A 72,089-nucleotide genomic window follows, 5' to 3' on the forward strand; every position below is an offset into this window, starting at 1 on the left:
TGATTCGTAATCACATTTTTATGTGATTTTCTTTTATTTTGTCATGAATATGATGATTGTAACAGACCCAAATGAATCATCCCTGCTCACCATTTAAGATCATTAATGTAAATATGAATCTAGAGTTTTATATACAACATAGTTACTCAACCAAAATAATCATTAAACATTACCTACGTTTCTACAAAGTCTTTTTCGATCATATAGATGACATTTCAATCATGTCCGACTTACTTTGAACATACGAAATATTTTGGAGTTAGGACTCTATTAGTTTGGCCGATCGTTTCATTTAGGGTTAGAGTTTTCAACCCAAAGAAGGTGACGGAGATAAATTAAATTTTAATTTCTATCCCTTATCTTTGTGCACCACTAAACACAACCCGTAACTGAAAATCCTCCGATGTAATTAAAGATACTAGCCGTAGGATATACGAAATCAGATGGTTAGTTTGTTTTGTCAATTGCATTTGTCAAAAACTTTTGTTAGGCGATTTTGTCCCCTAATAGCTCCATTACAACACTTAAATTCAAAAAAATCAAATAAAAGAGTACTTTCACAGTAAAGAATCTTTGTATATGACTTTTATGCACTACATGGTCATATCAAACAAACAAAAACGATGATCAATCAAAAAAAAATCTCAATCACAAAATCGGAATAAAAAAAATCACCAAAATTACTTAAAAATGAACAAAAACGGAACTAAACAATGTACATCATCGATAAATTATCTGATCACCATGATTTAAAAAATAAAAAAACGAAAAGAAACATAAAGCAACAACAACAACAGAGAAGATGATTATAGTAAAGTATGTTATTCGAATCTCAGATAAACCTAACAATTGAGAGACACCAGCAACAGCAAAGAGCGAGAAAAACCAGCAGCAACAGAGAGCGAGAGAAGGATCTGGGATGAAGAAAAAAAACTCGATTTTGAGTTTGTCTCTCGTTATATATCGTTGCAAAAGGATAAAATTGGGATATACTGCTTTTGAAAAGTCTTCAGTTACTCACACGTGTGCTGGATTAGAGAGATCTCTCTTGGTATATCCAGATAATAGGTAGGAGCATAAACTGAAACATTCTGGAGCTACAAAGATAGTTATTAAATCGTTAGCACCACATAAAAACATTCCTCCTAGAGTAGCTGTTAATACGAATAAGAGAAACTTTGTTATAGCCATTTTTATACATTCAATGCACTTTAAAGATAGAGGAATACATAGAGTTGGACAGTAAAATAAGAAATTGAAAGATTTCGTTGAAATTGTTCGTTTCTAAACTTCCCGAAAAGCTAATCATAGGTTCTTCTCTTCATCAGAACAATAACAACAGGGCCGTTATGATCTGTTCCAAAAACATGGACCATCGATTAAACATTAAACAGGTATTCTCAACTGGATTAACCAGTAATTCCTTAAAACCAAAAACACATGCAGCTGTAATCCAAGTGTAAATTGCTTTATTACTTAGAAGTGTTAAGTTGTCCCACACAATTGTCGTTAAAGAGGGCATAGTTTCTTTCCTTTTTCATTTCTCTCGTTTCTCTTCACGAAATGGCGACATCTCTAGCAGCTCGACTAACCAGAAAATCCCTAAAATCGGCAACAATTGGTCCATTAACTCAATCTATTTTCGGTCTCACCAGACCGTTCTCTACTGCTGTTGCTACAGATTCATCATCATCTTCATCAAATATACCGACAACAATAACAAGAGACAATGATGAAAGATTGAAGTGGGATTATAGAGGACAAAGACAAGTAATTCCATTAGGGCAATGGTTACCTACGATAGCTGTTGATGCTTATGTTGCACCCAATGTTGTATTAGCTGGGCAAGTAACTGTTTGTGATGGATCTTCAGTTTGGAGTGGATCTGTTCTTAGAGGAGATCTTAATAAAATTACTGTCGGCTTTTGTTCTAATGTTCAAGAACGATGTGTTCTTCATGCTGCTTGGTCTTCTCCTACAGGTTTGCCTTCTCAGTTTGACCTAATTTCTTGTTTATTTTTTGTTTTTTAATCTGGGGGAAAATTAGACTTTTATGAATGCGTACCCTAGATGTGAAATTAATCTTGATATATAATTTTGTTTGGTTGGTTAACTGTTTAAGAAATCTATAAAAAGCAGATTATATTGGAATATAATGCTCAAACTGCACGGTCACCTTGGTGTCTTCACTTCACCTCGGTTCGGTGGTTTTGATACATCCGTGGAGTGAATCCCACAGAGGTGACCGTGCAGTTCTTGCATTACATTCCAATAGATTAAGTTTAGTTTTTAGGATCTACTTTGTTCTGTTGATTGAATGGGTAGAGGCAAGAAGAGGGTAGAGTGAAATGCTCTTTAGCGATTTGACCAGCGATTGGAGTGGGTGATGATGTAAAGTGTTTCAATGCTGTCGAGCTTTTTGTTAACCTTCTGGTGATATATATCCACAGATTATTGTGGCAAAATATTGAGGTTTATTCGTGGCTCCTGTTAATCATGTTCTATCAAGTTTCAATCAAGTTTGCTTCGTTTATATTTCTTTGTTGAGCTGGAAATTTTGTGAATTGCTGTTACTGATTTATTTGTTGTGCAGCTTGTATATCCCATCTATATGAAGCATAGAATGTGGGTAGTATATATATGTGAAGCGTATAAATGTGAAGCATATATTGTTCTTCAAAATACCATGAACATCTTAACTACCATGTGCTTTTATCAGATCACTTTCTGTATAGTCTTCTTTCCTTATAGGTCAGTTATGCAAGATCAAGATTGTGATTTGGTTGAAGCCAAGAATTTTTCTGGTGTAGTTTAGTTAGGATGAGGAAATTAGTAGGTAGGGCTGTTAAGACTAAACTATAGGAGAGTTCTTTTATCCTATAGTTAAAGATAAAACATAACAATGTTGGTTTGCATTAGTGTAGGTGACAGTATTTTGATGGATGTGCTGGTGGTGGTGTTGCTGTTGTAGTTTATGGTTGTGGAATGCATGCATTGAGAAATTAGTGTTTTTGTTTCAAGTAGGAAGGATTTGCTTGGTATTTGGGAAAAATTTGCATGGTGCAAGTCAGCAAAAGTTTCCTTTGAGTTAAGGAAGCTACACAATGTTGTATTATGCATTTGGAAACTAGTAAACAGAAGGTGCTGAAAATCCTTGACACTCTATTTGCCTTACATCTTGAAGGTGTCAGTGAGACAGCTACAGTGACAAGGCATTTTATCTCATTAGCCTCATGTGAATTCTTCCAGGATACTAAGGGAAGCCGAAGAAGTTGTCTTTTCCATGAAAAGGATCCAACATTTAACTTTCTTGTTGACATATGTTGACTTATAAACATCATGACTGGGATTATGCAACCATCAGTCAGATAATCTTCTAGTATTTGTTATATGAAAATTTCTTAGTGTCTCCCGCATTCTTTTATTTTCAATCTGCAATTATTGAGACTTGCTATTTCTGTTAGGGTTACCTGCTGAAACATTAATCGAGAGGTTTGTGACTATTGGAGCATACAGTCTCCTGCGATCCTGCACAATTGAGCCGGAATGTATCATAGGGCAACACTCAATCCTTATGGAAGGTTCTTTGGTCGAGACCCACTCAATCTTGGAAGCTGGCTCTGTTCTTCCTCCTGGTCGAAGAATTCCTTCTGGTGAACTGTGGGCTGGAAATCCAGCAAGATACATCCGAACTCTGACCCATGAAGAAATCTTGGAGATCCCAAAATTGGCAGTTGCAATAAATGATCTGAGCAAGACCCATTTCTCAGAGTTCCTCCCGTACTCCACGGTTTACCTGGAGGTTGAGAAATTGAAGAAGACTTTCGGGATCCCTATATGATAGAGTGCTTTTGTTTTCTTCATGTTCCAGTTATGTATCAGTCAGTTGAAAGTCTCTTGAGAGAAAATAAGCAGCTAGACTTCGAGCTAGATTCTAAATTCCCTTACTTTTTTGGTTGGGATTGTTAATGGTGTTCAGTCATTTGTTTTCATTGCTCTTGCACAATCTGATTCATGTATTTACTTTTAATGCCTATGTCATCATCAGAGACTCGCCAGCCTTCTACTTTTCCGAATGCAGTGCAAATTATGAAGCTAAAAATAATAGTTTATTCCCTCCATGTATATTATAAGCTGCTGCTATAGTGCTATTGCAGTGGCTATAGGCCGACAAGATAGATATAAATGTTGCTGAGTTTGGGTATATTATCTTGAGATCCCACATAAGCCTTCCTAATTCGTTGATCGTCACACTGCAAGAAAATAAGTTGCTTGGAGCATCTCGTCTCAAAGTTTTATCTCATTGGAACAAATGTACATATTTCATCACAGAATTGTATACCAGCCCAGCTCGTGGCCAGGTTACCGTCCAACTTCTTGTAAGACTTCCCATTTATAGCAAATTGGTTTTTTAAGGTAGAAGATATTATTTGATTTAGAAGAAAAGTTACAGACAAGCAGACAAGAGTGCCTGCATACAAAGCAGTAGCTTAACAGAAAGATACAGGACTGACCAATGGGATCACAACATATGCCACACTAAGAAAGAGAGAAAACTAACCAATAAGGACAGTCCTAGGTATAAAGGGACAGGTAAGCAAATTAACTTCCCCCTCTCAAGCTGAGCTGTTTGAGATGTGAAGGAATACTCAGAACATTCAGCTTGTTCATTAGTAGTGCAAATCTTGGACCAAGCAATCCCATTGTAAAGATATCTGTAATTTTCTCTATGGTTGAAATGTAAGATACCTTCAAAGTCAAGCTTGTACTAGTTCTCTGACAAAGTGAAAGTCTAAAGTCATGTGCTTCATTTTACTATGGAAGACTGGATTGGCAACTAAAGACAATGAGCTGATGTTGTCACATGATAAATTGGGAGGCACAATAAGAAAAATATGTAAGTCTTGTAATAGCTGACATATCCATACCAATTCTGCAGCAGCCTGAGCTAGTGCCCTGTATTCAGCTTCAGTTGAGGATCTTGAAACTGTAGCTTGTTTCTTTGAAGACCAGGAGATGGGATTGTTGCCAAAGAAAAGACAGAAACCATAGGTAGACCTTCTGTCATCAATAGAGACAGCCCAATCAGCATCACTATATCCCTGTAACACCTGCAGTCCTTTGGAGAAGAATAATCCATAATCCAAAGTACCCTTTACAAACCTCAGAATTCTTTTTGCTGCAATCATATGAGTGGAAGTTGGCTGATGTATATACTGACACACTTGGTTGACTGCAAAGCACAATTCAAGTCTAGTCCATGTAAGATATTGAAGAGCCCCGACCAATGATCTATATTCTGTAGGATTAACCAGAATATCACCATCATGTGCACTTAACTTTTGAGTTGAAGAAGCAGGTGTAGAACAGATTTTGGTACCAACCATGTTGAACTTATGTAAAAGATCTATTGCATACTTGGTTTGTCTAAGAAAGAGACCAGAAGAATTCCTTTTTACCTCAAGACCCAAGAGAAAATGTAAATCACCCAAATCTTTGATGGGAAACTGTTTGCTGAGTGATGTAATCAGAGTTGCACATCTTGAAGCACAGTTCCCAGTGACAAGAATGCCATCCACATAAATGAGAATCAAAGTGATTACCTTGCCGGATATATGAACAAACATAGAAGCATCTACAGATGATGCTTTGAAGCCAAGAGCTAAAAGTGCAGCTTGTAGTTTGTCATACCAGGCTCAAGGTGCCTGTTTAAGGCCATAAATAGATTTGTGTAGCCTGCAAACGTAGTCTGGATGGTCCTTGTACACAAAACCAGGTGGTTGTTGCATAAATACCTCTTCTTGAAGGTCACCATGCAAGAAAGCATTGTTGACATCTAGATGAGTAATCTTCCAGTTGAAGTGAACTGCTAATGCAAGAAGTAATCTGATTGTGGTAGGTTTTTCCATAGGACTAAATGTCTCATTGTAGTCCAGACCCTCTTGTTGGTGAAATACCTTATCCATAAGTCTAGATTTAAGCTTCTCAATAGTGCCATCTGCTCTTTGTTTCACTCTGAAAACCCATTTGCATCCAACAACATTCTGATTGGGAGATAGAGCTTCTAGTGTCCAAGTACCAGTATCTTTAAGTGTTGTGTGTTCAGTTACCAACGATTTTCTCGAATTTGGGTCTTTGTTGGCTTGAATGAAGCAAGTAGGTGTGAGTGGTAAGTGTTTTTGAAGAAAAGCAGGTGAGATAGAATGATTAGTGTCTAAGAACATTTTGGGTTTGAAGATTCCTGATTTACCCCTAGTTAGCATTTTTTGATCATTATTAATGAGAGGGGATAAAACAGTTGCAGGAATAGTAGCTGCAGGAGCACTGATGGTTCGAAGTGAATGGGAAATAGTGGATATATCATGAGAGTTTTCTGAGTTAAATTGGTCTTGAGTGAGAGTGCAATAAGTGGGTGAGGAACTAGTGACAAGAGTAGAATAAGGAAAGACATGTTCATTAAAACTACATGTCTAGAAATATAAACTCTCCCTGAAATTGGTTCTAGACATCTGAAACCTTTTTGCTTGTCATTATAACCAAGAAATACACAATGTAGGATTCATGGAGCTAGTTTGTTAGGTGTATGTGGTTTTAACCAAGGAAAGCATGAGCACCCAAAGCACTTGAGATTATCATAATTTGGCTTTTTGTGAAATAGTTTTTCAAAAGGAGATTAAAAGTTGATAGACTTTGCAGGTAATCTATTTATAATGAAATTGGCAGTGAGAAAGGCATCAACCCATAAAGACTCAGGAAGGTGTACTTGAATTAGAAAATTTCTACCAATATCTAGAAAATGTCTATGTTTTGCTTCTGCAACTCCATTTTGTTCAAAAGTGTGGGGACAAGTAATCTCATGCTTAATGCCATGAAGAGCAGTGAAACTAGCAAGCTTAGAGTTGATAAACTCCCCACCTCTATCAGACCTGATGGTGCTAATATTAAGAGATAAAGAATTTTCAATTTTGGCTTTAAAAGTGTAGAACACATACTTGAAATCCGATTTAGCATATAATGGAAAAGGCCAGCATAGTTTAGTAAAATCATCTATAATGTTGATATAATATAGATAACCACTATTAGATAAAACTGGAGAGGGACCTAAAAGATCCATATGAAAGAGTTCTAATGGTCTAGAACTGATACTAGAAGAAAGAGTAAATGGTTGTTTATGGGTTCTACCCAATTGACAGGTCTCACAAAATAAAGGTTTTTTAATTACAGACTTATTATCTAAATAATTACACACTCTCGGAAGTGTTTGAAATGTGGAAAGCCTCCTGTGTCAGATATCTGAGGAGACAGACTTGATGTGGAAAGCCTTATTGTCTTTAAGAGTAGGGGAGAAATGAATTGGATAGAGTCCATTAAGCTGAGGGCCCTGCATCAGAATCTTCCCACTGTGAAGATCCTGCACAGAATAACCAACAGATGAAAAGGTTATAGTGAAGTTATTATCTGTGGTAAATCTATGAACAGGTAGGAGCTTAGAGGAAGCACTAGGAACATGGAGGATATTTTGTAAGGAGAATTGTCCTGATGGAGTGTTAAAAACAGAGTTACCAATAGAGGAGATAGACATACCTTCACCACTTGCAGTTTGTATGTATTCATAGCCATCATAAGAAGTATAATCTTCAAAAGGTGCATTAGTAGGTGAGATATGTTGATTTGCACCATTGTCAGCAAACCATGGGTTTTCTACAAAAATACTAGCATCATCTAGCATAACATGTAGATTCTGTGGTGGCTGCCTCCCTTGATAAGCAAAATTCAGACGATTTGTACACTCATTTGCTTGATGATCTTTGTCAAGACAGATTTGACAAGGAATGGTATCACCAGACATAGAAGATGGTGGAGGTGCTGAAGTGAACGCACCAGTAGGTCTCTGAAAATAAGTGGGTGGTGGAGGTTCTGAATGAAATGAACCAGTTGGTCTCTGAAAGTGAGATGGATAGCTACCAGAGGTATAACCACCTCTATACTGTGAAGAATATGGTCTTCTGCCTCAATAATTAGGACTATGACCTCCTCTATGCATTGGTGATGGAAAACGGTTGTTGTGACCAGATAAAGGTTGTCTATATGAAGTGAAGAAAGCTTTATTTACAGATTCAGCAACGATATACTAAGATCTAGCATTCAGTACAATTTCTTCACTTAACAACAAATTATGCAATTCAGCACTGGTAACAGAGGGATTACGAATGCGAATAGAAGTTGCAAACGAATCATACGCAGAGGTTAAACCATCCAGAGTTGTAAAAACACATTCACTATCAGTCATAACTGAACCAGAAGCAGCCAATTGATCACAGATTTTTCGAATTGATTTCATAAGTTGTGACAGAGTCATTACCAAGATGAAGTGACTGAAGTTTGGTTCTCAATTGAATGATGTGTGTAGCAGAATCCTGAGAAAACCTAGCATCAATATTGCGCCAAAGTTCCTGTGCGGACGTAACTCCAACTAGATAAGGAACCATTGAATCAGAGAAGGTGGAATTAAGAAGAAGTATAATGGTTGAATCTTCATCCTGCCAGTTGATGTAGGCCGAATTTACAACGTTATTGGTTTCATTAGGTCTTGAAGTTTATTTGACAGGACAGACAGTGGTTCCATCCAAATAACCAGTAATTCGAAATTTGTTGTATAAGGATAAAATTAAAGATCGCCAAGTGAGGTAGTTATCTTCAGTAAGTTTCAATTGAATAATACCAATCAATTGATTTAAAGGAAGTTTCGAAAAATAGGTTGAAGTAACCATTGTAAGATTGAAAAAGCTTTCTCAGATATAGATTGAATCAAAAAAGATAAATCAGTGAAAGGTAAACAAAATTTTTGAAAGAAGATAAGTGATTCAATGAAAAACATAAGGGGATATGAGAAATTATGTTGGAAAAATATCCATTGATGGAGTAGATGAAGAACTTGGATCGAGTTTTGGCTTCTGATACCAAGGTATAAGATATTATTTGATTTAGAAAAGTTACATACAAGCATACAAGAGTGCCTGCATATAAAGCAGTAGCTTAACAAAAAGATACAGGACTGACCAATGGGAACACAACAGATGTCACACTAAGAAAGAGAGGAAACTAACCAATAAGGACAGTCCTAGGTGTAAAGGGACAGGTAAGCAAATTAATCACTATTATTTTATAGCAAATTGGTTTGATCCTAATAAAATAAAAAAAAAGAAAAGAAAAAAGAAGGATACTGTCATTTTTTTCACTTTAGCCTAAATATGTCAAATTGAAAAAGTGAAAGTATCTTTTTTTAAACAACGGAAATATGAAAGTTGCTTTTATAGCTATCCAATAACGGATTTTGGACGCTAGCCATTTTAGCTTGTTCCTTTAACAATTTGTAAGTATTTTTATAGTTTTTTCTAATACTCAACTTCCAAATTTTAACCTAGTCCAAAACTTGACTTAGTAGACTTGAAATCAATAAATAGTTTTGATCAACTGACATTGACAACAAGCTTGACATAGTAAAACTTCTGGGTTCAGTCGAACATTACTCTAACAAAAACCATCTTCATTTATCTTGTTTTCTTATCTTTATTTGAATTGAGAAATAGGGCTGAGATTAGTAGCTAGATAGGCGGAAAGAAAAAATGCCGCCATAATGATTAGATATGAAATGAGGGATAATGAGATGATCGATTATGTTATGTATAATTACTAGCTCTTATCCCATGTCGTAACGGCACGGAACTTCATTTACTCCTTGATTTCTTTGTTACATTTTTTTAATTGTGAAAGAACAATATTTGATATAGTGGTGCTTAGAAATGTAAGTAATTTATATGATTCGAGGAATTTTTTTTCTATATAGGTATTGCCATGTGTTGCAACTGTTTCCCATTCATTTTTATATCACCGCCTCTTTGATTCTGAAAATGAAATGGGTTTCACCATCTAAAAACCAAAGTGTGTGTCGGCCGTTTGAATCCACCGATTTTATATTCAATTAAAACCAATTGTGTTATATCTTACATCATCTTCGAGTGAATCTCCGATGCTTATGCTTAATGTTTGATAAGACCTTTCATCTAAAATTCATCTCCAACCCCCAATAATTCATAGAAGGGGATACATATAAGTCAAGAAAATCCTAATAAATGTTGGCCGCTGGATCGCTCAAACGGTATCCTTCCTACTGGGTCTTGGTATCCGCTATATAAAAAATTATAATTCACTGTAGAGCCAAATATGATGATGTAGATTTATATTCAAGATCTTGGAGAAGGTACTAAATTCAAATCTAAAGTCTAAACCCATAGCTAAACTCACCTTTTGAAAAATAAGAAGACTCATTATTTCTCGTGAAGGCGATACCTGTTGGGACCTTATTCCCACATCCCTTAGATGGTGTGAAATTAGGTATTTATAAGATCGTGGATTCAGTCAGTTTGTAAATCGATTCTCAAAGATGAGTTCTACCCATGGATTTACGACGATACAAATAAAATTAGTAGGCAGACTTTGGATCATTAAAATCATGAATAAATGACTTTGGATCATTAAAATCATGAATAAATAAAATAACGATGATGATAAAATCTAAAAAAAAAAAAATCAAAAAAAAAATGAACATTGATCCAACCATAGTTACTTCCTTCTCGACACCCGATTTTTTTAAATAAACTTTTACCTCTCGAAGTGTAAATATGTCACCTCAATTTCCTCTTAAAAGCTACTGAAACAAAAATACGTAATAAACTTCATACAGATTACATAGATCTTAACGCAGATAGTTCACCGTCTTAGATATTTTGACAGTAGATTGAACCAACTGATATACTATAAACAACATTGCAAGGGAGCTCCTACGACAATTGACCAATTGGATCTATTAAACCCAAAAGAATAATCCCCTTCAACTGCAATATTGGATAAGAAATTTTGTTTCAACCACATACACTATAAAATACAACTTGTATGATACAAATCAAGGGAAAAGAAAAATTGCTATCGTATCTGTAAAGCAACTTACGCTTTGCTGACTGATCTGATCAGTGTCTTTCTTTTCTAGAATCCAGAACTGATTTCTACGTACACAACTTAGAATTCAAAATATACTTTTAAATTTCTTCAACATCTTCAGATAATCAAAACCTAAGTTAGCTAAGGTGTTTTTTCTTAATGGCGCTGTAAAAACCTTTTTAAATTTCAAAATTATTAAAAAATTATACATTCTTATTACGATTAAGTTTAGAGTTTGATCTAAAGCTGGCCAGAAGTTTAAACACGAACTGATTAAAATTTAAACTTCTACCCAGAAATCCGAACCATTAGATGAAACCATTGTGTCTGACCAGTGACCATGTGATTCTAGATCCAGTGCAAACAACATTGACTTAGCATAATCAACATGTTTGATAAAGAGAATGGTAACCTTACTATACATAATGAGAAAGAAAGTAAGATTTACATATTAAGTATAAATATAAGCATAGTAACTCTAGCAACTTGTCATCAATGACCAATTCCTGTTGAAAGACAGAGCACTTCGTGTTATTATGCAACCTCATCAATATTTCCTCTGCTGCTACTGTGGTTATGGGAAGCTTCTTGACCTGGTGGTAGTCTTCGGTTCCAACAAAAATTACCTATGTAGTCATCACAAACAGCGGATCAAATGATGCCCTTCAACGACAAACAAACACACACACAATTAAAAAAATATGAAGGAATACTTGTGTAAGTGTGTACACCTTTAACCTATGAACAGCAAAATTGAAGTCAAGGGGTGCAAATGATCATCACTACTCATAGATTATATGTGATATGAAAATAAAAAACTATGAGACGTATAAAATACTTGAATTGAAGCTTCAATTGCAGCATCCAGGTCCTAAGTGTCTTCGTCCAAGCCCATGTTATTAGCCAAACCTTACATTAGCGGAAACGCATCATCCTTTGTGTTATTGTTCTGCCTTGCTCGTTCAGAAATTACTGCTCCTGCTGCAATAACATTAATAAGAAAATCTTATGCCACTAACCATGGAGATTAAAATTCATAATTCACAAATTATCCAATGGATTTGAAATTCATATCATGTAGGCTTACTTTTCGCAGTTGTTGGTTTCCCATTTTCTGCATTCCGACCTACACTTCATGTCTGTGGCGATCTTATGACATTGGTAACTGTTGCCCTGATAACAAACTTCAACACTAATTTTCACATGATGATACCAAAATCTTTTCCCCTTAATCATAATTCCAGAATGTATATATCTTTTGATTTGCGCGTCAACCAAAACCGGCGTATCAAAACTAAACTAACACCCGATTAAAATAGTCACATTTTAGAAGTACCCAATCATCTCTTGCATCAATTTGAAAAACTCCATTGTGTAAATTGAGTGGTTGGCTGGATAAAAACTCAGGCGGAAAATATCTCGGAAGAAACAAACCTGGAGCATTTAGGACATGACAAAAAAATAAATAAAAAGCTTATCAATACAAAAAAACTCCTACAGAATTTGATGTAACGCAATAAAACCAATACCCGAAAAAAGTACATCAAAAAACCTAAAATTTCTAGGCTTTGCTAAGAAAATTGCATCAGTAAATAGGTATGCACCCAATCCAATAGAAAAATCATTCAAAGCACCAAAATAACACAAATTTATTTTTAAATCTGTGATTTTCACTATTCAACCCGATAGACTATTTTATTCTGGTGCAAGAAGGTTGAGCTACATAAATACAATCAAGGCAAACCACTTCTAGTGCATAAAACAAATTATTGTGAAATATCATTTTTTTAAAAAGTAAACCCTAGTTAAATGCAAATAATAGATTAATGCAGCAAGGTTCTGCAAGACAATGAATTCAAGTCATCAAGTTTTGAAAATCTAACCTACCCGAGAAGTAGAAGGTACCTTAACATTACACATTGCCTTGCTAGGTGTCAACTTTACTTCATGCTGTGTAAGATTAAATGTTCAATCAGTCGCTTAAATTTTTAAAGATGCAGGAACAAAAAGCTGAAAGCTTAACACAAAATATGTCATATAGTCATAGAAGGTGTAGATTCAATTTTAAAGATGTTAGTTGACCATTGCACTCATTGGAATTTTCATTGACAGTGATACAATGCCAAACAGATGCAAGAAGAATTAGATAATAAAAAAATTCCTAACTTGAAGTCTTGGATCGTAGTCACGCCTCTAGTAGAAATAACAAACGACCTTAACTGTGTTCGCAACATGAAAGATATTGTTTTATATATTCTAGATATGATTTTTAGTGCTTATACTGGACCTAAGAGTGAATAGCCGTAGAAGATGGCGGCAAGGAAGGTAATTGATTAAAATTGGGTCATAGAAGAAAATTCCGAATGTCTATTGTTGATCCTAAAACAACAATTCATGTATGCAAATCGAGAAAGAATAGGTTTGAACAAAGTCACCAATTACATCAAAAATTAAACAAACTCTCATACTTTTCAATAGGAGACAACTATTTACATCTACCGCTTTGTAATTCTCATAGGTTTCAATAGTTCAAACCTCGTAAAATCATAGTAGTTAATAAAATATAAATAAATCTATAAAAACTTACACGGATTGTTCAGAACGCTTTCCATTTTTCCATTAAACAGTAAACTCATTAATTCTTGCTGCACAAAATTAAGAAAACAATAAGAGAGACAAACCAATGAATCAATTATACGTAACACCCAACATAATTGATGAGAATATGGAAGAAGAAAAAGAACGGCGCAAGCTCCCGTCGGTGAAGACTGAAATAGATGAAAAAATTAGGTGAAAAAAAAAAACGATAAACCCCATCACTAAGTTAACCAAAACCTTGAAAAAAATATTTAACCAGAAAGAATAAACTTTTTATAAACGAAATTTAAATCATAAAATCAAAAATGATATTTTTTTATTAATTTGATTCATAGATAAATAGAGATAGAGAATCACCTCTTGGTCCATGGATATATCGAGTTGACGATGTTCAATAAGGTTGAAGAACACTTATCTATAGATGGCTTATGTAGGCAAAGTTATCCTAAACTCTCATCCCTAGATTGATGTTTAGTTCTCTTCGGTGAAATAACATCGCCTAAAATCAGAAACTTTTTGTATTCCACTGCAATTGTGTTTAATCCCTATTTTGATAAGATGTTTATGTTATAGAGAGACATTAGAGGGGGTTGGGGTTGGGGTTGGGGGAGGGAGGGGGGACTCCTAGTGATTCATTGTATGAACTGTTGATTGTTTGAGAACCATAAGAAAATATGATGAATCGATTGGGAATCGTTCAATTGACATAACGAAATTCTCTGCAACTCGGTGAAGAAACTAAATGGTTTCGCCTCCCTGTTTTTTTTTTTTTTTTTATTTACTCTCATTTCCGATCTTTTAAGTTAACTGTGTTTTCCGCTTGCTTATTGGGGAGAGGAAACATCACATTGACCACGTGTATAGAGCATGCTTCTATATCAACTCTCAGCCCTAGATTTATCTTTTCTGATGACAAATTCCGAACACTCTTTACATAGGAAAAGTTATTCAAACTGTGCTATGTATTCTTGACCAATTAATTATATGCGTAACTAAAATAGCTAGCTAGCGTCATTCACAGATCCACTAAGTCAGAAATTTTATCAAATGATATATCTACATTGATCAACCCTTTATTTAGTGAGGATGGTTACCAACACGTGTTCATAGTTTGAAACTTAAAAGAAATATGTTTGTGTTATAAACCAAACTTATTTACTAAGATGTTCTTTGTGTTTAAGACTAGGATATATATATTTTGGACAACAAGTCTTCTATTTATATAAATAATGGCTTAAAATTTGTACTCTATACATATCTAATAAGAACTCTTTATCCCTCTATTTTTGTGTCTCCTTCTCTTTCTCTGTTTCACAAGATGTTATCACACACGTTGTTCCGCCAATATAAGCAAGAGAAGATCACCTTACGATCTAAATTAATTATTTCTTTTGGTTCGATTTCGTTCTTTTTTTCTTTTCTTTTTAATGGGATTCTAACTAATTCTTTTGTTGGCTTATTCTAGGTTTACGCTGTGAACTTATCTCAATAAAAATGATACATCTTCCTTACTGGATCTCACAGGGACAGATCTAGGATTTATTGTTTGGGGGGATAAATATACGGACAAAGAAATAATGTCGTAAAAGTAGGTGGCCGAAGGCCGTGATTTTTTTTTTTGGCCGTTGTATTTTCTTTGAAATGGTGTCACCAAAATGCCCAATACGTTGTAGACGTTTAAATTAGTGGATGGATTTAGTAATTTGATAATTTTCATTTCTTTCCGACGTAATTTTGGTATTCAAGCCGAGTTTTATACAATAAATGTCTAGTACCTGTACTTTTTATAGTAAATATCGTAGAGAATTCAAGGCTCTTTAAGTGATATATAAAGTCAAGGGGGACAAATCTATCAATACTTAAAAATTTGAAGCCTAATATGATAATTAACTGAAACCTAATATGTAATTAGGAAATTTTAGGGGGACTGCTATCCCCACTAGACCTTGTGTAGCTCGGTGCTGGGATCTCACGAGTCATAACAATCAGTTAATGGTTGCATACGTAACAAGAAAGCTTATGTGATGTTTTTATCATCTTCTTAGTTAATTAATTTGTGATTAGTTAATTTGCTAACCCCGGTTTCATTTTATACCAATTTTTTAATGGTGTACGTACACGTGACGATTTTTTTCCTTTTAAGTTTTGCATATTACTTTATCATTGTTATGTGACATGTGCTATATACAATCCACTAGGGAATGATCCGTGCCGTAACGGCACGGGCTATTTCACACCGTTCTATTTTGGGATGCTTTGCTGTCGAATCACGTATGGCTTCTTCTTTATGTTATTCTCCAAAAAAAAATTCCGCTCAAGTCACACAATTCTGTGTTGTTTTTATAATTTTAATGAAAAATTATATGTTCAATTAATGTTAGACAACATGGAAGTTCCAATATAGAATGAAGTTGAAGTTGAATGGTGTTACTAACATGTGAACAGTAAGAGAAGATAATGATGGAGATAATGGAAGATCCTTTAAAAGCTATTGTAACACTTCTAGTTGATTATATCTAGGCAATATTGATTTGGGTATTTGTTGAATGATAGTTTGTGCTATGATTCTGGTTTCTTACATCTTTCAACGGCACCCGCTATTTCGTAGAGTCCGTGGCTAGGAGAATCCAAATTATAATATTACAATAATTCCAATGATGTATTTCAAAATTATAAAAATACAACAATTCCAGTAGGGATACCAATTTATTTTGGAATGTACCAAAATACATACTGTATAAGACAAAACACCTGTTACCTTTGGGTTGTACACCCCTAAACAAATTAGCCCCCCTATTAATTAGCAGCCTTGAAGGGCATGTATTAATTTTGCGTCTTATAGGCTAACAATATTGGACATACAATAGTACTCTGTTGTTAATTAGGCAACATAATTTTGGAGTCTGCATAATGGGAAGTAAGGCAGATTTGCAATTTTACGCACCTGCACCCACAGGATTAACATTATCTAGTGTGATTTTTGGCAAGGCAAGTGTATGACTTGTTGAGCTCCAGTCAAAACTTGTTATTGTATAATTTTTTTGACATTGTTGGTTGTGTATCAATGATATCGCGCGTCTTTGACACCCATGAAATTGTTGAATAGCAAATAGAAAACGTCGGGTTACATCGTTTTTCATCCAAGCTAGACGATTTTTGTGTCTTTTTTTTTGGTTCATTAGAATAATTTGCCTTGTAATCTAGCTCCACAATGGTTGCACCAAAGGTGACACTCCTCAACTCCTTTACGCCGCTCACGTCGAGTGGCAGTATATTCATTGGTGTACAAAAAGATATATGAAAAGCATTCAAGAGTTCACACGACAAAGATAAGTTATTAGCACCGAAAACCAAGTTAATGGTTAGTATTCACAGAAAACTATTAGTGGAAGCAAAAAACAATAAACCCACCCGTAGCAAAATGTTACGCCAAATAGATAAGTAACATAACCATAGAAAAATATTCTACACATAGGACCAATTGTTTCAGAACCGAACATGATAATATATCACAACTGTTTTCAAAAATGGCATACGGTGGATAGGGTACTAACATGATAAGTAAATGAGGAAAACCTAAAACATAGATAACAACATTAACCAAGTATTCAGCATGATTCAATCTAATAATGATCAGGTGGTAAGCCAGAACTCATGTTGGTAGGCATCCTGTTATAGCATTTGGCCGGCGGGCGATGGTGTAGCTGGTTGTAACATTCTGTTTCACGTTGAAGGTATTGAGAGTAATTTAAAAATCCACGGCCTGATGCAGGATCTATGAGAATCTGGACTTGACCCCTCTATTGCAGAATCCTGCTTGACCCCCCTATATTGCAGAATCCTGGAAAAAATTTATCGACTGTTGAGGAAAGGTAAGTCTACACCGGCATATGCAAAGAAAACAGCTAAATGATCAAGCGAATTTAGCCAAAAAAAGGGAAAGCAAGTATACATATGACCCTTCAATGAGCACATATGCAGTGTGACGGACCAATTTCTGGACCTCACTGTCCATAGTTACAAAGACTGTCGATCCGGTGTTGTCTTCCATTTCAAAGCAAAGTAGGAACCTGCAAGCCAAAAGAATCAGATGTCCAGATCAATTGAATAACGTTCAGATACTTTTCAACACAATCGGATAAGGGAATACGTGGTGAAAGGGGTATCACCTGGCAATGGGCATATCCACTTTTGCTTCACTTGCTGCACCAAAGGTCACCATCCTCGCCAGCAAATTTCTTGGTACACCGAGGGTAGCCAAGATAGTGCCACCCACTTTCAGTTGGCACATTCCTGGCAGTGGCATTACACATGAAGACATTAGGGGCCTGCATATATCGGATTCAAGATTAACTGAAATTTTACAAATGAGTCCTGGTTTTTAAGGGATAAATTGGTTACAGACATTTGAAACAACGGGAAATATTGACCGGGTAGACTGGGTCCCATTTGTATGAAGGAAGCTGGGAGATGGTTTTTTGATTACCAATCATCCAAAATTTATATAGGCGTATCTTTGATGATCGGCACGGTAATATGACGTGGTGGTCTAGCATATGGGTGCCTGTAAACAGTATAACATAACAGTGGGGAAGTCAGACACAGATAATGGCTTAATGTGGTTGACTGCTCGTGAACGAACTTAGTTTTGAAGTGAAAATCAATGACTGCAGCACAAACCGGTTTTTTTTTTTTAAAGGGACGTGAATCAAGGGAATATAAATGTGCCAAACTAAAAGCTGAGACAGTCCTTGGGGTTTCAGAAGAGGGATCTATTTGATTACGCCATCGAATGAGTCGGAAATGATAACCAACAGCTAAGATTAACCAGATAATCCAAACCTTATGGTTTTCTAGTAATGAGTAGTCCTAATACGCAGCAGGCTTCGCTATGTTTCTTATTTATTAGAGATGGAACTACAGCCACAGAAAATAATCATCTTTCTGATTCATGTTATATAAATCACCATATTCTGTGAATCGACGGAACTAAAATAAAAAGTCTCTACTGTTGTGTGCAACCCACAGTCTTCATCAACGCAACGTAAATTCAGGAAACGACAATTATACAAAAACTTAATAGAGAAATAATCAACAACAAAAAAGTGTGCATTACTTAACATGAATGATTAACTGATTAAAAGAATAAGTGACATTTACATATTACCCTGACCACCAATTGTAAGACACAAAAGTTAAAACCCATGATTCAACTGCTGAAATTAACAACACCATTCAAAAAATCCAGATTACAAACCCTAGAATTTTCAAGAAAGGTACCAATTAAACTATCATCGGCAAACTAAAAATTCGATTTTTTGAGAAAAAATCCGACTCAAGTTCCCATTTTTAAAATTTAAATCCTAACAGATCAAAGTAAAGCGAAAACGAAAAGGAAACTACAAACGCCTCTAGAAAACTAAAATTTTAATTTTGTATATTACTTTTGATTCATGTTATATAAATCACCATGTTATGTGAATCGACAGAACTAAACATCAGCGAAAACCCATACGAAAAAAGGGAAAACTGTTTCTGTTCAGCAACAAAAGAATAAATCGAGAGATGTAAACGGGAGGAGGAGAGAAGGCAAAACTTACATGTCGAACCGGGAAGACTGATGCTGTTCTGCAATTTTCAGAGACAATTTATAGAAGCCGGCAGTCAATTGAATCCATGAAACTGAATGGGAATTTGAGAAATCTCATCATTAACGCAAACCTAGACCGTTACTGATTTCAGTAATTCTGAAATTGAATGGGAATTTGGATCGACCATTAAATCACAATGAAAAGATGGAAGTACTAAATCTGAAATTGAATGAACAAAGATTGAATCACAGCTGGGGATTGAATCTGATATACTAAATAGGGGATTTATTTTGGGCGTTACAAAATAGAGCGAGGAGCATGAATAGAGAATGAAAACGTCTAAATCAATTTTTTTTTTTTTTTTTTTTTTTTTTTTTTTTTTTTTTTGTAAGAAAACACCCTAACTATATTAACTTACCAGCAAAGTACAAGCATTCAACAAAGGTTCCCTCCTCACCAAATTGTCCATAAAAGAAGGAAAAGAGATCCATACATCCTTAATACAATACTTCCTAACTTGACATGCAAGTCGATCCGCTACTTTGTTTTTAAAACGATTAATATAAACAACCCTACGACTATTACAACTTAAGAGAAGAGATCTGCAGTCCACCAAAATATCCTTGCATCTCCACTCAACATTGCCGCTGCCTTCATTGACAAAATCTACAACTTGAAGGCAGTCACTGATGAACATAACTTTGGTTAGTTTTATCTCCATTGCCCAAGAGATAGCCAAAAAAAGAGCAGTTGCTTCCACTCCAACTGCTTCAGAAACCAAACCAAAGTCCGAACGCGAACGAATCATTGTTCCTGCATTGTCACAAAGAATTAGACCCACTCCCATATTATAATTCTTAAAAGAACCATCAACAAAAATACAATAATCCACAAGCTCTATAGGGATTCTAACTTGCATATATTCCTTCTGAATCTTCAAAGGAGGAGCTATATATATGCGTTTATTGTTCTTTTTGAATCTAGAATGATTTTTTCTATAGTTATAATTACTTTATTAAAAACCACATCACATCTGCATTTCCAAATACTCAACATAACAATTGCACCAATACTTGACCAGATAACAACAAAAGGAGATTGACCAAATTTGTCTTCAAACCATTCTAAGAATAATTCATCCACACAATCCAGATCAGAGTTAACTAAGTGCTGAAGTGACAAACCAAACCACACATGAGAAGTAACAGGACAATGAAAGAAAAGATGCATAACGGTTTCAATATCATTCTTACAAAGAGGACATGAAGTATCAACCACGGGATTATAATGATGAAGTAAAGTGTTAATTGGAAGCATCTGCGCAAAGATCTTCCACATGAAAAACTTAATTTTAGGCAAACAATCTAGTGACCAAACTAAACGTCTAAATCATTCACCCATCTCTTCCTTTACATACAAAAATATAAAACCCAATTTATCCATTTAAGAGGCTAGATTATTAAACCCATCTTGGGACTGGATGGAAGGTCATCCATCGTATTCTAAGAGGGAAGGGAAGATCCTGGCCAGTAGTGGGAAAATCTAATGTATCATGGCCATCCCGTGACACACCAAACCCTCCTGTCATATAAGCATTGATTGATTATTATAATCGCTTTGATTCTGTTTAAATACTTATTTGACATTATTGTCTTGTCTTGAACAATATGTAACTAGCATCAAGGTATATTTATGCATCTCAACAATGAATTTTATAACTTCGCAGCATCGTCCATAAGAATACGATTGTGATTATTCTCGGGATTTTTCTATTCTTGGTGCAATTAAAATCCACCGGTTAGTCCTATAAAGACATAGTCGTTATTGGCATAGTATACATTTATAGGACATGAAAAACGTGGGGGTCTAACAACCACACCCAATATTTCGTTTAGGTGATCTGTATGGACTAATTCCAATATAATTCTAAGAGAATCAACTAGACATCCAGACTCAATCAAGGAAAATATATACAAGAGTTATATCTCAATTTCTCAAATCAATCTGCAATCGAACAGATAGAAATCTGTGAACTGGATTAATATGAGAAATAACATGGATGGTACAAAGACCAATATCCAAGCGTCAATCAATTTCAATCAACAACCAAAGGTTGGATTTACCAATTGATTGAACTATGCACAACCTGTGATATTTCGATTATATAGAAAATATAATGCGGAAAATAAATAACACAAACACCATAAGTTTTGTTAACGAGGAAACTGCAAATGCAGAAAAATTCCCGGGCTTGGTCCAGATTTGAACACAACTATGTATTAAGTCGTTATAGACTCTAGCCTACTACAAGTTAACTTTGGACTGGAATGTAGTTGAGCCCTAACCAATCTCACACTGATTAAGGTACAGTCGTGTTCCTTACGTCTCTGAATCCCTGCACGACTCTACGCACTTGATTCCCTTAGCTGATCTTATCCATAACTACGAGTTGCTACGACCCAAAGTCGAAGACTTAATAAACAAATCTGCCTCACACAGAAAAGTCTATTGAATAGATAAATCTGCCTCCCACATAAATACCTACGAAGTTTTGTTTCGTCTTTTAATAAATCAAGGTGAACAGGAACCAGTTGATAAACCGGTCTTACATTCCAGAAGAACATCATAGTAATATCAATCACCTCACAATAACTTAACTATATGGTAGTAGAATAAGTTATTGTGGAATCACAAAGAATGAGACGAAAAACTTTGTGATTACTTTTTATATCTTACCTATCGGAGATAAATCTCGAGCAAATCTTAGAGAAGATAATACTCAATAAGATAGAACAATGTAAGATCATATCATGCAACTATAGATAAAATAGTTGGATCTGGCTTCAGAATCCCAATAAAGTCCTTAAGTCGTTAACCTATAATGGTTTTAAGAAAAACCTAGGTTGAAGGAGAATCGACTCTAGTGGAAACTAGTATCACATAGGAGGTGTGGGAATTAGGTTTACCAGTTGCTAGAGTTCTCCCTTATATAGTCTTCAAATCAGGGTTTGCAATCAATGTTACCTTGGTAACAAAGCATTCAATATTCACCGTTAGATGAAACCTGATTTAAGATTTAAGCTAATATCTTTCCACCGTTATATGGTCTTTAGCTTGTTACACACAAATGAAATATACCTTCATTTAGATATGGGTAACCATACCTAAACGTGTATATTGAGTTGTCTCAATAACAGTTAACCGAAGTTAGCCATATGAACACTTTTCTCTTAACCTTGTTCATCTTAACACTGCTAGATCAATTGATAATCAAATGAATCTAATTGTATTACTGATAGAGTTGTTCAATTGTTACATTCTTATAGAAGTATACAAGACACAATTGAAGCAAATTGATTCAAAAGAATTAGTTCATGAACATTTTAGCCACGATTTGCAAAGATTGCATTCCTTAATTTATAAATGTATTTGTTCATGAGTATGAAATCATACTTAACCGATTCAAGAACTTGAACCACTTAAGTTTGCAAACGGGTATGCGAACTTAAGTTCCAGACATTGGTCACAAGCCAACAGTTTGCAAACGGGTACGCAAACTTTAGCTCCGGACCGGATTCAGTTGAAACCGTTTATGAACGGGTACGCAAACTTGGTTCCCGGACTTCAACAGTTAAATCAGTTTGTAAATGGGTATGCAAACTTAAGTACCCTAACTTAAACAGTTGAATAAGTTTGCGAACGGGTATGCAAACTTCCAGTCCTGAATTCCGTCAAAACAGTTCGTACACAAAGTACATAAACCGTAATGTATCCAGACATGGGTTTAGCTCTTAACTCCCATTTCAATCATTGAAACATTCTTAGAAGACAGAAATAAATGTCTCACATAAACTATTAGATTATAAGCAATTTTCAAGTGATCGAATGATCAATACGAAACATTCCGAGCCTACATCAAATGACTGTCTCACACAAATCATGTAAGATGTTACCAGGTGATTTTTCACATGATCATATTTTGACTTTCGTCAAAAATAATGATGAACATGGTTAAAGAAAAAAGTTTTCCAACACATATTTCGAGAAACATATAAGTGAGTTAAACTCAGCTCGAAATATCAAATGTGTATAATGTAAAGTTTATATAGCTATACGACTTTGTCTTAATAGGATATAGAATATAATAGACTTCTGAGTGATAGATGAGTTCAAGTCTCCACATACCTTTTGTTGATGAATTTCCACAAGCTCCCCTTAGTAGTTCTTTGTCTTCAATCGATGAATGCAGTGAAGTCTAAAGCTCAACTACACATTCTATCCTAATCCGAGACATAGCTATAACTAGACTAGAAATCAAGACTTATAGTTTTGACAACTAAACTTGACAAACAAGCCTAAGATATCAATGCGAGTTCGACTGAGCAGTGCTCTAACATGATATGGGTGATTAACTTTGCCAAATAATTTTGATTTTCCCTTTTCTCTAAATTTTTTTATATATTGAGAAAAAAAAAATCCGTCAATAGATGGTTTACAGTTTTTATTCCTCTAATGAAGCTGAAATCATCAGAAATTGATGTCTCTCTTTTCTTCTCTAGTTTTTCATAAAGAAAAAAAAAATACGTCGAAAGATGGTTTATAGTTTCTATTCCTTTTGTTGAAACTGTAATCACCGAAATTGGTGTTTTCGCAATTTAATTACCTTTATGGTAACAAATCACGTGCATAGTTGAAAAATCTATGGCCAATTGATTTTTGTATCTTTGTGTTTTAGGCAAGGATCCTGTGATTTACATATGGTTTCTATTTTTTTTTACAAGAAACCATCTGTCAAACTTAAAATAGGTTTCATACGCGATGACTAAAATGGCAATATTTTTATTTTTTCAATACGAGTTTAATTGATCATATAAACCAACTTCTATTAATTTTCTCCCTCGTTTCTATTGGATGAGAGAATATAGATTGGCATATTTTATAAAATTTTGCCAATAATTGTGTGATTTTTCGCCTATTCTAGAATATTGGCGATATCATTTTACAATAGAATATATATGGTTTTATCAATAATAAATCATTGGTTTCTATTCCTTTAGAGAAACTATAAATAATAACGATTTACAGTTTATTTATCTTCTTAAAAAGAATCTTTCTCTCAATCAATCCCAAAAGGGTTGAACATCATTATTCGTAATATTTACTAGTAAATGAAAAATTGTTGCATTGTTGAGGGATATCGAGCAATTTTATTTTTTCTTCCTACCCATAATCTCCCAATTGTTTTTGGACTGTTCCACTTGTAGTTGGAATACAGTAGGACACTTAAGGTCAGCGGGTGTGCAGCCGACTTGTTAGCATATATCATTAGTCCTAATAGTGACTAAACTGATCTTGAATTTAATTTTTTTTTGAAAAAGAAGTGTCCAATATTTCATTCTGAATTACTATATTGTTGGCCGTATAAGTCACAATTTATATCTTTTTGGAGTTTAATTTACATACTTTATATTCTTTTGGTTGAACCAATGAAATTTTTGGTTGATGTTAAATTTGTATGTCAAGTAGACTACAATTTTATTTTTAGGAAAATTTTTCTATGGCTCTAAAAGTCATTATCTAATGTCCAACTGGTATTGTTAAAATCCAGAAATTATTATGAATATATGTCCTCGAATTTATCGGATAATACTTTACAAATATTTTTTTTTCTTTTTTATGAGATGAAAATATTTGCGCCATAATCAGGGGGAGACTATACACTACCAGCAAAAGTTGGTGTTAGAAATCAGAGGAAGCAATGTGTTTGTTAGAGCACTGATCCGTCGAACTCGCAACTCATCTATCACTCAAAATTCTATTTACTCTATCTCATATTTGAGACAAAAGTCGTATAGCTATATAGACTTCGATTACACGCATTTGATATTTCGAGCTGAGTTTAACTCGCTGGTGGGCCCGGAGGTGTGTGAAAATTAAGCGTAATAAAAACGGGCCTACAGTAATACCGCAAGTGCACGGTCGTCGGTTGTAGCTCGTGCAAGTACGGGTCGATCCACAGAGACTGGGTGTGTTTTGGAGTTTTCTAGCTATTTTGGGCTCTAAATTGTTGTTGGGCTTTGAGTACAAATGGGCTTTGGGTACTAATGGGTTTTGATACAAATAAAATGGTTTTAAGCTCAGTGGGCTTTTGGATTTGACTGTGAACTTATGGGCTTTTGGTCTTTTGAATTGCACTGGACCTTGGTGATGAACTGTGAACTGAGCTTGGGCTCAACAGTTCAACTGTGAATTGGGCTTTGGATTCAGTCAAGGATCTGGGCCTTTGGAAATGTAATGAATTTGGGTTCAAGTGAACTGAACTGAGCCTTGAACTCAGTTGGCTTGTAAACCAAACAGTGGCTGGATTTGGGCTTTTGGGCTTTGTTCCTGGGCTTAGCTTTTGACCTGAGAGTAATTAGGCCTTTGGAGTTAACTGTGGACTGAACTGGGCTTGTGCTGTGAGCCAAGCTCAGTTGCAGCAGCAGCAGTGGAAACCAGGTTGCAGCAGCAGTGGTGGCTGGCACAACAGGAGCAGGTGCACAGCAAGGGAAAGGAAAGAAAGCAGCAATGGTGACAGTGCAAGCCAAGTAATAACAAAACAGAGATAGTTGCAAACCAAGGCTACAAGCCAAGGGCAGGAGTGTGGAGATAAGCTGACAATGAAGTAAAAAAAAGGAAAAAAAAAAAAAGCAAAGCCAAGGCAATGGCTTTAGGCATTCATCTAGAGTGGGAAGTGAACCAGCTTGCTCACAGTCACTAGTGAGCACTAGTTTCTCCCCACTGCTCAATCAACTCAATGCTCTAAGGCTCTAACCTAGCATTGACACACAACAGTAAACTAATCCTAACATTTGAGAAGCTAACAGTTGACACTAAAAGTGAACTAACATTAAACACAAAACTAAACATTAAACACAAAACTAACAGTGAACTATTGAGAAAACAGCAATGAAGGGAGACAGTAAACAAGAGTGATGAAAGAACACTAGGATGTTGAATCCACCATTAACCTAAGGGATATTCTACTCACAGCTAAGATAATTACCAAAGTGCTAATTGTCTGATTAAAGCACAACTAGTCTAAGGGCTTAGCAACACTGAACATGAGCTGCACATGATGAAGACTATCTCAGCTGGTTCATAATTTCATCTAGTCCTAGCATTTGGGATTCAGAACATTCATAACAGAAACAGTACACAACATTACATCAAATGGAGAAACTGAACAATACACAGAACATGGAAAAACATGGATAACAAAACATGGATTGAAACAAGATAAACTGAAACTGAATTTGGAATTAAAATTGCAAATTAAAATTAAATCTACAAATACAAAACAGGGAAGAAAAATCTACCCAAGAGGAATTGGCTAGTCCAGCCCTCATGGGGATACACTGGCTAGTCCAGAGATGCCTTCTATTCGACACCCTTGTGTTCAATTTATACAAAAAGGGGCTTATGAACCCTAAATTAAAAACCCTAATTTTACAGACCTAGGGTTTGATTTTTTTACCTAATTTGGTTGACAGGTCTTCACCACATCGTCGACCCATGCTTTATCTCTCTGCTCTGATTCTTCTCACGCTCCTGCTGCTGTGTCTAGCATGAATTACTTCATCAACTCCACACCCTAGGGTTCAGAGGCGTGAGTGTGGGTTTGATGAAACAATAAAGGCTAGGTGGATGGGTTTTTGCAGATATGGGGGGTAGTTGGTGGCAGTTGGTGTAGGTGGTGGCGATGGCAGTGGCAGTAGCAGGTGGAGGTGATGGTGGCGGAATGGGTATTGCAGAGAGGAGGTGGAGAGAAAGAGAAGAAGAAGAAGGAAATGAAAGAGAAGTCGATAGATTTTAGGGTATAGGGTTAGGTCTTTTCGGTGTGAGGCGGAACAGAAGAATCTGATGATCAGCGTGTGAAAGACGTTGGATACGAAGATGGTTGGTAGATCTAACGGTGGTATGAGAGATGAATCACTTCGACCGTTGGATTGTGAAATACAACAAAGTCAACGGTGCTAGATGATGTTAGGTACTGTAGTGTAAAGCGGGAGTATCTAATTTTGATGAACAGCATAGGAGCGACCGTTGGATTCAAATACAATCTAATCTGAAGGCTTGGAATTTAAGCGCTGTGGTGTTTGGCAGAGACTTCAGATTTTGATGTTCTATGAATGAGCGACCGTAGGATGATGAGTTGGATCCAATCTGACGGCTGAGAATGGAGGCGGTTTTGGTTATAGAAAATGGGTTTGGGTGAGGGTTTTGGGCCTCGGGTATGCCAAGCCCATATCTTCTTTAAGAACAATTCTTCCTTCTTGAGCCAATTCCTAGCTTTTTGGACGTGCGCTCCATTCTTTACGGCTTCCTTGCGTAATTCTTCCCGGCTTTTCACTACTTTTCTGCTCTTTTTGCTCCGCGACTCATCCGAACTTCATTTATTACCTAAAAATGCAAGATTAAGTAAGAAAAATATTTATTCTTGAAAACAATGAAAATACAAAATATGGGATAAAATGTAGAATTAATGCACAAAAGATGAGTTAATTGCCAATAAAAAGGGACAAATATATACAATATTTGGCACTCATCAAATACCCCCAAACCTGAATTTTACTTGTCCTCAAGTAAAACAAAACTAAGGAAATCCTAACTATACCACTGTCGCTGGTCTCTCGAATGCATTTAGCGTATGCACTAAGCCTTTTAAACCACTAAGTGTCCCTAGTGGACGAGTGAAGTCTCGTGAAGGTTTGCTTAGAACGTACCTACAAAGTTCTAGGTCAAAATATAAGCTCAGATTCCATCAAATGTGACATGTGCAAGACAGTTTAAGCTCACAGCAAAATGGAGATGTCAATCTAGCTATCAAAGGCACAATCCTAGCACTGATAACAAAAAAAGACATGTGATAAGAGTGTAAAGTGTATCTACACATGTGTAAAGAAAGATCTGAAGTTATGACTACTAATCACCAAGAGATAGTTTCTCAGGCTAAGAACCAAGGTCGAAATCTAGCTAGCTGTCCCGAGAATTGTGAATGAGTTGGAGGTATTTCACAATTACTCGCGTTGTACATCAATGGCATACACCCTCCTTGCTTATTACAATGAAACAACAAAATGACTATTTACATGACTCTTATTTACATTGACTACTCTCTTTTTATTTTTGGTACAAGAGATGATGGAATTGATAAATACTTGATTTTTTTGTATTTTTCTGATATTTTTTTTTTCTGAATATATACATCGTTTTTTTTTTTTTTTTTTTTTTTTTTTTGAATAAGGAAACACTTTTGATACAAATACAAAAGGAAACAAAAGATTACATGACACTTTGCAAGAGGTAGCCCTTTTTGATGCACCCAGTTAAATTCGATGGTTGTCTTTCTTAATGTAACCTCCACCTTCTATCCCAACCAACCAAAGAACAAGCTAGTCAAGTTTCGTTCAGTATTCTAAAGTGATTGGCAATCGTGACTTCCTATCAAACACCTTGAAGATCGAGGCCATACATGTATTGGTAGATCGTGCGCGTGCAAATTTCTTATCACTATGTGAATTGTGCTAGAATCAGGGTGCCTAAATATCTAGACTAAGACTCCTAATAATTACATATTTGCACAAGAGTCAACATTTCAAGGTAAATGATCTCCATTTTTATGTTTTTTTTTTTCAATTTTTTATTTTTTTTATGAATTTTTTCGATTTTTTCAAAAGAAGGAGTTCGATTTCAATTATAGCATATTATCGTGGTATCTACTCTATACCCCCAAACCTAAACTAAACATTGTCCTCAATGTTTAAAAATATGGAAAGAATTAGAATGCAACATATGGAAAGGGACATGCTGAGTAGAGTAAAAGGAGAGAGAATACCCGATTTCGGCGAAAGCAGAATTAAAACTCCGTTATCCAAGGCAAAACTCCAGCATATTCGGAGTCACAATGGATGAGCACAAAATATATACAAAAGTAATTTTAACTAACACATTATCTACAAGAAAATTTGGTTTTTAATGGGATTGGACTTTTTGGGAAAAATTTGGTTTTGTCGGGAGACATTTGGCTTTGATGGGAAAAAGAAAAATTTTGGTTTTTTAGGAAAACATTTGGAAAACTTTGGTTTTTATGGGAGAAATTTTTGGTTTTTGAAATTGGGAGCAAGCCCACTGTTGGTCCTCTAATGGAATGGGAGGAAGGCTGCGGCCCACGAAACACTAAGTTTTAATTTTGAAAGTTTAATTTGGCCCAGTTGGTTAAGGCCCGACGTTTGTTTTAAAACTTTGGTTTCGAGGTCCACTCTTGAGTGGAAACAAGCCCACAATCGGTTACAAGCTCAGCTGGGTTTAAACCCAGAGTCCAAAATACAAGTCCAATGAAAGAATTTAAACAAGCCCACAAATTAAACAAACAAGCCCACAAAAATTAATTACAAACCCAACAGAAAATAAAAAGCCCAAAAATTGGCTTTAATATTACAAGCCCACAATTCGGGTTCTCTTAAATGGGTTACCTTTTAAGCACAGCCCAGCTGCTCTGATATTGTTGCAAAAACCCAGTTGGGCTTTGGTTCTTTTCCTTGGTGGCGTCCCAGCAGAGGAAAAACTGGTTCAGAACAGCAGGTCCAACAGCAAATGAAGTGAAGCAGATGCAGATGCAAACGCTATGCAGTGAAATGCAAAAATAGCTAATAAAACTACTAGAGAAACAAAGCACCAGTCCCCGGCAACGGCGCCAAAAACTTGGTGGACCCGGAGGTGTGTGAAAATTAAGCGTAATAAAAACGGGCCTACAGTAATACCGCAAGTGCACGGTCGTCGGTTGTAGCTCGTGCAAGTACGGGTCGATCTACAGAGACTGGGTGTGTTTTGGAGTTTTCTAGATATTTTGGGATCTAAATTGTTGTTGGGCTTTGAGTACAAATGGGCTTTGGGTACTAATGGGTTTTGATACAAATAAAATGGTTTTAAGCTCAGTGGGCTTTTGGATTTGACTGTGAACTTATGGGCTTTTGGTCTTTTGAATTGCACTGGACCTTGGTGATGAACTGTGAACTGAGCTTGGGCTCAACAGTTCAACTGTGAATTGGGCTTTGGATTCAGTCAATGATTTGGGCCTTTGGAAATGTAATGAATTTGGGTTCAAGTGAACTGAACTGAGCCTTGAACTCAGTTGGCTTGTAAACCAAACAGTGGCTGGATTTGGGCTTTTGGGCTTTGTTCCTGGGCTTAGCTTTTGACCTGAGAGTAACTAGGCCTTTGGAGTTAACTGTGGACTGAACTGGGCTTGTGCTGTGAGCCACGCTCAGTTGCAGCAGCAGCAGTGGAAACCAGGTTGCAGCAGCAGTGGTGGCTGGCACAGCAGGAGCAGGTGCACAGCAAGGGAAAGGAAAGAAAGCAGCAATGGTGACAGTGCAAGCCAAGAAATAACAAAACAGAGATAGTTGCAAACCAAGGCTACAAGCCAAGGGCAGGAGTGTGGAGATAAGCTGACAATGAAGTAAAAAAAAGCAAAGCCAAGGCAATGGCTTTAGGCATTCATCTAGAGTGGGAAGAGAACCAGCTTGCTCACAGTCACTAGTGAGCACTAGTTTCTCCCCACTGCTCAATCAACTCAATGCTCTAAGGCTCTAACCTAGCATTGACACACAACAGTAAACTAATCCTAACATTTGAGAAGCTAACAGTTGACACTAAAAGTGAACTAACATTAAACACAAAACTAAACATTAAACACAAAACACAAAACTAACAGTAAACTATCAGTGAACTATTGAGAAAACAGCAATGAAGGGAGACAGTAAACAAGAGTGATGAAAGAACACTAAGATGTTGAATCCACCATTAACCTAAGGGATATTCTACTCACAGCTAAGATAATTACCAAAGTGCTAATTGTCTGATTAAAGCACAACTAGTCTAAGGGCTTAGCAACACTGAACATGAGCTGCACATGATGAAGACTATATCATCTGGTTCATAATTTCATCTAGTCCTAGCATTTGGGATTCAGAACATTCATAACAGAAACAGTACAGAACATTACATCAAATGGAGAAACTGAACAATACACAGAACATGGAAAAACATGGATAGCAAAACATGGATAGCAAAACATGAATTGAAACAAGATAAACTAAAACTGAATTTGGAATTAAAATTGCAAATTAAAATTAAATCTACAAATACAAAACAGGGAAGAAAAATCTACCCAAGAGGAACTGGCTAGTCCAGCCCTCATGGGGATACACTGGCTAGTCCAGAGATGCCTTCTATTCGACACCCTTGTGTTCAATTTATACAAAAAGGGGCTTATGAACCCTAAATTAAAAACCCTAATTTTACAGACCTAGGGTTTGATTTTTTTACCTAATTTGGTTGACAGGTCTTCACCACATCGTCGACCCATGCTTTATCTCTCTGCTCTGATTCTTCTCACGCTCCTGCTGCTGTATCTAGCATGAATTACTTCATCAACTCCACACCCTAGGGTTCAGAGGCGTGAGTGTGGGTTTGATGAAACAATAAAGGCTAGGTGGATGGGTTTTTGCAGATATGGGGGGTAGTTGGTGGCAGTTGGTGTAGGTGGTGGCGATGGCAGTGGCAGTAGCAGGTGGAGGTGATGGTGGCGGAATGGGTGTTGCAGAGAGGAGGTGGAGAGAAAGAGAAGAAGAAGAAGGAAATGAAAGAGAAGTCGATAGATTTTAGGGTATAGGGTTAGGTCTTTTCGGTGTGAGGCGGAACAGAAGAATCTGATGATCAGCGTGTGAAAGACGTTGGATACGAAGATGGTTGGTAGATCTAACGGTGGTATGAGAGATGAATCACTTCGACCGTTGGATTGTGAAATACAACAAAGTCAACGGTGCTAGATGATGTTAGGTACTGTAGTGTAAAGCGGGAGTATCTAATTTTGATGAACAGGCATAGGAGCGACCGTTGGATTCAAATACAATCTAATCTGAAGGCTTGGAATTTAAGCGCTGTGGTGTTTGGCAGAGACTTCAGATTTTGATGTTCTATGAATGAGCGACCGTAGGATGATGAGTTGGATCCAATCTGACGGCTGAGAATGGAGGCGGTTTTGGTTATAGAAAATGGGTTTGGGTGAGGGTTTTGGGCCTCGGGTATGCCAAGCCCATATCTTCTTTAAGAACAATTCTTCCTTCTTGAGCCCATTTCTAGCTTTTTGGACGTGCGCTCCATTCTTTACGGCTTCCTTGCGTAATTCTTCCCGGCTTTTCACTACTTTTCTGCTCTTTTTGCTCCGCGACTCATCCGAACTTCATTTATTACCTAAAAATGCAAGATTAAGTAAGAAAAATATTTATTCTTGAAAACAATGAAAATACAAAATATGGGATAAAATGTAGAATTAATGCACAAAAGATGAGTTAATTGCCAATAAAAAGGGACAAATATATACAATATTTGGCACTCATCACTCGCTTACATATTTCTCGAAATATGTGTTGATAAGCTTTCGCTTTAACCGAGTTCATCTTATATTCTTGACGAAAGTCAAAAGATGATCATGTGAAAATCGCATAATAACATCTTACATGATTTGTGTGACAAGATCATTTGATGTAGACTCAGAATATTTCGTATTGATCATTCGATCACTTGAAAATTGCTTTGAAGCTAATTGTTTATGTGAGACAGCTATTGTCGTCTTTTAAGAATGTTTCAATGATTGAAATGGGAGTTTAGAACAATTAATCATGATTGGATATATCACAGTATGCGTAATTGTATGCTAAACTTTTACAAGTTATTCCAAGTCCGGGAACCATAGTATGCATACCTGTATGCGTACTGGTTGGTTAATGAAAGTCCGGGAACCTGGTGCGTACTGGCGTAAAATTCATGTCCATAAATTAAACTGAGTTTGGAGCATACCTGTTCGCATACTGACGAATCCAAAACTTAGTCCGACCACTTAGGTATGCGTACGCGTTAGCATACTTGAGTAGGTTATTTTCTAAAATCAGTTTGTTCATGAACTAATACATTTATATATTATGGAATGCAATCTTTTGCAAATCGTGGCTATAATGTTCATGAATTGGTTCGAGTGAATCAAAATCGATTTTGCTTTAATTGTGTATTGTATACTTCTACGAGAATATAGACAATCGAACAACTCTAGAACTAGTTTCATTTGAGTCATGTGAACTAGTTATGGTTAAGATGAATAAGGTTGATATGAAAGTGTTCATATGGCTAACTTCGGTTAACTATTGTTGAGCGAACAAGGTGCACACTTTTAGGTACGACTACTCATATCTAAATGAAGTCACTTTTCATTTGTGTGTAACAAGCTAAGTTCGATCTAACAGTTGAAAGATATTAGCTTGAGTCTAATCAGGTTTTCATCTAACGGTGAATATTGAATGCTTTATTACCAAGGTAGCATTGATTACAAACCCTGATTTGAAGACTATATAAGGGAGAACTCTAGAAACTGGGAAACCTAATCCCCACACCTCCTGTGTGATAATAGTTGCGACTAGAGTCGATTCTCCTTTAACCTTAGGTTTTTCCAAAATCATGTAGGTTAACGACTTGAAGACTTCATTGGGATTGTGAAGCCAAAAACAACTATTTTCTCTATAGTTGCGTGTTCCGATCTTGCTGTTTTCAATCGTATTGAGTACTATCTTCTCTAAGATTTTCTCGAGATTTAATCTCCGATAGGAAAGATAAAAAGTATCCACAAACATCTTCGTCTCATCGTTTGTGATTCCACAATATCTTGTTTTTCTACCATACGATTAAGATTATTGTGAGGTGACTGATATTACTAGGATGTTCTTCGGGAATAAAAAATCGGTGTATCAATTGGTTCATGTTCACCTTGATTTATCAAAAGACGGAACAAAACTCATAGGTATTTTTTGGGGAGACAGATTTATCTATTCAATAGACTTTTCTGTGTGAGACAGATTGGTTTATCAAGTCTTCGACTTTGGGTCGTAGCAACTCTTAGTTGTGTGTGAGATCAGCTAAGAGAATCAAGTGCGCAGAGTCCTGCTGGGATTCAGATGCGTAAGGAATGCAACTATACCTTGATCGGTGTGAGATTTGTTAGGGATCAACTACATTCCATTCCGAAGTTAACTTGGAGTAGGCTAGTGTCTGTAGCGGCTTAATACAGTCTAGTATTCAAATATGGATTAGGTTCGGGCATTTGCGGTGTCCTCCTTAACAAAAGTTCTGGTGTCTGTGTTATTTCTTTTCCGCATTATATTTTATATATAATTGAAATATCACAGGTTGTACGTAGTTCAATCAATTAGATAATCCAACCTTTGGTTGTTGATATAAATTGATTGACACTTGAACATTGATCTTTGGTACGGTTCAAGTTTTTTCTTATAATAATCAGGCTCACGGATTTCTATCTGTTTGATTTTCTTATTACATTAAGAAACAAAGATATAACTCTTGATATATTTCTTGATTGAGCTCGCTTTATTAGTTGGTGTTGTCAGAGTTATATTGGAGTTAGTACATACAGATTTCCTAAACGAAATACTGGGTGTGATTGTTAGTCCCCCGCTTTTTCAGTATTGACAATCTAAGGCAAATAAGTAGCAAACCCAGCGCAATGGTTTAAACCTTTATCTAATGGTTCAAGTTTATCAAAATCAGTAACTCCTAAAATCTGGTTCTAAGTCCGCGGAAATAACTTTCGTTGTTGAGTTACCTTGATTAACCATTGGAGGTCACAATGCAATGACAATATCAATAGGCATAGGGTCATCGAAATCAATAAAATGAGATATGCAAACTGATAAAGGTTCAAAATCAGTAATGCAAGTTACCTGACCAGTACCAATCGGCTCCAGATTCACACAAGTATTCAGAGAATCACTAGATGGATTAGCGGAACATGGGCTCAATGGGGAAACAATATAATAAATAATCGACTCATCATTATCTACAGCTAGAATCTCACTATTCAAATGACTAAAAGGTATCTCATGATGAACGTCTATTGTTTCTAACTCGTTAGACTCAACAATAGTATCTTCTGTATAAACAGGTTCCTCTAAATCATCATCTGCATATAACTCTTGGCATGCTAGAACTCTTAACCTTTGATCCAATCTAGACGATCTCTGGTTAGATTGTTTTATGTGATTGTTGAGTTATCATATTTGAAAAATTATCTTCATAGCACTGGGGTTGATACTCATCCGAATTATCACCCATATTAAAACGACGTAGGTTCCAAGTTTCATACCTGAGACGATTATAAGCACAAATTTCCTTATACCTTGGCCCATACTTGTATTCACCAAGCGTCATCTTAGACGATTTCTCGTGTAAAGAATTCATCATCCTTAAAACAAAAAAAAAATACCTGCAACAAAATTCTAAAACACAAAAAGAGTCAAAAGGAAAAAAGAAATCCTAAAATAAAATAAAAAGACTGTATAAAATATAAATAATTACAAAATCAAAAATACTAATTACAATATTCCACAAACGCTACCCGGTAGCGGCGCCAAAAAATTATAGGATTTGGGAAAACCCTATGTATAATAACTGCAATCGCACGGTGTCTAACTAGTAGACAGAGGCAAGTATGGGTCGAACCCACAAGGAGCGATGGAAAGTGGAGTAACTAATATCTCTAATAAATTAACCAAGAACAATATTTTCGGATTCTTCAAATTATAAAAACAAAGAAAATGAAACAAACTAATAGAATGAATCCAATGGAAAAGTCGGTAACCAGGGTTTATAGTATCCACCACTATTTCAATTCAGATACTGAAATGAAACATAATTCATGAATATTAATTTATTGTCTCTTCTATTGACATCACCTATTATTAAAATTAGAGTCAACAAATATCACTGGTATACCCTAAGCATGGGATATCAAAAGATTAAATTCAAGCATGAACCATTAAATTGCATCAACTCGAAATTATACGAAACTAAATTTAGGTTCACAAATTCCATATAGCTTTTCTAAGCATAACCCATTAAAGAAATTAACCAAGCATGGATCATCAAATAATAAGACAAATATATACGTAAAACCATCAATTATGCATATAGGTTTTTAAAATCGGTGAAGCAACAACTTATATTTCGATTAATCAATAAAGAATATCAATAATTAATCTAATCAAAACATAATAGTCTTTTGATCAATTTTATTCAATTTAAAGTAGCAAAAAACTCCACGTGGTTTCAACATTAAACTCTAGCTGCATTTTTAGCAAGACATGATTATGGGTTTCTTAAGACCCATTAAAAATAATAACAAAAGAGGAAAGATTAAACCGATATCATCTCCGTCGTTTCTTTTTCTTATGCTCTAAAAACACTATGCGGATACACTTCTCTGTTCTTCTCTTTCTTGCGGTTGTGTTGCCGACTGTCGCCTCTTTAGCCTTTGTCGGCTTTATCCCTTCTCTAGTCTGTCTCTCTTCACTTATATCCCCCTGTGCCAGAAAAAAAAAAACAACGTAGCAAATAATTGCCAGGCCCGGTCCAATACCACCGACCAATTTTCTAACCGCTATCACCAGCTCTCAAAGCTCGTACATATCACCACTGCTGACTGCACTAATTATGGTCACAACACCAGCATCTTCTCTCTGTCCATCTAGGTTCATCTCCATTAATTAGTGGCGGAACTGGAAATTTAACTTGGGGGTGGTTTTGGGTTTTTAGGGACGGCTTAAGCCTATTAATTGGGCTTATTTTTATCAATCTAAGTAAAATAGGTAGTGAAAAAAAGGATTTTTGGGCTTCTAGGGATGGAGTTTGGGCATAGTTCCACCACTGCATTGAATCACAACAATAACTTCCCTTCTCTGACCTTACCGACTGCAATTCGGACACTGCTCCATCTCGTTCAAGCACCTCGGGAAACTGATCGCAACAACTCTACCAACTTCCATTCATCCATGACCACAAACTCATCACTATTATGCACATACCATCTCCGATTGTAACTTCTCTGAACATCTCACTACCACCAGAAATCAATTATTTTTGTTGTTGCTGGAAGACGTCTTCAATTCAAATATCCGAGAATCGAGAACAACTCAACTTTTATTGCAAAGAACGCTGCAGTCGCGACCATTTATCAACCACCACTGCATGCAAAATCAGCTAACTCAATTAATTTCCCTTTCTAGCTCAACACCTAAACAACCCAGCACCCACATACTTCTCAAACTTAGGCCATTCTCAGTCCAACTCCTTCCAAAACTCACTGCACCCATCTCAACTTGTTCGACTTAGTGTCTTCCCCATTGGTTACATAGCTCAACCAGTTACAACTGTAGCACCTGTCTACTCCTGGACCATATTCAACCACAGCATCATCATCCAACTTTCTCGCATAACTTTATAGTGTAGAGTCAGCAATACCCATTACCCATGAACCCGGTTAACCCACTCTCCACTGTCGGCAAAAAGTTCAGCTCAAAATCCTCACTAAATCGAACCCCAAATATGTACCATTGTTGTCGGTGCATCAAATAGACTCCACTGTGATGAATGATAGACACATTTTTTGTGTCTAATTTGTCCTCAATGTTCTGTATTATTGGTACTCGATTTCGTACTTATTATGGTATTTTATGTGTTTGTAGGTATTTTTGGGAAATAAACATTTTTGGAAAATTCGGCGTGAAAAGTTGCTCGGGGCACCCCCGGAAAAGTACTAAATCCACCCTCATTTTGGATAAGGGCACCGCCCGGATCCCAGCTGTTAAAGGCGCCCATACTCTGGATAGGGGGCAACCATCATCTTCCTCATTTGAAACTAAATTTTGGCGGGAAACTTGTTTCTCACCTGCAGAATTTTTTGTTCGAGATTTGAGGACATTTTAGAGAGACTCAATGGCTGAGAATTGTTGGGATGATGTGACTGGTCTTAAAAGACATGGTATGGCTTATTTTGTCGGATAAAATTGGCTAGATTCTCGTGTTGAAGAAGACAGAGGCGAGCGTGCATGGGAAGATATTCTCCATTAAACTCATGGATATTTGATCGGATTTTCTCTTGTTTTGGATATATACCAGCCTGTTATACTACAACAGGGTTGGTAAGTGCTTTCCATTCGATCAAAGAGGAAGATACACGGAATCTCGTGAAACAGGAGAAGCAAATATTCCTGAGAACATTTTTCTTCAATACCGAGTAATGGAAAATTTACTGGAGTTATGGAGGATTATTTTCGGTTCTGGGAGGCTATTTAAGGTGTACGTAGAGAAGCAGGGGGGGGATGGAGAGTTAGGAGACGGAATAGGGTGATAAATCAGAGTTGCAGAGCTTGTCTCTGCTGCTTTCGTTGAAGGAGAGAACGAAGAACATAAGACGCCCAGGAGCAGTCGTTTTGCTACAGTGACAGCGACAGTTAATAGTTATCGTTCTCTGTAACAATTGAGTTTGTAACAAATATAAGTGTTACAACCCGGTTTTTATTATTTTTCTCCCATTTCATTATTGTGAACACCTTTTTGAGCAATGAAAAATTCCTTTGAGTGTGTTTTCACCATGCGGAGCTAGAGCCCATTACCGGGACAACGGAGGAAGCAACTTTTCATGATTGTGGTAAATGAATTAATTATTTATATGACTTTTTGCATAGAGTTAATTGCGTTATGATTTCTACTAATTATTTGTTATTTTGTTTGATGTTGCATGCTTGGTTTTAATTACTTTTGATGCGTCATGCTCACAACTTACAACTAATGTTTTATGAAATCTATTTTTGGCAAAGAATTAGAGTCACAACTTTTTTTGTTTGAGCTATATTGTTTAGATTTAATGATTGAACCAAAAGAATATGAAAAGTAGTGAAATCCTGCGTCCTAGTATCTCTTCATCCTATGACCTTATTTTGTATTTTGTATTTTCATCCTATGACCTTATTTTGTATTTTGATGACCTTATTTTGTATTTTGTATTTTGTATTTTGTATTTTTTATTTTGTATTTTGACCTTTTCCTTTGATTTTAGTATTTTGTATATGCAATCCTAAATCAATCTCAACAAAATCCGAGTGAACGACAAACCTTATTTACCACTATCTAAAATTCGATCAATTTTTGACGCCGCCGACGCGGATTTGTCTATAGATTTGTTTTTAGGTTTTATTTTATTTGTTCTTCTTTACGCGTTTTGGTATTTTTGTTTGCTTTCAGATTTGGAGCTAAGCTAAAGGAAAAGAGAAAGTGCTGAGAAGAAAGGAAAAGCCCAAAAAGGAAAGAAAAGAGAAATCCAAAAGGAGTGAAGAAGAAGATTTTGTAAATAATTTTATTTTTATTTTTTTAGAAACTGTAATTAAGATTTTTATTTTTGTAATATTTTATTTTTGGACATTTTTTCTTCTTCTTTTCTTTTGGACATTGAACATTGGACTTTATTTTTAAAACCCAACGGAAGGGTAGTTTAAAATAAACTGTTTGCAGAGAAGGAAGGCGATTACGATATCGCCTCGGCCCCTCGGGTTCGTACATGACATAGGAGTCGTGGCCCGAGTCGACTTCAACGGTTCATCCCCCGTCTGGAACGGGAGGTAAGAATTCTAAACACCCGCGAATCCCCTGTCAGCGGGTTTACTGGATGATTTCGTATGCATATATGTTGAGGACCTGAAATCGGATTTAATTTTCTAGTAAAGGGAAAGGCCTGGCCAAATCAAGATAAGGACTCGGATTTCATCACCGTTTCCTTCTTGCCTGCCTTAGGAACACGTAACCTACGTTAACCTAAGCCTTAAAATTTAGACTAGAACGAGACCGATAAGTTAACGAGCTTATTAGGAAAGTCGTTCGAAAAATATTGGTTACTCTTTTGAGCATACTTTGAAGTTCATGATGGTTTCTGTGAGTTGAATATGCCGCCTTGTAACGTCGGTGAGTCCTTGGGTATCAAAGCTCCACTGAGCTTCCCTCGTCTCTATTCAACTTACTTTAACTCGGATTGATTCCAAAGAGGTTTGCTCAGATTATAACGAATACCTTTTCGAAATAATAAAAGCTGGTCTAGAAACAATCTAAGGGAGCCATCATGCTTTTTGTTTGCTAGATAAAATAGGCTTGTTGTGGTCGAGTCTGCCTTCTTTGTGTTTGTTTATAATTCCCTTGCAGTTAGGATGTCGAACTGGTATAGCCAATACAATGATTATTCGACTGAGCAACATGAACATTATTATTTTTATGACCATAGTGTGAATAGTGGTTGGGAACACCAAACTTTTGAAGGTTATGGGTCATACCATGGTGAGCCCAATTACTATCCACATGCCCACCGGTCATACGAGAAAAATTCCTATAATTCCTCTTCTCTAGATGAGGCACGTAAGATACTTGTGTCAACGCATAAGTTACATGAGTCGACACATAAGTCAGTGGACACAGATGACTTAGTTATAGACGAAAGAACTGTAACAATGAGTGAACCTTCTTTAGAAGATAACCTCAGGAAGTTAGCTGAGTCAACATGTAAGTTAACTGAGTCAACACATGAGTTTGCTGAGTCAACACGTAGGCTTGAATTAGAGACGAAAGAAAGAGAAGCTCGAATTACTCGTGATTGCCAATACATTCTTTCTTATATCACCCGTAAAAACGAGGATAATTTTTATAATAATCAAGATGAAGAGGTTAGAATTGGTAACACTACTAGTTTAGATGAGGTTTGATCATTTTCATGTTATTATAATGATGATTATGATGAGGATAGTATTGATGACGAACATGATATATGTAGGCATAGTGATCAGGAATTTGTTACTCCGATTGAGCTTTATAATGATAGTTTTGTTTCTAGTACAAATCCAAATAATTTTAATAATTATTCACCTATTCAAAAGGATGAGGATTTGACTAGGGCTACCACCGTTTTAGTTCATGATCCTTTAGCCTGCACTGTGTTGGATGATCCATTATTAGATGTGCCTATCAGTGAATCGGAGGAAGTAACTTTGATTAACACCTTATTTAATGAGCCTTTACTAGAAACTTTCTATGATAATCCTTTATATGATTGTGATGATGGTTTAGAGGAACGAGTTTATTTTGAGTCTAGCGATTTAGAAACAACAGTCTTAGACAAAGACCGTGAACTCGTAAAAATGAGTGAGGATGCACCTGATTACAACTTAGAAGAATCAATTGACCATTTTCAGGAATCTAATGATTTAGAAATTAGGGAAATTGTGACTAGTCTACCTAGAGACACTGAAAACTCTAAGTTTGAGGGTGATTATCACTTTCCTGGTGCCTTACCTTTAACCCTTGGAAAGTTCCCTCGTGTAGGACCTGACATTTGTTCCTCAACCATCTTACAAGATTATCTTCATACACTTTTTCCTGAACCTAGTTGTGTCCATAAGAGAGCTCGGTTGTTATAAACCCATCCTCTGGTTGATGTGGTTAACCCAGGCTATGATACCAAGATTGACTTTGTTTTCCCACCAAAAACTTTTCTTCCAATTGTGGGAACATATGATTTTCAGATGTGTCGGTTATTAAGTTTTGAGACTAAACCTAATTACTTTAGAAAAATAGGGTCGACACATTTTCTTAAGGAAGACCACCTCTTTCATTGTGGTCAGCTGTGTGAGTCAAATCTGATTGACTTAGAGGATCCCCGATTATTCAGGCTTTTGTTATGCGCTTCTAAGTTCTTAGTTGAGTATTTCCAGACTCTTCAGCCTGATCTTCAGAATGCCTTTGAGGAAATCCAACCGATGAAATCTTTTTATTTAGACCCTTTTATAGATCCTGAACCTGAACCACAACTAGATGTAGTTGTCTTAAACAAGGGTATGTTCGATGTCTTCTTGGTTTGTTGTAGTTTCCTCTTCTTGTGGTTAGCACTTTTGATCCAGATGACCCACAATTATTCCGGTTACTGCTTTATGATTCTATGAGGTGATTAATTCCTTCTGATGTCTGGCTGAAGACTTTAAACTTAGCACTTCTTGGGAGGTAACCCAATCCCATGCAACACGGTAATATCTTTCCTTAACTCTTTTTCCTAGAGTGGTAACAGTTTCTCCTTATTCATGCTTTTAATTTTATCTTTAGAACATTGAGGACAGTGTTATATTTAAGTTTGGGGGTATGGGAGAAACTTTTTAGTTGCAATAAATAAACTCCAAAGCCTAGAAATTTATGTTTATTAAGGATGGCACTAACCAATCTAAGTGGGTGGGAACATCTTGGTTGTAGGACTTGAGGAACCAACCTGATTAGATGGAAAAATCTAAAGAGTCTATTCATAAAAGCACAGATCTCAGGTGTTAGAATTAAAAAAAAAAAAAGAAATGGTAGTTTCGCTATATCTCGTTGAATCATAATTCTTCTGCTTTTATTTACTAAATAATTTGGTGGGGCACACGATTCAAGTTTTTACCATTGTTAGGGTGAAATAGAGTGATTGTGATACCACAAAAAAAAAAATTGAGACCAGACCATCAGACCAACCGGAATAAATTCAATAAAGTCGACCACTGGTGCCCTTGTATATGCCAGTTGTGTTGACCTAGAGTTAGGTTTATCGACCACTGGTTCCCTTGTATTTTCCAGTTGTGTTGATATTAGTCAGACCGGTATCTCAGTCCATTAGGATAGGTTCATCTTGGCAGAGGACTTCAGACAGATATGGGAAACACCGTTCACTTTAAACCATCTATTTTTCTCTTTATCCATCTTCTTAATCTTTCCATGTGATTGGTTGACTCCGGTTATGATGTCCAGAAACAATCTGAGTATAGCTTTGTAACTTATATATGAATTATAGTATGCTGAGTGAAAACTCGTGTACAACAATTGGAATTTCGCATCAGGGTACTTCCTTCTATAGTCAATGTTGTATGCCAACCAAGGAGATTCTTTAGTGCGTTCCAAGGTTCTGCATAGATAGCTAGGGTATGGATTAATGGTTTTGTGGGTACACCTCTGGTAAACCCTCCCGAGACTATATCTCAGTCGCTAGGGACACCTAGCGAGTTAGGATTTTATTTTTCTAGATTAGTTTTGCTCGAGAACTAGCAAATAATAAGTTTGGGGGTATTTGATAGACACATTTTTGTGTCTAATTTGTCCTCAATGTTCTGTATTGTTGGTACTCGATTTCGTACTTATTATGGTGTTTTATGTGTTTGTAGGTATTTTTGGGAAATAAACATTTTTGGAAAATTCAGCTTGAAAAGTTGCTCGGAACACCCCCCGGAAAAGTACTAAAAGCACCCTCATTTTGGATAAGGGGACCCCCAGGCACCCCAGCTATTAAAGGAGCCCATACTCTGGATAGGGGGCAACCATCATCTTCCTCATTTGAAACTGAATTTTGGCGGGAAACTTGTTTCTCACCTGCAGAATTTTTTGTTCGAGATTTGAGGACATTTTAGAGAGACTCAATGGCTGAGAATTGTTGGGATGATGTGACTGGTCTTAAAAGACATGGTATGGCTTATTTTGTCGGATAAAATTGGCTAGATTCTCGTGTTGAAGAAGACAGAGGCAAACGTGCATGGGAAGATATTCTCCATTAAACTCATGGATATTTGGTCGGATTTTCTCTTGTTTTGGATATATACCAGCCTGTTATACTACAACAGGGTTGGTAAGTGCTTTCAATTCGATCAAAGAGGAAGATACACAGAATCTCGTGAAACAGGAGAAACAAATATTCCTGAGAACATTTTTCTTCAATACCGAGTAATGGAAGATTTGCTGGAGTTATGGAGGATTATTTTCGGTTCTGGGAGGCTATTCAAGGTGTACGTAGAGAAGCAGGGGGGGATGGAGAGTTAGGAGACGGAATAGGGTGATAAATCAGAGTTGCAGAGCTTGTCTCTGCTGCTGCCATTGAAGGAGAGAACGAAGAACATAAGACGCCCAGGAGAAGTCGTTTTGCTACAGTGACAACGACAGTTAATAGTTATTCATCTCTACCCTAATTATTATTTGAGGTAAATTTAATTTCAATTTCGACTTTCGATTTTTCCAATTTCCAGTTCCGAATTCGAATTTTGCTTTACCCAATATTTTGCTTTCCCAATTTCGAGTGTTACATTACTCTGTGTTTCGATTCCAACTGAAACAGTACATACTTCAATTTAATGAAGGACATGCGAGCTCAACTGCAGGTCCTTCGAGTTTGGCTAAACAAAAACGTAATATGATGTGACTGGGCTTGAAAGAAATCACATCTACAAAGCCTTCGAAATTGATACCGATGCTTCTTATTTTCCCAACCAATTCATACGAAAAATTGATACTTAATATGGGGGAATTTTCAAAGTGATGGAAGTTGAAATTTCACTGTTTGTGAAAATGCAAGAGTGAAATATTGACCCACTGTTAAATTTATTCCGTTAGCTTTTTCAGTTGTTGAAATAGTTTCTCAAATATTGGAGATATATTGGTGCTTTGATGGTGCAGTTATAAGCTTTAGGATTCTCAAATCAAGCAACACCTTCGAGATCCATTATTGAATTTGAAGTACTCATATTTGAACATGTTGAATGGTGAAATTCCTTATTGACCATATTCATATACTAAGTTAATTTAGCCACTTTCATTCCTTCTGTAATTTTGTGTGTAGCAATCTACTGATCCACTATGTTTGATATGCATGAATGTCTACTTTTTGTTCCTTTTGTTGGTAGACAACGGAGGTTTGGTTTTTGGATCATGAATCTATTTTATTTTTAATCTATTCTAATCATGAATCAATCAATTCATTATTAGTTTGGCTTTGGTATATCGTCATAATTTGGAATTATCAGGTAGGATGAATACAAGGGACATGATACCCCACTGTATAAACCTAGCTCACATGTCCAGTGTTCAGAGCTTACTCATTATCTGTAAGTCCAATGCCAACTCTCAAATAAAAAAAACATATGAAAGAATATTTTTTTTGTATAAATTCATTCTTGAAAAAAAAATTCAATTTGATTTTAAACATAACGGAACTCGCATTGCACTTGCATCTTTTTTAGAAATTGCAGTGAATTAATTTACTAGAGATTACTTTTGATTTTTTCAGTAAACTACTAAACTACTTACTTATTACATGTTTGTAGCAGTGCCTCAGTGGACAGTGGATTACAATGAAGTCTTCATTCCCGTCTTAGTTGTAGAATAGCAGAGTAAGCTTGAATCCAAGAGTTGATAACATCAACTGAACACAATAGAGTATTGTATGAGGTTAATACTTTTTCTCTTTTGGGCTCTGATTATTCTCTTTTCAGCTCTGATTATACATGTATGTTTGATTACTTCTGAGGGTGATTATGTAATGTTTTTTAGGTCCCCAAGCCAATCACAATATGAGATGTTCACGTAATGTTTACTTTTGTAAAGATTTGGCTACCGGTTTGGATTCTAGGGAAGTCTTCAAAAGTATCCTAGCGTATGATTATTCTTTTTATTTTCGCTAAACAAGATGCACCACAAGGAAAATATGGTTGTTGTGGACATATCGTATGAGGAGTATCATACAAATACAAATAATAAATAGTCCTTCAAGATTTCAAATGCTGGTGAAATTGTCAGTAAACTAAGATGCTTCATATTGGTTATGGACTCGATCATTTTAGTTCCTCTTTCAATTTGGTATCATGTTTAACAACATCAAATAAAATGAATATTTTCTTCTTCAACGTAATCTTTCATTTACTTAATTAGTTAAGCTTGATATGACTGTTTCTGTTTTATAACGTTGTATCTTTGTGTATTGTAACAGGGATCTGCTATACAAGCCGCTCAAGGTCAAACCAATTTAATGAAGGAAAAACCCAGCCCATATTAGTGTTTTGGTTTGTTACTCATTATGTTTTGTAACGGAATGACAAGTCGGCAGGTGCATCGCACCTGCGTCTTTGCTAGTGCTTGATAAAGCAAGGAAATTCTTTGTACCACCAACTTTATTGCTCTCTGGATGTGAAATGATTCCATTCTGCTGATATATGGTGATGGATACCAAGCCAGTTATATTTTGTCATTTTTGTCGCAAACGCCATTAAGCTTCTCATTTATCCATTTATTTCTTCGGCGATTCGATTTGCTTGTACTTTCTACAAAAGCACTAAAATAGTGTTACTAGCCAAAATATCGAGTCCTACCTAATATAAATATGGGTATAAAATGTAGCACTTGCGTGCTTATCAAATAACCCCACACTTATATTTTGCTAGTCCTCGAGCAAAACAAAAAAAATATATCCGCTCCACAGCTGGATAAATATCCGCTCAACAACTGGATATGAAGAGTGATATCCGCTCAACAGAGGATATATAATAGATATCCGCTCTATAGTTGCATATGGAGTAATATCGAGAGAGATCCGCTCAACAGTTGATCATAAAATTTTAATTTTTTTTAATTAATTATTTGTTTTAGACTCGCTCAACAGCTGATCATAACATATAAAAAACACCCCATAATAGATCCGCTCAACAACTGGTCATAGTTTTATTTTTATTTTGAAAATTTCTAATAAAAGTGAAAACCTATAAAAATCTAGATGCTTAATCACTCCCCCACACTTAAACATTACATTGACGTCAATGTAATTGAGTCATCCAACGTAGAAATTAAGGTGGGAAATTCAAGCAAACAAATAAAAGATAGGGGAAAGAAAACAAATCTGATAGATTGACTCCCATGAAGCGAAATCGTATGAGTTGACTCCCATAAAGCGTAATCTTTGTATCGTTGTTTGCGCATACAAAGAATCTCAAACAGGGTTATGATACACCAAAATAAGCTGCAAAGCATATATGTAAAGTCTGAAAAGTTGGGATCAATCCGACAAATCAAGTCTGCCGTGAATATGAACCTGCAAACACTATAAACCTCAAAAGAGATATGTAAATTCATTTCCAATAGAAAATAGTCCTTAGTCGAGATAAGTAAATCACTCACATGAACAACAAACATAAAATGTATATTAGTTTCTATTCGGGAAGCACACTCTAAATCAGGTTCTAAATCAGATTAAAAACCTATTTATGCAAGTCATGGTTTGAGGACACCCTGACCTCATAGGAAGTGGAAGTAGTTGAGTGATGGAGAAGTGCGGTCGTGTGAAATATTAAAAACGACGTCCCTACTATGAGGGGAAAACTGGTTAGCTTACACCCACTACTTCTCTGTTGCCACTAATTGTCCGCCTTTCCTGACACTTTCTCATAATGGGCGTGTTGCACGCCGCACGCTGTGAACCGTCGTACAAATACCCTGATGAACATCCCCTAGTTTGTGACATGTTTGATGTCTCGAGTATTTTCGTGGAAAATGTGTAGCAAGTTGCTGAGTAGGATTTGCTTTCAAGACCTAGTTATTTTGACCAATCACGCGCAAGCTAGGCGGCGAGCGGTCAGATATTACAAATCAAGCTATGAGACTTGTCGCAAGAAACAACATGTAATGCTTCTTAAGTCAAATAATTAAATTATTTGTGAAATCGATATTTATAAAACATTTTTTGTAATCGATGCGTATAAAGCATCTCATTTAAGCAAGCGGCTCACAATTATCGATGCTCATAAAGCATCGATGTATAGAGCTTGTTTAAATTGGTCGCGGAACTCAATGTCTTAAAAGGGGCGCAACGGATATTTTTGGGAGGCTGCCAGGAGCCATTCGAACAGGCCAAAGGGCAAGTCGATCACCCCTTGTGAAAGGGGGGCGGCTGGTGAGCATGGTGACATCTTATTGGTCACCCAGAATTAGATCTAGACGGCCCAATTTGACTGGACAAGTTGGGTGGCTGAGATGATTTGCGACAGTTATTGGATGCCGTTGATTTTATTTAAAACCCTTGTAGGTAGCGCGACTAGCTTGCTTCGAGCGGCTGCCTGGAACTACTCACGCAGGTTAAGAATGGGCCGATCGTCTCCAATGGAAGAGGGGTGGTCGACGATCATGGAGACATCTTATTGGTTGCCTAAAATTATATCTATGCCGGTCAATTCGGCTAGCGAAGTTAGACGGTCCAGATGATTTTGCGACAATAATGTGTTGCTGCTGTACGTAAAAGGCTGTTATGGCCGTGTGGCCAACCTATTTTGGGCTAACGGTTTTAAGTGTTAGCTGCGGGCTGGGAACAGTTCGATCGACCAGGGATATAGCCAGGCCGCAGGTGAACCCGTTGATCAGAATTAAATCTGGTCCGGTCAATTCGGTCAGCGAAATTGGACGACTACGATTAATTTTAGACTTCCATATGCGGTCTTAACTCTATTGAAACCCTTTTTATCTGCGCGACTGACCTACTTTTGGATTTCGGTTAGGGTTGTCGCCGACGCTATATAAGAATTCCGATTGGTCGGAATAGCAGTGGACCCGCCGGTGAGTATCATGGAGTTTGTCTGGCCGTGCTGGGATAAGGCCAGGCTCGCCGAATTGGCTCGCCGAATTGGATTGCCAAAACGTATGGTCGTGATCTTTTTGAGACTGACATGGGCAGCGTATGTTCAATTCCTTAAGGAATTAAGCGTGTCGACCAACCAATTTCCACTTTTAATCAAAAGTGTGTGTTGCGCATTTAAAGCGATCTGATTGGTCGGTGGTGTTAGATAATTGCTCGGTCGAACTCGCATGTGTTGCTATCTCAAGCATGTTTGTCAATGTTAGTGATCAAAACTATAATTCTTGATTTCTAGCCTATTTAAGATGTCTCGGACTAGGACATAGATAATGTTGTTGAGCTTAGATCTCTCGGCGTTCATCATTTGAAGACGAAGAACTACTAAGGGGAGCTTGTGGAACTTCATCAACAAAAGCTATGTGGAGACTTAAACTCATCTGTCACTTGGAAAGTCTATTTATACTCTATCTCATATATTGAGACATAAGTCGTGTTACAATATAGTTTTATATTATACACATTTGAGATTTCGAGCTGAGTTTATCTCGCTTATATATTTCTCGAAATATATGTTGGCAAGCTTTCGCTTTAGCCATGTTCATCTTACATTCGTGACGAAAGTCCGAATAAGATCATATGAAAATTTCTGAGTTACATCTTACATGGTTTGTGTGATACAATCATTTGGTGTTGCCTTGGAATGTTTCATTATGATAATTTCAATAACTTGAAAATCGCTTTGACGAAAAATAGTTCGTGACAACAACTATATAACGTCCTCTAAGAAAGTTTCAATGATTGAAATTAAGAGTTGATGATATAACCATCCTTGGATATAAGCATATATAGTGTGTTCACACATTAGTGTATAAATCCATAAACCGGGAACCAAGTGTATGCATATGTGTGTGTACAAAATTGGTGAAGGAGACAACATAAGTATGCGTACCCGTCTGCATACTGGTAGAAGTTTTCGAACCCGAAAATATCTGTTGTGTTTAGGAATTACAAACTCCTAAACTAGACGCCTTAGGTATGCGTACCCGTACGCATACTAGAGGAAGTTTTCGAACCGAAAATATCTGCTAAGTTTGGGAATTACAAACTCCTAAACTAGTCACTTTAAGTATGCGTACCCATACGCATACTGGCGGAAGTTTTCGAACCGAGAATTTCTGCTGAGTTTGGAAACTTAACAAACTCAAATCCGGTTGCTTAAGTAGGCATACTCGTACGCATACTTAAGCTGGTTATTTTTTCAAATCAGTCTGCTCATAAACTTAAAAATTTAAATCTTAAGAAATGCAATCTTTGCAAACCGTGGCTATAATGTTCATGATTTATTCGAGTGAATCAAACAGATTTGGTTTCAATTGTGTCTTCTATACAATTGAACAACTCTTTAACTAGTTTCATTTGAGTCATTTGAACTAGTTACAGATAAGATGAATAAGGTTAATATGAGAGTAAACATATGGCTAACCTCGGTTAACTACTTGAGCCAACATGGGTGTACACATTTGGGTATGGTTACATAAGCCTAAATGAGGGTACATTTCATTTGTGTGTAACAATCTAAGTTTGATCTAACGGTGGAAAGATATTATCTTGGTTGAATCAGGTTTTTCATCTAACGGTGATTATTGAATGCTTTGTTACCAAGGTAACTCGGATTGCACACCCTGATTTGAAAACTATATAAAGGAGAACTCTAACATTTGGGAAACCTAATCTCCACACCTTCTGTGTGATACTAGTTGTATAGATAGAGTCGATTCTCCTTTAACCTTAGGTTTCCTCTAAAGACCCTGTAGGTTAACGACTTGAAGACTTCATTGGGATTGTTAAGCCATGCCCATACTACTTCTCTTGTAGTTGTGTGATCTGATCTTGATGTTTCTATGGTACGAGTACAATTGTAAAATTGGCTTGAGATCTATTTTTCCGATAGGCAAGATAGAAAAGTAGTCACAAACAATCTTCGTCTTATCGTTTGTGATTCCACAATATCTAGTTTCGCCATCATACGATTTAGATTATTGTGAGGTGATTGATAATACTAGGTTGTTCTTCGGGAATATAAGTCCGGTTTATCAAATGGTTCTTGTTCACCTTGATTTATCAAAAGACGGAACAAAAACTCTTGGGTATTTCTGTGGGAGACATATTTATTCAATCCTATGGACTTTTCTGCGTGAGATAGATTTGTTTATCAAGTCTTCGACTTTGGGTCGTAGGAACTCTTGGTTGTGGGTGAGATCAGCTAAGGGAATCAAGTGCGTAGTATTCTGCTGGGATCAGAAACGTAAGGAGCCCAATTGTACCTTGAATCAGTGTGAGATTGATTAGGGTTCAACTACAGTCTAGTCCGAAGTTAATTGGTAGTAGGATAGTGTCTGTAGCAGCTTAATACAGTGTGGTGTTCAAACTGGACTAGGTCCCGTGATTTTTCTGCATTTGCGGTTTTCTCATTAACAAAACTATGATGTTTGTGTTATTTCTTTTCCGCATTATATTTTGTTATATAATTGAAATATCACAGGTTGTGTATTGTATCGATCAATTAGGAAATCCAACCATTGGTTGTTGATTGAGATTGATTGATCCTTGAACATTGGTCTTTGGTACCGTTCAAGTTTACTCCTCTTATATTCAATCGGGCTCGCAGATTTCTATTTACTGATTGCGGATCGAATTAAGAGTTAGAGATATTAAACTCTTTGATATACTTTATTCTAGATTGAGTCTGACTGTCTAGTTGGTTCTCTAGAAAGTATATTGGAATAAGTCCTCTCAGATTGCCAAACGAATTGTTGGGTGTGGTTGTTAGAACCCCGCATTTTCAATTGGTATCAGAGCAAGCAAACACATTAAAGACCTTATAAGTCTGTGTTTGTAGCGATCTGAGTATGGACGATATTGTCTCTGATAAACGCACTGCCAGAAATAAAAATTTTGTTTCCATAAAGTCTATTAAAGAGAAATATTTGTCAATCTAGAATATAGAAGAACCTTGTGTTCCAAGGAAACAGACATACATTGACAAGTGTTACCCTGACTACCTTACTAACGAGTCTGACTCTGAAGTTGAAAGGAATACAGCCAAGGAGAGTGCAGTGATTCTGAAACTTGTTAGAATCTAGGCTGATAATGTCAATCGGTTGAAACACAAAGTCAATATCCTTGTTGGTATAGTAAATGAGCGTGACTCTCTTCTAAAAATCCTTTGTGAGGAAAACACCTCTGTCTGTCTTTCACATGACTCTAGAGAGAAAAACTCATAGAGGATGTTTTGGAAACTGAACTTTTTTTGAGTAAACTTTCTATTCAAGAATGTTCCAAAGAGTCTGATATACCAACTGCTTCTGACGTAATTGGAAAAATTGCTGGTTCGGAAACAAAATTAAAACCCCTTCCCGTTGAGAAAGATGTGCCTGTGAGCTTCTCGAATCAAGGAATGTCCACATCACATGGAAGGAAGAAACCTCCCAACGATGGTGTTGAGTTTGTTCTGTCTAGTCACTCAAGTGATCAAAAGATGCGTCTCTTTTGTAATTCAAAAGATCATGTTGAACAAAGGAAGAAATGTAGACTGAATGATAAACCTGCTATTCGTCTTCAACATACCTTAGATTTAATTCCCAAAGGTGTAACTGACATTCGTATGTCTAAGCCAATTGGTTTTAGTACTCACCCTGTATATCCTACCAGGAAAGTCAGTTCGAGATGCTCTTCAAATGTTCAAAAACTTAACAAACTCCCTAACACCTTTCGTTCAAGAAGTGCTCAAGGATATTCTTCGATTAAAAAGGGAGAGTATGTTGTTCTCGATGTGGAAAAGGTACCAAAAGAAGGAATCAAAATGGCGAACAGAAAGACGATCTAAAAATGATAATTGAAGGATATAGTGAGATCATTAACAGGTTGTTAAAACGCCCCTGTCAAACTTCTTCGGGTAAGAATCAAAATTATGCATCGTATTTTGATGATAACAAATTTTATGATAATTTTTCACATCGTAACGGTTTTTCCTCAAGGATTTTAGGAGAAAGAGATTCAACCTTAAACAACGGCCAGTTGATGAGCTCAAGGCTCATACTTGTGCTAATTAATCACAAGGTTGAAATCTCACTCACAAAAATCCTGGTTGAGTGAGATATAGTCAGGTATACTTGATGGCAAAATGTTTTCTGACTCTCTTGCTATTTTCTTATCGCTCTTAGCAGGATTATCAATCACAAACATTTTTGCATTTGTATTTGTGTTTGTCTTGTCAAGTTTTTTATTTCTTAATTTATTTTTGAAATGTTGTGCATCAAAAATTGATACTCTTATGCTCTAAATTTTCTCTCATATGAGTATATAAAATTTATTGAGGTAAGACATGTGAAACTTCTCACATAAACCTTCTTTGTTGAAAAGTCCTTTTAATTGAGTCTTGCTCTTCTTGAGCTGTTTATGGAGAACGAGCCAAGTTTGTGTTCGTACGAGTATCCTTGTTACATGTTACAGACCAACTTTAGAAACCCTAATCTCCTGGTTTCTGTAAAACCTTTTAAATACCGAACCCTGTTTAAGAAGTACGCATACTCAGGCTGCATTTTCGTCAAGAATGGCTTCTCCGTCGGGAACTTGTAATTTTCCTAGAGGATTTCTTGATAAGGGTTTTGGTCTCGAAGACAAGGAGAAAAATTCTATAGTGGAAGTTAATGACACATCTTCTCAATCTCCTGATATCTTCTAAGATTTTGAGGATGAGGAAGAGATTTCTAATGAAGTTGTTCGAAACTTTATTGATCAGTTTAATGATGCAAAGAAGTTACTTGTTAACACTCTTAAAGATCTTGATGTGTTAAGAACTGAGTTGATAATTTTCAACTCTGAAATTGCTCTTATGAGGACACGACTTAAGGATCGACTCGATGCCGTGTCTGAAGATGTTGTCAACTCTGTCCGTAAAAAACTTGAAAGTCTAGGTACCAGTGAAGCATCCGTACCTGAACTCTGATCTGACTGAGAAGTGTTTTTGATTTTTAGAGTTGTTCTTTTTGTCTAGTAAATCTTCTTATGAGAATTTTTTTTCTTGTTTTCGTTTAAAAGAATAACTAGGATTTGGAATAGCCATTATTGTGATTACACATAGCTAGTTCCAAACGTTTTCATCTTCAATGTTTTTTGATTTATTTATTTAAATTCTAAGTTATTTGGAAGATGATGTTTGCAATTTTAATCTTTATGGTTTTATATATCGCAAATTGTTATGAGATATGTGTGTTTGGGTCCGTTAACTATGATTGTCCCATACTTGTTCAATAGTTATCTCTATTATGTTGATATGAATGTATTGATAGAAGATAAAATGAACTTTTGACAAACAAAAGTTAAAGCCTTTTATGTCACTAGTTTGATAAGATAAAGGATAGAACTTTTATTCACAAGGATTAAGTCTGTTATATGTCATTATGCAAATAGTGATGGAAGATAGAATGAATCCTTGTATATTCCGCAGTATTGGTCGATCTCCAATCCACATTTTTTGTGTATGTACTGTGTTGCTTCATAAGTTTCCTTATGTTTGAGAGTAATCAATTTAATTGAGCATTTCATGGTTTGTTTAGTTGTGATGCTCTGTAAGTTCTCTTATGCCAAGCATGACCAATTGAATTGATCACACTCTTGTTGTAATTTAGTTGTGGATTCCGATTGAATTAATCATAGGTTCTCTTGTAGTTAATTTAATTGTGTACTTTGGATACAAATTCATGTTTTCATGTGATTTGGTTTTTTCCAAAAAAATCCTTATTTTCTTGTAAAAGCAAGATCGCCTTTGTTGTTCCTTTGGGAATGACATTTTATGGGGGAGAGTTCTTTTGAACTTGTGCTTAATCGCCATATCTTTGTGTGGAGTGCGGCTGTGGAATATTTTAGGGGTTATCTTGTATCTTTATAAACTCCTTGATGAATGTATTTAGCTTTGGCGATGTGATTGCATCTAAATTTGTTGGTATGTTAATACACCATTGGTCACGAAGTATCTCCGTGGAAATTTCATTAGGATCCCATTAATTCTCGTACCTTTGCCAATTTTATTGACAAAAAGGGGGAGAATTAATGTGTAGTTCATACTACAAATACATATGGTTTACAGATCATTATGTAAGGGGGAGTAGTTTTCATGTTGAGATAAAGTATTGACTAAGGGGGGGTGATACATATTACTAGTTGTGATACAATTGAACTTTGATGATGTGTAATAATACTATGACACTGTATAACACTGATTCAGAGCATTTGTTTTCTCATTATTATAGCTACGGATCCTCAACAACGATGATGCTAAACTTACAACCTTTGGGATCATTGGATTACTTGGAAGTGACGAAAATTTTGAGTCGTGTTGAAGATGCCAAGGAGATCAAGCATGTGGATGAAGCTTCAAATTTTATTTATTTTGTAATCCATATATATTGATAGTTTTGTTACTAAAATTGACAAAGGGGGAGATTGTTAGAACATTTCTCGGTCGAACTCGCATGTGTTTCTATCTCAAGCATGTTTGTCAATGTTAGTGATAAAAACTATAAGTCTTGATTTCTAGCCTATTTAAGATGTCTTGGACTAGGACATAGATAGTGTAGTTGAGCTTAGATATCTCAGCGTTCATCATTTGAAGACGAAGAACTACTAAGGGGAGCTTGTGGAACTTCATCAAAAAAAGGTATGTGGAGACTTAAACTCATCTATCACTTGGAAAGTCTATTTTTACTCTATCTCCTATATTGAGACATAAGTCGTGTTACGATATAGTTTTCTATTATATACATTTGAGATTTCGAGCTGAGTTTATCTAGCTTATATATTTCTCGAAATATGTGTAGGCAAGCTTTCGCTTTAGCCATGTGCATCTTACATTCGTGACGAAAGTCCGAATAAGATCATATGAAAACTTCCGAGTTATATCTAACATGGTTTGTGTGATACAATCATTTGATGTTGCCTTGGAATGTTTCATTATGATAATTTCAATAACTTGAAAATCGCTTTGACGAAAAATAGTTTGTGAACAACGACTATATAACTTCCTCTAAGAAAGTTTCAATGACTTAAATTAAGAGTTGATGATATAACCATCCTTGGATATAACCAAGTGTATGCATATGTGTGTGTAAAAAATTGGTGAAGGAGAAGTTTTCGAATCGAAAATATCTGTTGTGTTTAGGAATTACAAACTCCTAAACTAGTCACCTTAAGTATGCGTACCCATACGCATACTAGAGGAAGTTTTCGAACCGAGAATTTCTGCTGAGTTTGGAAACTTAACAAACTAAAATATGGTTGCTTAAGTACGCATACGTAAGCTGGTTATTTTGTCAAATCAGACTGTTCATGAACTTAAACATTTAAATCTTAAGGAATGCAATCTTTGCAAACCGTGGCTATAATGTTCATGATTGATTCGAGTGAATCAAACCGATTTGGTTTCAATTGTGTCTTCAATACAATTCAGCAACTCTTTAAGTAGTTTCATTTGAACTAATTATGGATAAGATGAATAAGGTTAATATGAGAGTAAACATATGGCTAACCTCAGTGTTGATGGTGGTTTTTAGCTTAAGGTCTAAATCATAAAATTGTACATCTGACATGACATCACTATAACCATTAGCATATTTATTGAATCAATCATCATGCCTACGTAAGAATTACCGGGGTACCCTTTTTTTTACATGAGTCATGTTCCACGGCAGAACCCTTAACACTGACTGACATCATCTATGCCAAACCCGAATTCTCATGCTACCGCGCCAAGGCATGCGAACCATGACAGCCAAATCTCCGCCCCAAGGCATGCTAACCATGCCAGCCGCACGACTGTGCCAATGGCATACCATGCCAGCCACATCTCCGCGCCAAGGCCTTCCAACCATGCCATCCGCACCACTGCGACAATGCCATGCCATGCCATCCGCATCTCCGCGCCAAGGCATGCCAACCACGCCAGCCGCACCACTGCGCCAATGGTATGCCATGCCAGCCGCACCTCCGCGCCAAGGCATGCCAACCATGCCAGACGCACCACATGTGCCAATGACATGCCAACCATGCCAGCCGCACCACTCCGCCAATGGCATGCCATGCCATCCGCACCTCCGCGCCAAGGCATGCCAACCATGCCAGCCGCACCACATGTGCCAATGGCATGCCAACCACCTTGCCGCGTGATAGGCGCATTTATGTGTCTTATATAATCTCAATTGTATATATTATTAGTGCTCGATTTTATATTTATTATGGCTTTTTATGTCCCTGTAGGTATTTTTGGAGAAATAAGCTTTTGCGGCGAAATTGGCTAAAAAGTGGTTTTTGCGCTCGTGGGAGAAAATTACTATACGGACTCTCACTTTGGATAAGGGGTAACCTAATTACTAAGGGGCACCCCATTTCTGGGCATGTACTAAAGGGACACCGGAACTGGATAAGGGGAGGTCATCTTCAAAATTCAAAACAGAAATTGGCGGGAAAAATAGGCAGCAGCGACAACAGTTTTTGAGCAGAGATTTGAGTGACTTAGGAGGAGATTCAATGGGCATTTGGTACCTACGGACTCTAGGAGACATAAAAGGCCTAATGCAATCATCTAGACCCATCCAATTGGGCTGGGTAAGTCGGAAAATCCACACAAAGTCAAGACAGCAACACGGTCCCTGTTTAGGGTTTGAGATTAGTTTGAGAGATTTAAGGGATTTTCTTGCGTGGGATATACTTCAAATAAGTTGAGTCCAAGTCCTAGAAGATATTTGAGACGAGAGAATAGCTAAAAACAGGGTGGAACGCAACAAGAAGAGGATTATTCTTCAAACTGCCCGTAGAGAATAATGGAGATTTTCAACGAGTTTGATCGAGTTTCAAGGTGATTCAAAGCCTATAAATAATTGGGTTTACGTCATATAAAGTGGATGAAGAGTTTGGGGTCGATACAGAGCCAGGAGGAGCGAAGAAGAAGGAGTAGCAGCAATGTTCACCTGCTGCTGCTGCTGCTGCCATTAAAAAGCTTCAAGAACACGAAGAACAGACTCTCCAGGACAGTCTTATTTTCAGCAGCTTCAGAACAGTCTTATTTTCAGCAGCTCAACAGCAGAAGAGAGGTGTCGCAGTTCGCTGCAGTTTTCGGTTGTCGTTCTTTTCTGGACGTGTTTTGTGAGTCTCAGAACTACTATTTTATAACTTTTGACTCTTTTAATCACACTTTGAGCTTTGAATTAATATGTTGAGTGTGTGATTGATATGAATAGCTAAACCCCAATACTGGGATGATGGAGGAAACCATTCTTTATGCATGAGTAATTTTATTTAATTCTTTTATGACTATTTGCACTATTATGAATGGAATTATGATTTTTATTGATTATTTGTGATTTTGTCTGATGATGTATGCTTAATCCATGAGATTCTTGATGCATCATGCTTATGATTTACATATAATACTTACAAAATCTATTTTTGGCAAAGTAAGAGTCGATATTTGTTATCAATATAAGCTTTAATTGTCTAGAATTAATAATTGAATCGCATGAGTATAAGAATTGGTGAAATCCTGAGTCCCAGTATCTCTTGATCCTGTGACAATTTTGTATATATTTTTGTTTTTAAATCTATTCAAGTCCGAGCATCGAATCCGTATTAACCGCAATCTTAATATTACAACAAAATGGCGCCGCTGCCGGGGACTTGTTTATAGATTTGTTTTTAGGTTTATTTTTTTTATTTTTTTTACTATTATTTGTTCCTTTTTACGTTTCTTTTTGTGTCTTTGATTTACAGGTTCGAAGTGGAATACTAAGGACTTGGGAACAAAAAGCTTAAAGCTAAAAGCTAAAAGAGAAGAAGAAAAAGACATAATTTTTTTTTAGGATTTAATTATTATTATTATTATTATTATTTTATATATAGCTTTTATTTATTTATTTTTAGAATTTGTAAATAGGCTTTATTTTTCATAATTTTTGTAATTTTGGACTTTTTATTTGGACTTTACTCTGGACTTTGGACACTTTATTTTAATTTTAAACCCTACGGAAGGGTATCCTTAAATACAAACTGTTTGCAGGGAAGGACGACGATTACGATATCGTCTCGGCCCCTCGGGTTCGCACATCATAGGAGTCGTGGCCCGAGTCGACGACAACGGTTCATCCCCCGTCTGGTACGGGAGGTAAGTCCAATCGAAACACCGCGAATCTCCTGCAAGCGGTTACTGCCTTAAGGTGATAATTGTTGAGGACGAAGGACTGTTTTTATTTCCTAGTAAAGGGCAAGGCCTGGCCTAAACAAGATAAGGACTCGGATTTCATCACCGTTTCCTTCTTGCCCGCCTTAGGAAAACGAAACCAAACGCGAACCTAAGCCTAAAATTTTGAATAGAACGAGACCAATAGGGTAACGAGCTTAATAGGAAACTCGTTCGAAAAATATTGGTTGCTCTTTAAGCACATTTCAAAGTTCATGATGGTTTCTGTGAGTTGAATGCGTGACTGCGCGCCTTGTGATAGCGGTGAGGCCTTGGGTATCAAAGCTCCACTGAGCTTCCCTCGCCTCGATTCAACTTACATTAGCTCGGATTGATTCCAGAGGGGTGTGCTCAAATTGTAACGAATTCCTTTTCGAAGGAATAGAAGCTGGTCTAGAAAACAATCTAAGTGGAGCCATCATGCTTTTTGTTTGCTAGATTCTATAGGTTTGATTTGGTCGAGTCGGACTTGTTTGTGATTGCGTAGAATTCCCCTGCAATTAAGAATGTCGAACTGGTATGATAGAAGCCAATACAATGAATATCGACCTGAATTTGAATATGGACATCATCAGTTTATGACCATAGTGAGAATAGTGGTGGGGACGCCAACCTTTTCAAGGTTATGGTTCATACCATGGTGAGCCCAATTACTATCCGCACATCATCATACGAGCAAGAATTAATACTAGTTCTTCTTCTTAGAGGATACAATCAAACTTTGAAAAGTAGTCCTTATTATGATCCTTCAGTTCCTATTCCTTCTCTAGAAGAGACTCTCAGGAATTTAGCTGAGTCATCACGTCAGTTAGCTGAATCGACGTATAAATTAGATGAGGTGAATAATGTATTATGGACGAAAGAACTGCAACAACAACTGAATCTGTAGAAGATATCCTCAATAGATTAACTCAAAACTTAGATCCTACACTAAGGGAACTTTCTTTGGAAGAGACCCTTGAGAGGATAGCTGAGTCGACACGTAGACTTGAGTTAGAGACGAACGAAAGTATTGCTCGAAATAACTTGAATTGCCAATATAGTGTATCCAATAATACCCTTGAGAATGAAGATACTTTTTCACATAATCAAGATAACGAGGTTATAATTGGTAACACTACTTATTTAGATAAGGTTCAATCATCTTCGTACTATTATGATGATGAGGATAGTAGTGATGAAGAATCTGAAATATGTAGGCATAGTAATCAGGAATCTAGTAATCCAATTGAGCTTTATAGTGATTATATTATTTCTACTTCAAATCCAAATAATTTTTATGATTATTCACCTATTCAAAAGGACGAGGATTTGATTAGGGATACCACCGTTTTAGACGATGTAGTTTTTCCTTTTGATTACGAAGCCGATAGTGGTTTAGAGGAACGGGTTCATTTCGAAAATACTGTTTTAGAGTCTAGCGACTTAGAAACAATAGTCTTGGAAGAAGAAGATAGACCCGTAGATATGAGTAAAGATGCACTACCTGATAATAACTTAGAAGAATCTCTTGAATATTTTAAGGACTCTGAAGATACAGAAATTCAAGAAATAATTAGAGGTCTATCTAGAGAAACTGAAAACTCTAAGTTTGGGGGTGATTATCACTTCCCTAGTGCCTTACCTTTAACTCTCAGAAAGTCCCCACACTTAGGACTTCACGTCAATGACTCAACCATTTTACAAGATTACTTTCATACTCTTTTTCCTGAACCTAGTGATGTCCATAAGGAAGTTCAGTTGTTAGAAACCCATCCTCTGGTTGATGAGGTTAGACCATGCTATGATATTAAGATCGACTTTGTTTTCCCACCAAATATTTTTCAAACAATTGTGGGAACGTATAAATTTCAAATGTCAATTATTAAGTTCTGAGACTAAACCTAATTACTTTAGGATATTAGAATCGACACATTTTCTTAAGAATGACCACTACTCTCACTGTGGTCAATTATGTAAGTCAAACCTGATTGACTTAGAGGATCCTCAATTATTTAGGTTATTATTTTGTGCTTCTAAGTTCTTATTTAAGTATTTACAGACTCTAGGACCTAATAATTCGGATCTCAATTTTGAGGAGTTGCAGCCTAAAGAAATATATTTAGACCCTTTTATAGAACCTGAACCTGAACCACAATTAGATATACATATCTTAATCAGGAAACTAGGTAAGGGCATGCTAGTCTTGTACATTTTCTTGGTTCACTGCAGTTTCCTTTTGTCAGCTCTTTTTGGTGTTAAAGACCCACAGTTATTCCGGCTACTGTTATACGGTTCGAGTTGACTAATACTTTTCTTAGTCTGGCTGAAGACTTTAAACTTAGCACTTCTTGGGAGGTAACCCAATCTCATGCAAACAGGTAATATCCTTCCGTAACTCTTTCACTTCAAATGGTAACAGTTTCTCCTTGTTCATGCTTTTAATTTCATCTTTAGAACATTGAGGACAATGTTAGGTTTAAGTTTGGGGGTATGTGAGAAACTTTTTAGTTGCAGTATGAATAAATAAACTCCAGAGCCTAGAAATTTATGCTTATTTAGGATGGAACTAACCAATCTAAGTGGATGGAAGCATTTTGATCGTAGTAGTTGAGGAACCAATCTGATTAGATGGAAACATCTAGAAGAGTCTATTCATAAAAGCACAGAGCTCAGGTGTTAGAAATAACATGATAGTTTCACCATATCTCGTTAAGTCCTTTTCACTTCTATTTTTATTTTATTTTGTTTTTAAACTATGTTTCTCTAAGTGATAGGTGGGGCCCACGATTCAAGTTGTTACCAATGCTAGGGTGAATTAGAGTGATTGAGATACCATAAAAAAAAAGTTGAAAAAGAAAAAGAGAGAAAAAAAAAGGATAAAAAAAAATTTGGTAGTTACCAAAAAGTAGAAAAAAAAAAAGAGAAAAAGAAATTGAGACCAGACCATTTGACCAAAAGGAATATATTCAATAAAGTCGACCACTGGTACCCTTGTATATGCCAGTTGTGTTGACCTAGAGTTAGGTTATCGACCACTGGTACCCTTGTATATGCCAATGTGTTGATATTAGTCAGACTAGTATCTCAATCCATTAGGATAGGTTCATTTTGGCAGAGGCCTTCAGACAGATATGGGAAACGCCGATCACTTAGTAAACATCAAAACCATACATGTTTTTTTATATCCATCTTCTTGATCTATCCATGTGATTAGTTTTGACTCCGAATATGATGTCCATAGTGCAACTATCTGAGTAGAGCTCTGTCACTTTATATGAATTTTAGTATGCTTGAGTGCAAACTCGTGTACATCAATTGGAATTTCGCATCAGGGTACTTCTTCCTGTAGTCAATAAGTATGCCAACCAAGGAGATTCTTTAGTGCCTTCCAAGGTTCTGCGTAGATAGCTAAGGTCTGGAGTACAGGTTTTGTGGGTATATCTCTGGTAAGCCCTCCCGAGACTATAACTCGGCCACTAGGGCCACCTAGGGGTTTAAAGGCTTATTGCATACGCTAAATGCAATCGACGATGCCTGCGACAGTGAGTTAGGATTTTATTTTCTATTTGACTCGAGGACTAGCAAATAATAAGTTTGGGGGTATTTGATAGGCACATTTATGTGTCTTATATAATCTCAATTGTATATATTATTAGTGCTCGATTTTATATTTATTATGGCTTTTTATGTCCCTGTAGGTATTTTTGGAGAAATAAGCTTTTGCGGCGAAATTGGCTAAAAAGTGGTTTTTACGCTCGTGGGAGAAAATTACTATACGGACTCTCACTTTGGATAAGGGGTAACCTAATTACTAAGGGGCACCCTATTTCAGGGCATGTACTAAAGGGACACCAGAACTGGATAGGGGGAGGTCATCTTCAAAATTCAAAACAGAAATTGGCGGGAAAAATAGGCAGCAGCGACAACAGTTTTTGAGCAGAGATTTGAGCGACTTAGGAGGAGATTCAATGGGCATATTTGGTACCTACGGACTCTAGGAGACATAAAAGGCCTAATGCAATCATCTAGACCCATCCAATTGGGCTGGGTAAGTCGGAAAATCCACACAAAGTCAAGACAGCAACACGGTCCCTGTTTAGGGTTTGAGATTAGTTTGAGAGATTTAAGGGATTTTCTTGCGTGGGATATACTTCAAATAAGTTGAGTCCAAGTCCTAGAAGATATTTGAGACGAGATAATAGCTAAAAATAGGGTGGAACGCAACAAGAAGAGGATTATTCTTCAAACTGCCCGTAGAGAATAATGGAGATTTTCAACGAGTTTGATCGAGTTTCAAGGTGATTCAAAGACTATAAATAATTGGGTTTACGTCATATAAAGTGGATGAAGAGTTTGGGGTCGATACAGAGCCAGGAGGAGCGAAGAAGAAGGAGTAGCAGCAATGTTCACCTGCTGCTGCTGCTGCTGCCATTAAAAAGCTTCAAGAACACGAAGAACAGACTCTCCAGGACAGTCTTATTTTCAGCAGCTTCAGAACAGTCTTATTTTCAGCAGCTCAACAGCAGAAGAGAGGTGTCGCAGTTCGCTGCAGTTTTCGGTTGTCGTTCTTTTCTGGACGTGTTTTGTGAGTCTCAGAACTACTATTTTATAACTTTTGACTCTTTTAATCACACTTTGAGCTTTGAATTAATATGTTGAGTGTGTGATTGATATGAATAGCTAAACCCCAATACTGGGATGATGGAGGAAACCATTCTTTATGCATGAGTAATTTTATTTAATTCTTTTATGACTATTTGCACTATTATGAATGGAATTATGATTTTTATTGATTATTTGTGATTTTGTCTGATGATGTATGCTTAATCCATGAGATTCTTGATGCATCATGCTTATGATTTACATATAATACTTACAAAATCTATTTTTGGCAAAGTAAGAGTCGATATTTGTTATCAATATAAGCTTTAATTGTCTAGAATTAATAATTGAATCGCATGAGTATAATAATTGGTGAAATCCTGAGTCCCAGTATCTCTTGATCCTGTGACAATTTTGTATATATTTTTGTTTTTAAATCTATTCAAGTCCGAGCATCGAATCCGTATTTACCGCAATCTTAATATTACAACACCGCGGCATACCATGTCGGCCTTCCCTATGCGGATACCAAAACGAAGGCGTGCGATGATCAAAGACCACCCTTCCATCTTAGATGCAAATCTTAGCCGTCCAAGGTCGCCAAACAACGCATGGTAACCTATGACCCAAAACCCTAGTTTTGGCCACGCCAAACCGCGCCAAGGCATGCCATGCCACATGCGCCAATGGCATGCAAACCACCTTGCCGCGCCATACCATGCCGTCCTTCCCTATGCGGCTACCAAAACGAAGGCGTGCGATGATCAACAGCCACCCTTCCATCTTAGATGCAAATCTTAGCCGTCCAAGGTCGCCAAATAACGCATGGTAATCTTTGGCCCAAAACCATAGTTTTGGCCATGCCACATGTGCCATTGGCATGCCAACCACCTTTCCGCGCCATACCATGCCGGCCTTCCCTATGCGGCTACCAAAACGAAGGTGTGCGATGATCAACGACCACCCTTCCATCTTAGATGCAAATCTCAGCCGTCCAAGGTTACCAGCTAACGCATGACAACCTTTGGCCCTAGTTTGGTTGTACCTAAACAAAGCCAAAACCATAAATTTTGGCCGCTCCTAAACTAGGCCATATTTAAGCCATACTGATCATGTTTTCATGCCACTGGCTACCAAAACGAAGGCCTGCAACAATCAACGACCACCTTTTCATCTAAGATGCAGATCTTAGCCGTCCAAGGTTACCAGCTAACGCATGGAAACCTTTGGCCCTAGTTTGGTCGCGCCTAAACAAAGCCAAAACCCTAACTTTTGGCCGCGCCTAAACTAGGCCATATTAAATCCATACTGATCATGCTTTCATGCCACTGGCTACCAAATGAAGGGTTACGATAATCAACGGCTACCTTTCCTCTGAAGATACAAAATCTCGACCGTCGAAGATCACCACCGAGTCGGCAAGTCTCCCAAGCTCAACTTGACATACAAAAACAACATGCTACATGTTTTCCACGAAAACGCTCGAGACATCAACACATGTCACAAACTGGGGGATGCTCATTTGGTATTGGTTTGGCGGTTTACAGCGTGCGGCGTACACTACGCCCGTTATAAGACAGCATCATAAGGATGAGGCGGTTAGTAAATACAGGGAGTAATGGTGAAACACTTTCTTTTATGGAACATCAATTCCAGGCTTTACCGGTTACCACCTCCTCCCATTTACTCACCTGTTTTCCATTTCTTAATGAGACCAGAGTACGTTTCACTTCGAATGGTATAAATAGGCATTACCTATTTCCACCGAACAACAATTTCAGGTCAGGAGGATACAACACTCAAAAAATATTTTTCTAGCGTTCCATCTGTTAGCTTCCCACTTTCTGATACAAGTCGTGAAACAACTACTCTTCCAGAATCAACTATTCTGGTCTCAACACTCTCTTCACTTCCCTCCCCCAAACCAACCCTTCTCCTTCACTTTGCGACCGAAGCAAGTCTGGAACGACCATTTCTTGGTTTAGGCCGGATTTGTACAGATTGATCTCTCGAATCTAAAGTACTCCCTTGCAGTACATTGTTTAGGGTTTAAACTCGTTTCTCACACACACACCCGAAACTACCAAAATCAGCAGAAATCATTTTCACCCTCAAAAAATTGGCGATCACAGTGGGAGATCAATATCTCGGTTGCAATATCAACTTCCAAATTTCCGGTATCACCTTTCACTTCCAACTCCAACATGGTGGAACTCAGATCCGGATCAGTCGCCGAGAACACCAACGCAGAATTTGTCCCTGGTGTTAACGCTACTTCCAACGGCATCACTACACCGCTTACTGACCCCAGCAGCACCGAAAGCACTCCTTCAGGTGTAATACCACCAATCACCAGGGCCAGAGCCGTTGTCACCTCTAATGTTCCTGCGCAGCTTGCTAATCCTGGCAATACTGAGAGCGCTCCTTCAGGTGTTACGCCGCCAATCACCAGGGCCAGAGCTGACTCTACCGCTCCTAACGCTTCGTCAAGCATGGCGCCTCCAACCGCCACTAAGACTACGATTACCCCACCAACGGGACGAGAAACCGGAGGAACCATAGGAATCCGACCCTATATCACCATCGCTGATTTGATGGAATGACAGGAAGTTCTCGCTAGAGCCCAGACGAACATGGTCTCGACACAGAAATAAGTACTTGTTTTTCTCAAAGCCCTGACAGAACGGCTGCCGCAGGAGTCACGCCCTCCAGAGCCAATGGGAGACACCTCCAACACCCCTGGCGCCAGCACCTCGACGGAACGCATCTCCACGGACGAGGAGATTTGCCAGAACCCCATTGGAAAAAATCAGCCGTCCAATTTTGTCACACAAGAGGATCTGGAGCAACTTCTACGGAATCGAATCAAGAATGATGAAATAGACATGCATCAGCATCAACCTCCTTACCCACCTGAAATACAAAGAATTCCTCTTCCAAGAGGATACTCCTCTCCTCAATTCACCCTGTACGATGGCACCGGAAATGCACGTGAGCATGTCTCTCGATTCTTGGAGTCCCTAGGAGAACATGAATACAATCACGTTCTTCGTCTGAGGGAGTTTTCAAAATTGCTTACCGGAAGAGGATACACATGGTACAACAGCATCGCGCCAAACAACATCCCCAACTTGGGTGGCATGGTTACCGCATTTTACAAAAAGTACTTCTTTGTGTTTGAACAAGTTACCTTCTCGGACCTAGGAAGGATGTACCAATGGGACAACGAACATCCAAATGATTTTGTCAAGAGATTCAGGGTTCAAGGACTAGACTGTCATGACCCAAACGTGACCGAACAACAGCTGGTGAATTCATGCATCAACGGTATGGCTCCCATTTACCGCGCCTTTCTAGAGAACCTGCGTTTCCAGACAATCTTTAAGTTCCATGAAGCTGCCAGGCGATCAACAACGACATCACCAGCATTATTAGAAAGAGCTATACCAACCAGAGCCGAAGACGTGCGCGAAACTCGCGGGAATAGACGTCTCATCAATAAGAGGTACAACGCTGGTCCCTCCTCTGTGAGCGTAGTAAACAAGGGAGGAAAAAGGAAGGCCCCAGCTGCAGACCAGCAGCCTAAATGCGAAGCACCATCACGACGAGCAACTTCGCCACGGAAGGCCGACGCTAAAGCTCTCATGCGTCATCACGAAGCTAAAGGAAATTCCCGTTTCCCATTGAGGAGGTGATCGATCTATTAGAAGCATGGATTCAAGATGATGTTATCAAACTACCATCTCCCAGACGGCCACCTACTGAGGCCGAGATGGCAAACCCAAAATACTGCCACTACCACACATTTGTTCATCATCCAACCAGTGATTGCAACAGACTAAAACATATTTTCAAAGAAAAGATAGAGGCAGGGGAACTTCAGCTTGGAAACGAGAGAGTACATCGAGACCCACTTCTGGTGAGGAATTGTGGAGTCTCTGGGGACTCTGTGCACGAGACTGTACGATCCATGATGCAGAACATATGCGAAATTCTCTACCTTTCCAAGGTACAACGCCAAGATATCTTCACGGCTCTCAATCGTGTCGTGTCGGGCAAACGGATTTTTCCCACTACGGAAGCCACGCCAAGAGCCCAAGCTCTTTCAGGAGGCGGAGTCGAAAAAGATAACCGGGGACTTCTAACCACATCCTATTTAAGAGGTATTGAATTCGACGACACGCTAAATGACGCGACCTCTGACTTTAACATTGTTACCTTCAAAACTCTGAAAGTTTCGGGATTTACGAAACAAGAGGCTACCCATTCCCCATCCATGATTGAGAGCTCGGGAGGGGAAGCCTTGAACGCGTACGACTACATTAACCTCGAGATCAGGATAGGAGACGCTATAACGCATAGCAAATTCCACATTGTCAAAGAACTAGGTTACGACATGATATTGGGTCACTTGTGGGTACTCGACAACAAAACGAAATTGGTAACATCCCCTCTACCGATGTCAACGCCCGAAAGAATCTCTAACAAACCGTCCCACCTGCTGCCACATTGACGAGCTACCGATAGAACTCGGTCACCTGGAGAAGACCCGTTGGCACTAACTCATAGGTTCCAAACGCAAGTAAGTTTGGCCGAGCGATCTTCTATACAACAAGTCATCTCTTATCCTATTCCGTCGTGGGGACTCAGTGCGATTACCGGCGCGGACGCTGTCAAGAGATGTGAGTGGGGCACTGGGCCGTTCAAACGCTTTGCAAAGAATTTGAAAGCTGCAATTGAAACCGACGAGACCATGATTCAAGCGTTTACACAACACCCGAACTCGTTTCAAATCGGAGATATGGTAGTCAAAGCGAACTCGTTTCAAGTCGGGAAGATGACGGTGAAGATACCTGTTCGGACCGATTCACCCAAGGAAAAAGAAGACGAGCCATATCTGGTGGCAGATGTCCTTCTGGGGGGTTACTGCAAGCTCATCAACACAGACAAGCTGGGAGGTGTGATAATTCACTCACGGTGGCTCAAACTCTTCAATCCCTAAAACGATGTACTACTCTCTTCCAACACTCTCCTTTTAGTATTTTCTTCAGCAATTTCTCCTTCCATTTGATATTTGTATTTCCCCGAGATGAATGCGCCGTTTGTATTCTTCATTACGGTTTCATTTTTATTCAAAAGCATACCTTTCTTTCCGAATGAGTTTTCCGAATCTCAGAAAAAAAAAAACATACACCAAATAAATTCCAAATCATGGATAAGCCATTAACCATCCAATCACAACCAGAAACATCAACCCATTCTAATGGAAGACTTGGGTCTTTCAAAATGAGAAATTGTAATTAAAGATAGAAACCGCAAGTGGGATGCTAATTGAAGAAACCCTAACTTCGCCACGAATACAAGGAAGGTAAAAAAAAATAAGTCTGCAAAATATCAGGATAACTGAGCGACGAATAGAAACAATAAAAAGGGAGAAGCTAGTCATTGAAAGTTAATGCGCGAATCGCCAATTCCTCGGTCAGAGATCTTTCAAACACTTTCCCCAACGGTCTTTCGGGCAGCGAAGATTCCATCCGGAAGCCACATCAACAATAGAAGCTTTAACATCCCACTCGGAAATCGTCTCAGCAGAAACAATATTCATCTCTTTACCGACATCCTCCTCGACAATCGACCCAACATATGCCACCACGACTTCCCCAATGTCACAGACAACAGTTTCGTCGTCTACTCCGAAAGTTGTGTCAGTTTCATCGACCGCAGCATCACCATCTTCCTCGGAAGTCTTCTCAGTGAACTTTCGAGGAGAATTTCCCGATTCATTTACATCAGAACCAATGTTTATAACACCATCCTGCACATGGGATCTACGTTGATTTTCCCCTAAAAATTTCACAAACTCGGTCTTTCGCCGTTTCAACTGAGAAGCAAACTGTCCCGCCCTAAAAGTGGGCTGTGAAGAGGTTTTGTTGCACCAAAGCCTCCCAACGCACTGGGATGCTTCGTCTCCTTCCCGTTCTTCCTCCAAAGATATGTCCCGAATAATTTCGCCAGCTTCACGGACAGAGATTCAATTCTATTCAATGCCTCCCCATGAGAAGAAGACTGGTTTTTGCCGATTCCAAAGTTTATCCCCAAAGAGTTGGAGCACGTCCGTCACTGGAAGATCCTATTATGCGCTACAAAACCAGAGAAAGGATATAGGATAGACACGACTTCAGGACAACCTGTGCGAATGAAGGATTCCAGATCATCTCTTATATCCAGCAGAGCGATGAGGTCCCGAAAAGGAAAACATCCTACTAGCCGCGGATTGAGGCGTGACATCAGATTCTAATGAAACCGTTTTCTACCAGCGAACATGAGAAAATGCCTGGACGTGAGGTGAATTAGTGTTTGGTGAAAAAAAGTGGAAGTATATGTTTAAGAAACGCTTTCCCACGTTGTTACTTCTCTTCCGCCAGCATCGAGACTTGAAAAAACAAAACCGACAAGGTGACATGAAGAGAAGGAATACCGCTCTCTTTCTACGGGCATAACACTTGCGGGGTTTTGAATAAGGAAAGGAATTCCCATGTGAGTCAAATAAAGAAAGGAGGGAACCATGCCCGCAAAGACAAGCCCCCACCGTGCCAAGCCGTCCGCGCCATGCTTTCCTTACCAAACCGTGTCATTCCTTGCACCACCGTTTGCGCCATGCTTGCCTTGCCAGAACCGCGCCATGCCTTGGCCCCACCATGCCAAGCCGTCCGAAAATGCCTTGCACCACCGTCCACGTCATGCTTGCTACGCCAAGCCATCAACCAAGCCCATTCTCACACTTGTATCGTACCGAGCCCAAGCCAACGCAATGCCTGCGACCCCCTTCCAAATCACACCAACACCAACAACTCGCCAAGCCAGCGTCTCGATGTTTCCCAACCTAGACAAGGTGATGCATGGTCAGAATAATTCGACGATCTTCATCTCACCACTTCACGGTCTACACCACAAATAGAATCTATGCAAGGCCGCGAAACACGAGGATCATGAACTCTCCTTACCTCTCGAAAAAGGTTAGTCGGACCTTCCTGACCATCTTTTCACAACCCGTTGTTTCGATTTTTGTCCTCGCCTGTCACCATCTTATGCTTACCTAGCAACAATGCTCATGTTCTGAGCTAAGCAGTGGACTTAATGTTGATGGTGGTTTTTAGCTTAGGTTCAAAATCGTAAAATTGTACATCTGACATGATGTCACTATGACCATTAGCATATTTATTGAATCAATCAGCATGCCTACGTAAGAATTACCGGGGTACCCTTTTTTTTTAACATGGGTCATGTTCCACGGCAGAACCCTTAACACTGACTGACATCATCTATGCCAAACCCTAATTCTCATGCTACCGCGCCAAGGCATGCCAACCATGCTAGCCGCACCACTGTGTCAATGACATACCATGCCAACCACATCTCCGCGCCAAGGCATGCCATTCACATATCTGCGCCAAGGCATGCCAACCATGCCAGCCGCACCACTGCGCCAATGGCATGACATGCCAGCCGCACCCCCGCGCCAATGCATGCCAACCATGCAAGCCGCACCACTGCGCCAATGGAATCCATGCCAGTCGCACCTCCGCGCCAAGGCATGCCAACCATGCCAGCCACATCACATGTGCCAATGGCATGCCAACCACCTTGCCGCGCCATACCATGCCGATCTTCCCTATGCGTCTTCCAAAACAAAGGCGTGCGATGATCAACGACCACCCTTGCATCTTAGATGCAAATATTAGCCGTCCAAAGTCGCCAAACAACGCATGGTAACCTTTGCTCCAAAATCCTAGTTTTGGTCACGCCAAACCGCGCCAAGGCATGCCATGCCACATGTGCCAATGGCATGCCAACCACCTTGCCGCGCCATACCATGCCATCCTTCCCAATGCGGCTACCAAAACGAAGGTGTGCGATGATCAACGGCCACCCTTCCGTCTTAGATGCAAATCTTAGCCGTCCAAGGTCTCCAAACAACGCATGGTAACCTTTGGCCCAAAACCCTAGTTTTGGCCACGCCAAGGCATGCCATGCCACATATGTCAATGACTTCCCAACCACCTTGCCGCGCCATACCATGTCGGCCTTCCCTATGCGGCTACCAAAACGAAGGCGTGCGATGATCAACGGACACCCTTCCATCTTAGATGCAAATCTTAGCCGTCCAAGGTCGCCAAATGACGCATGGTAACCTTTGGCCCGAAACCCTAGATTTGTCCACGCCAAACCGCGCCAAGGCATTCCATGCCACATGTGCCAATGGCATGCCAACGGCATGCCAACCACCTTGCCGTGCCATACCATGTCGGCCTTCCCTATGCGGCTACCAAAACGAAGTCCTGCAACAATCAACGACCACTTTTCATCTAAGATGCAAATCTTAGCCGTCCAAGGTTACCAGCTAACGCATGGCAACCTTTGTCCCTAGTTAGTTTGCGCCTAAACAAAGACAAAATCCTAACTTTTGGCCGCTCCTAAACTAGGCCATATTAAAGCCATACTGATCATTATTTCATGCCACTGGCTACCAAAACGAAGGCCTGCAACAATCAACGACCACTTTTTCATATAAGATGCAGATCTTAGCCGTCCAAGGTTACCAGCTAACGCATGACAACCTTTGGTCCTAGTTTGGTCGCGCCTAAACAAAGCC

General features: G+C 37.7%; 2 protein-coding genes and 1 long non-coding RNA gene across 15 annotated transcripts; 1 reads left to right on the forward strand and 2 right to left on the reverse strand.

Moving 5' to 3' along the window:
* The first annotated feature begins 1,505 nt into the window (after window positions 1-1,505).
* On the forward strand, window positions 1,506-4,073 carry LOC113349950 (gamma carbonic anhydrase-like 2, mitochondrial). Its single transcript, XM_026593999.1, has 2 exons — window positions 1,506-1,981; window positions 3,465-4,073. The coding sequence occupies exons 1-2, from the start codon at window positions 1,564-1,566 to the stop codon at window positions 3,839-3,841; spliced, it is 795 nt and encodes a 264-aa protein (XP_026449784.1). The 5' UTR covers window positions 1,506-1,563; the 3' UTR covers window positions 3,842-4,073.
* Window positions 4,074-11,268: 7,195 nt separating this feature from the next.
* Window positions 11,269-14,357, reverse strand: LOC113349951. Of its 7 annotated transcripts, none has more exons than XR_003360488.1 (6): window positions 13,954-14,357; window positions 13,586-13,643; window positions 12,904-12,948; window positions 12,086-12,432; window positions 11,837-11,979; window positions 11,269-11,624 (listed from the first exon to the last, which is right to left on the reverse strand). It is a non-coding gene; the product is annotated as an uncharacterized LOC113349951 (long non-coding RNA). The 7 variants fall into 7 exon arrangements; XR_003360487.1 differs by having other exon boundaries at window positions 12,886-12,948; XR_003360492.1 differs by having other exon boundaries at window positions 12,882-12,948.
* Window positions 14,358-17,020: 2,663 nt separating this feature from the next.
* On the reverse strand, window positions 17,021-19,545 carry LOC113349952. Of its 7 annotated transcripts, none has more exons than XM_026594002.1 (5): window positions 19,197-19,545; window positions 18,002-18,160; window positions 17,766-17,924; window positions 17,588-17,666; window positions 17,021-17,437 (listed from the first exon to the last, which is right to left on the reverse strand). In XM_026594002.1, the coding sequence occupies exons 2-5, from the start codon at window positions 18,043-18,045 to the stop codon at window positions 17,423-17,425; spliced, it is 297 nt and encodes a 98-aa protein (XP_026449787.1). In that variant the 5' UTR covers window positions 18,046-18,160; window positions 19,197-19,545; the 3' UTR covers window positions 17,021-17,422. The 7 variants fall into 7 exon arrangements, 3 of the variants coding, with proteins under 3 accessions (XP_026449787.1, XP_026449786.1, XP_026449785.1); XM_026594001.1 differs by having other exon boundaries at window positions 17,549-17,666; XR_003360497.1 differs by having other exon boundaries at window positions 17,021-17,666; window positions 17,766-17,889; window positions 18,083-18,160.
* Window positions 19,546-72,089: the final 52,544 nt, after the last annotated feature.

This window comes from Papaver somniferum, chromosome 2, assembly GCF_003573695.1.
Source record: "Papaver somniferum cultivar HN1 chromosome 2, ASM357369v1, whole genome shotgun sequence".
Lineage (NCBI taxonomy): Eukaryota > Viridiplantae > Streptophyta > Magnoliopsida > Ranunculales > Papaveraceae > Papaver > Papaver somniferum.

What these genes read in the sequence shown, in the direction of transcription:
- LOC113349950 (XM_026593999.1), top strand. Translation starts at nt 1,564, where the DNA reads ATGGCGACATCTCTAGCAGCTCGACTAACCAGAAAATCCCTAAAATCG. An exon ending in TGCTTGGTCTTCTCCTACAG is followed by an intron (nt 1,982 to 3,464) that starts GTTTGCCTTCTC and finishes TATTTCTGTTAG; the next exon opens with GGTTACCTGCTGAAACATTA.
- LOC113349952 (XM_026594000.1), bottom strand. Translation starts at nt 18,045, where the DNA reads ATGGGACCCAGTCTACCCGGTCAATATTTCCCGTTGTTTCAAAT. An exon ending in TATTTCCCGTTGTTTCAAAT is followed by an intron (nt 17,925 to 18,001) that starts GTCTGTAACCAA and finishes CGATATATGCAG; the next exon opens with GCCCCTAATGTCTTCATGTG. An exon ending in GTGGATATGCCCATTGCCAG is followed by an intron (nt 17,667 to 17,765) that starts GTGATACCCCTT and finishes TTTGGCTTGCAG; the next exon opens with GTTCCTACTTTGCTTTGAAA.